The following is a 72,089-nucleotide window of genomic DNA, read 5'->3' on the forward strand; positions in this document are numbered from 1 at the left end:
TCCCGCTCTCTTCCTTTGCCAATTGCTTTTGGGCCATGTTGCGCGAACTTTGAGGCAAGTAATCAGCTTGCACTTGAGTCTGGGCTGTGGGCTGTGGGCCTGGCCAAGCCGTTGACAACTTGACTAACTTTTAATGCAGCTCACTTAAAAGTTCGCGGCAACGTCGGCAGTCCCGCCGTCGTTTACTTTATTAAAGCATCTCCTTGATGCAATGTCAACTTCAAGCACAAAAATATTTCCAGTGCAAAAAGTGTAGCCTTAAAGGTGTTGGCTAACTATTTGCCTAATGGAGGTAGGAAATATTTATGGTATTTTATTTTCGCTCTCAGAGCAATTTTAACAGCATTAATGTGGAGCATATGCAAACATCAGGCAAAGGCAGAGTGAGAGCTAAAGGAGGGAAAGAGCAGGAAGCAGAGAGCGGAGTGGCGAGTGGCGAGTCGAGTCGAGTCTCGATTGCCGGGCACTTCGACACATGTAATAATTCAATTGTGTGAACATCTATTAAGGAAGATTGATGACCAGCGAGGCGAGGAAGCGAGAGAGGAGACAGAGAGAGTGTCTCGACTCGACTGCGTCTGGACTGTCGTTGACGACACAGAAAAAACGAGATGCACACACACATACAGTCATAAAATAAATAAATAACAGCAGAGAGAAGCAGAGGGAGAGTCGGAGTCAGAGAGAGTGACGCGGGCAGGACACGGGCCAAGCATCTATCATACGCGCCATGAGTCTGGAAGCTGCAACGCTTTTCCTTTTGATGACATCCGATCCAGGTGTGTGTGTGTGTGTGTGTGTGTGTGTGTGTGCATTGGTGTGTATTTCTGCTACTCATGTTCCAAGTTCCGCCACTGAGCTTTTCCTTTTCCTTTTTTTGTAATGCTGTACACCGCACAGAGTCGTCTCACACGTCAAATAAACGCTGCCAAATGGAAAATAATTCAAGATGGGGTCAGCCAGGGGGCAGCCACTGGGCTGCCATTGGTGCTTAAAGCGCCCACAGGGAACCATTGAGGCATGGCGCGGTGTGGAGTCCTGAAAAGCTGCAGCAATATTGACTTACTGCCCGGGCAGTGCTGCACCTTATTAAGTTGACATTCAGCAGCGACCAACAGCTTGATTCTATGGCCACTCTTAAAGCTGCAAAAAAAAGGCAAGTGGAGCGTTTTGGTTGCACTCTCTCCGCTTTATGACAATACGCTTGAGTGCCTGCAACACTGGCTTTAAAAAAGAAGAAAGAAAAGTAAAAAAAAGGAAAGTGTGCGATGGCTGGAAACATAGCTGACATTTATGCAGTTTGCCCGGCAGCCGCTCAAGCAGAGCAGAGCCACACACACAGCCACACACTCTTACAGCTGAGCTGTGTAAAGTGCACATATTTTTGCTGCTATGCTCCGCAGCAACAAAGCCAATACAAGGAACTAACGAGCTTAGAGCCAGACACCCCAGCAGCCAGGACACCATTCAAAGTCGAAGCTACAGCAGCGGGGCAGAGCTTGGAGTACTTGGCGTGAAAGCCTGGCGGGTACATCACATGCATGATTGACTGCGCAGTTGTGCAGCGAAACGACTGATGGTCGGCCAAGCCAATGCCAGACGGAGAGACTCCAAGCAGGTGGCAGCAGCCAGCCCATCGATTGTCATAAACTTCAGTCGCAAGTCGCAGTCGCAGACACATGTCCTGCAGTTTGGCTGCCACTTCATTTGTAAGTTTTGATCTGCAGACTGCAGATAATAACGACTCAAAGTCGAAGCACGCTGGAACCTAAATCAATTAGCGGAAGCCGACTTAATAATGTTGCCAGGTGGAAAGATGAGCAGACGATGGAGCGACGTCAGCAGCTTCTTTTTTAATAAAAATTGCATTAAAAACTGAAGTGCAGACGGAGGGTGCAGGGGCAGGGATAATACAGAGAGAAAAACTCTTGTGTTTCACGGCAGCTTAAGCTGCGAGTTAATTAAAAAGTTTAGTTCAGGGCTGCAGCAAGTTTATCGCTAAAGTTCGATCGCAAATTGGTAATTGAGTAGAGCTGGGAGAGAAAGAATATTAGCTGCGTGGAATGTGGCATAAACAAATAGTCACTGAAAATGCCTTAGCCCTGGTTGCACGCTCCTCATTTAGCTGGAGCTAACTTTTATTAATTAAATGTTTGTTCTAGTTATCAATTAAAAGCGACTGACGCCAGACAAAGGCAAAAGGAAAGGCAGCAAAAAAGAATGCCGAAGAGAGAGAATTTATCTGGGGAACAATAAAGGCAAAGCAATTAACAGGCGATCAAATTGAGTGAGTTGCCTGGTTGTTTGTCACTCGTCTCGGTTTTTATGTTCGCAGCGACCAAAACCAATGCGAAAACACGACGATAGCAAACAAGGAAAACCAATAAAATGAACTTGTCATAAAATTAACGCATTTATAAAGCAAACAATGCGGGATTAACAGCACAGCAGCACGAGGCAGTGCCACAGAGAGCCACTGGCAGTGTCATTCCACAGCGTATGACAACAATGAGGAGCAGCAGGCAGCAGCCTCGTGCCCTCGTGCCGCATGTTGAACTAAAGCCATTTATAGGCCATTCGTATTTACATGCTGCGGACGAGTTGCGTGAGAAATAACTGCCACTTCATTTGCACAGCGAACCCTATCCCTATCCCTACCCCTCACCCTCCCCCTTTTGGTGTCTCCTCTGGCAAACAGATAAGACAAATATCGAGCCGACACAACACACGGATCAGCATCATCGAATGTTTATGACAGACTGAACGTTTGGCTTGACTGGCGGGTCATTAAATTAAAATTTGCACACGACTCGACTTGACATTTGCTCTGGAGGAAAATATATATATTTGATGGGTACATCCAGGCGTATGCTTAATAAGTTAAGTGGCAGTTAAGTTGGTGCTAAGGCAGGCTTCAGGAAGAGTAGTTTAAGGCGGATTTTTTGGCTTGTGGTGATTTTAGTTGAAAGGTGGATTTTTGGCAACGAATTAAAATATTTTGTATGCATTTGTTAAATCATTTTCCTTGCATTTTAATGTATGAAAAAATATCGGGTATGTGTTGGGAATTATTTGCAAGCAAATTTCAAGCTTTAAAAGTTAATTAAATGTCCGAGCAGACCCATAATAATTAGCTTTAAATTTTCCAAATTTTTTGACAGCGCCCAAAGTAAAATTTATATTTAATGCCCTGAAGAGCTTTGAAATTATTCAACTAAAATCTAAATATTTGACATTTATTAAGCTAATAAATACTATTTTAATTGTATATTATTTAGAAGTTTTATCCATATTTTATACTGTTTTTTTTTAACCTATTTTTTGCTGCCAGAAAGAGTTTCTGAACTTCGTTGTGGGCCACCGAAAAAGTTCCCCTTTGCCCATTCAATATGCTCCACTCATTTATTGTTTGTAGTTATGAGCAAGTTATTGGCTGTACTTGTTGTTTGTGTTTTCTTACACACATATGTACTTGTGTAAGTGTGTGTACGTGTGTGTACGTGTGTGTGTGTGTACATGAGTGCATGACAGCTGGTGGCGGGCGCACACTTTGCGCCTTTTGCCCACAAATTACTGCAGTCAAATTGATCGATTGTGCCTGAAAGGGAGCGACAGAAACGGCAGAAGATGCCGAAGGGAGTGAGAGAGAGGTGCTAAAGGGGCAACGTAATGGGAACAGAGACAGACACAGCAGAGAGCGAGCGAGCGAGAGGCAGCGAGACTTTTATGATATAAGGCAAAAGGCACTGAACTGTGGTAAACGATTTGTTGTTGTTTTTGTCTTTCACATTGCATGCCACAAACACGCATACGCACACACTCCTGACACACTGCCAGCAGAGTGAAGGAGGAAGGAGGAAGGAGGCAGGACTCACACACAGATGAATTGAATTAAATTGGATTCGTTGAGTTTGTGTAAACAAAAATTTTAATGTCTTTTTGCTTTTGAAGTCATTCACTCAAACTCGTGTTGAGAGCGGCAGAGGGTGGCCCCAAAACTCCCAGCGAAGCTGTGGGGACACCAGACACAGGCAATGAGAAGACAAAGGCGGCAAAAAGGGGGGAGACAGATGGGTGGGAAGTCAGAGACGACCATGATGTTGATATGTCTGACATAAATTTCATCAACTGTCTAAGTTAATGACAGTAAATTTGTTTGAAAATTGCTTTAAAATGGCAGGGCAACCAAGCAGCGAGCAAAAACGAACAGAGAGTCTGTGTGTGGGAATGGAGACTGCCCTGCCACGTTGGTTAGTTGTTAAGGTAGGCACACAGGCAGACAGAGAGCTACGAGGTCGCTTGGGCGCCATGTCGCTCGCACGCTGCTCTGTGACAGCCATGCGCCAAAGATGCCAGCCCGAGCGCCCAAAAGAAATGACTGAATCCAACGAAATGTGTCATGATAACTCAAATAAAGAAATGGCGAGGAAGCCAGGCTGAAGCCCGGCCATGCTGTCGCTGGATCTACTCGCTGTCTCTGTCTCTGTTCGAGTCATTCAGCCAGCCGCGAAATGCAAAGTGCGCGCAAGGAAGTCACAGACACACACACACACACACATGGCCCCCACGTAGCTAAGAGAAAGCCAAAGAAATACGCAAAACAAACAGGAAGAAGCAAGGCTGGCATGAACTTATTACGCAAGGGGCGAATTTATGAAGTGAAACGAGTTAAATGCCAGGCCAAAAAAGCCAAAGCCAGGGCGTGGCACAACAACATTTTTAATCTGATGATGTCAACACAAATTGTGGCCCAAAAAGCACACAGAAAGAAAAAGGGAAAACACAGCGAGACAGCGAGAAAAATGCCACACCAGGGCGGCCCTTCAAGGACTACACAAAAATGCTGCACCAACAACTGCAAAAGGTTAGACGGGCATCTCGCGAGCTGCAACACAGCCAGAGAGAGGGAGAGGCAGAGACAGAGAGAGTCAGAGCAGCCACTGGCAGCGGCCTTGTGGTGTCACTTACAGCACATAAATTTGCGCGCTCGCGAGGTTTTTTATTATTTTTCATACTCTGCATTATACAACTGCAATTTGCAGCACGAAGGATACTTTCTTGGCTTGTTGAGAGTTGTCTCTGTGGCTTACAGCGGGACATTGTGTGATGCACTTGAGGAATATTTACCATAAAAAGGAAAAGATATTTCCAATTAAATATATCAATATATAGCCAGCTCGACTCTCGTTTTGAGTGCCTTTAATTAAGCGCAGATATGCAAACACAATTAAAACGAGCTTCGTGGGTTGCCTGTTCTAATGACTGCCACAAACACAAATGAAACCAGCCACACTGCCACTGGCATCTTCGCGCCCTCGAGCTGCGCTGGGGTGCAGGTCATGTGTGTGGCTTGTTTGTGTTGCCATATCTCGTTTAAATTATCGGCAAGTATATCAAATTTACGACACAGACACACACATGCAACATGCTCGCTGCATAACAATGTGGCAAAGGTGAGGGAGGGTGGGGCGCGGTCTTGCCCCAGGCGATCGGTTACCAAATGCAACACAACGATAACAATGACAGTGGCAAGAACAATGTTGTGGCGCAATTAAATTGCAGCGCAGAATATTCGCGTTTATTAAATTTTTAAATCAATGAAGAAATGTCGAGAAATGCCTCGGACACGGTCACGGTTATGGAAGGACAAAGGCAAAAGGAAAGCCATGAAGCAGCAGCAGCAGCAGCAGCAGAAAATGCCAAAGGAGAAGCTTCTGCTAGGGCTGCTGGGACGCAATTTAATGAAAGTATCACAATGATTGGTTTCCACTGGCGACTAAGCAGCGGCAAAAATGTCCAGCATAATGAATGGCATTGGCAAAGACACTGGGCGCCGTTGCCTCGGACCAGGACGAGGACCAGGACCAGCGTCCACGACCGTCTTCGTCCGAGTTGCATTAGTCGCCAACATGGAAATGCCATATATAAGCTCGGGCAGGAGCAGGAGCCCCGGCTGACAGGCAGCTTAAATCCTGCCGAAAGCGCAAGAAGAGAGGAAGAGCAGGAGCAGAAGGAGCGGCATCAGCAAGATGCATTGTTTGGCGTAGAATTTAATTTTAGTTTAACTTTGTAATTTATCGATGCCGTATGTCGTCGGCGAGCTCAAGCTGCCACTGCCACTGCCACTGCCAGTGCTCCTCTCTCTCTCTCAACAGCAACAAAAATAGACAAGGCTCCGCCGAAAAAGGGTCCTTTTTGCTGCTCCTATCAACGACTACCTTCATTAGTGTTTTGTTTGGCTTTGGCTAACCATGGGGGACAGCCGGGGAATCCCTTTTTTTTGTTGTTTTGGATGTGGGCTTGCGCTTTTTGAAGTTCCCAGCTGCACTGGTCCTCTCGCTGCGTCTTGCATTTGTCTTCATCGACAGCCAAGTTGTTAGCTCTTTCATTTTTCTTTTGGTCGCAAAAAGTTTTGCCAGTGCCAGTGCCACTCTGTTGCCATTCCCCCGCTGGCTGCCACTGGCTGATGGGTGGCTCTGGGCTGGGGTATCGCTGGCCAACTCGTTTGTCTTTTCAGCTCACTTTACGTATACGTAATGACAATTAGAATTGACAGACAGCGCTGCTGCTGCTGTTGCTGCTGCTGGACCCCCGAAAAAGTTGCTCCCAAGCAGCTGTTATTGTTGATTGCATCTAATCCCAAAGATTTTATACTTGCTGCACTTTTCGTTCCACTTTTAGTTTCAGTTTCAGCAGCCCACTCCATTAGCTCTTAATGAACAAGTTAGCAGCGCGAAAAGCAAAGCACAATTGGCTCATACACTGAGCAGGAATATACTTTCTTTCGTTTACTCAAAGCTGAAGGACTCTTCGGTAGTGTAGTTGGCAGAATAATAGTTTCACTTCGCTTGTTAGCAGCCGCATTACGTGCTTCTGGCTATTAATTTGTGGGGGGAAACAAACCAAAAAAAAGGGGAACTCCCACTCCCATCTGTGAGCTACTTTCGAGTGCTCTTCAGCCCGGCATTCATACGTATTTAGTAGCTGGCAGTGAGGCCAATTAATATGCTCACATTACAAATATGCGCTCAATTATGCATAATTACTCAAGCACGTGTGTGGCCACGCCCTGTCCATTATCCACGGAGAGTCTCTGGGAGTCTGTGGAGAGTGAAGTTTGGTAGCGCTTGATAGCTCTTGGTTAGCCGCCAGTCTGGCTGTCTCACTGTCACTGTCATGTACACGAAAATCCAATTTCGCGTGGGTTTCATTAGCAGCTTTCGCTCTTCGCTCTCTCCCTTGGCTCTCGCTCTTTGGCTTTGACTTCTCTGACTTCTGCTGCTGCTGTGTAGATGTCTCCTATGTGGCGGCTGGCTGAGTCAAGCAATTTTGCCGCACACACAAAAAAAGGGCCACCGAAACCGCAAAAAATAATTAAGCACTCGGCGAACATTTTTGGTCGCTCTGCGGCAGACCCAAAGGGCAGTTGCTCAACCTCGAAGAGCAGCTCCCAGTGCGACTAGCAGCACGTAGAATCCTCAGAAATCAATGGCTGTAGCAGCAGCGTTTATTGAAATATGTTTGTGGGCCTTTTTTTTGTTGGTTACAAAGTCTTACGCAGCAGGGGAACAACAGCCATGTGCCGCTTAACATTGTGCCAGTGGCGGCGCGGCATTTCCATTCCCATTTGCGACATGGTCTTTGCCATTGAGTTGTCTGCCCATCAGTCAGATAGTCATTCAGTCTAACAGTGCTGTGCCTCACTGTGCTTGTTGGTTGCAAAATCAAATGAAGTGAAATCGATGCGCCGCTGACTCTATTCATATGAGGCACAGGCAGAGGCAGAGCCACAAGCAGCCAGTCAACGAGTCAGTCATCCGACTAGCTATACAGCAAACCAGATACAGATACCAATGCCAAGTACATCAGAAACCCAGCAACGAACCAACCAGCTCCACCGGCGAGTATCCTGCTGCGGGCTAGCGCCATGCGGGCCGGGCCAGCTGTCAATTGTGTCTATGGAAATGCGCGACGTACATTTGAGTGGATTTTGCTAACTGATTTTGTTATACACTCTGACTACGGATGATGCTGCTGCTGATGCTGCCTCTGCTGATTGCGTTTGCCGCCTCTCGGCTGTCCAAAGTGTCCTCAGAGTGGAGCCCATCCAAAGCAATGCCAATTCCCCACCCAATTCCACCCTCTTTTAGGCTGACAATCGAATTGTGTTGACGTGGCTGGATTATTACTTCATAAGCAGCAGCGAAACAATAAAATAATCATACAAAAACCCAAACACCAAACCAGAACTCGTACCCAAAACCCAAGACCAAAGCGAATGTCAATTATCAGCGATTTCTTGTCAGAGTTCGTGGCTCTGCCCCAGCAATCCGACAAATCCATTAACCATTTCATTTGATTTTCGTATGCGAAATCTCAATTGGGGAATTTTGCCAATGGCATTGGCTGCGGCATTGGCATTCACTTCGCTCTGCTATTAGCAGCGGCTAAGCTAATTTGCTGCCAAAGACATGTCGGAATCGTGCAGACAATCCACTTGACAGAGACACACATACGTACACACACACACACACACGTACACACAATTGTCACAGCAGCAGCTGAAGGGTGTGGGCGTGGCCTGCTCGAGGATCAAATCAATCGGTTTGCTGGCGTCGGGGGGTTTGGCTTTGCGAATTTCGCCACAAAAATTTCATTAAATTCTCGGCAAATATCATTTTGATTTTCGGTTTTAATTAAATGCGAAACTAATTAGGTGCAAATATTTCATTTAATTTAATTTATCCAGACTCTAAATCAGTCATTAAACTTTTACTTGATACTTTGTGGTACCCTCCTTTGATATCCCTTTAGCCCATTAAGCACTTGCCTAAATTCACTTATAAATCTACTCAACCTCGTCGCATGTGTCATGCATTTATATCTCATTTCTTAAGCTCTCTGCTCCAGTGGGATGCGTTTGATGTGCGCCACAATGACGTAACGTAACGTAAGCGGAAGGGAAGGGCGCGCGTTGCAGGGTGCCAAGGCAGTTATTTCCGTTGGGGCTTACGGGTCGTACTTGTAAAGCACTAAATGTGTAGAAAATATTCGGAAATAGGTTCGTTCATAGAGAAGAGGTACATATACGCACCGCTGCAGCAGCCTGACTCCTGCGAAGACCGAAATTCGAAGCCTCCAAGGCTGATTGGAAGAGCAGAGAAGAGAAGCGGCTTCGACAGGCTGGAAGTTGCTGAATGAGCGACAGGGGCTTCGATAGGATGAGCGTGCCGTGGCCGGAACTTAAATGGATTTTACGGAATCCTCATTTAAATACGCAACGGGAGGCAAAGTACACTGCACAAAATGGGGGAACAACGGAGCGAAAATGCTCCAAATTTAGTTTAAAATTAAATTAATAATTATTTTAAAATATTTAAAGTGTCTAAAAACTATTACAAATGTTTGCTAGCTCTTTGGGTATAATATTTTTAGCTGCTTTAATCTTTTTTCCAGTCAAAATAGCCTCAATTTTTGGCAGTGTATTCATATGTATGGCATTTTGTGGTGTATGGCAGCGGGCGAGACTCCGGTTCAGTAATCACATGTGCCTGGCCGCAAAAACAACCCACATGCACACACAAGCACACACACACGCACACACACACACATCAGTGGGTGTGTGGGGGGTTTTGGCTGTGCGGAGGTCAGTGCTGGACTGGCTGGACTGCCGCTGGACCGGCATAAAAAGCTTGTTCTATGCAGTCGTTTAGCTTAACCGCAACATTATGTCGAATGCTGGAATCTTCAATCTGCTGATGCTCCTAAGCGTAGCTCCCCAACAACGAGTGGAGTGCAGGCAGGCTGGTGCTGTGGGGTAGCCCGGAGTTTATGTTTCGGGTCAAGCGTGAAGGCAAAGAGAGAGAGAGAGCGCCAGTAAATTCGCACTGAAATATGCAAGGTCCCTGCCTGCCTGGCTGCGTGTGTGTTTAATTTTGAAAGAAAAAGCAAACCAGAACCAGAACCGAACCCACCGCCGAATGCGTGCGTCTTTAACACCAATTTCCATTCAAATATTTATGCAAGTTTTGCACTTTTTTGAGTAGCAACTTAATTCAATTGCCGCTGCACTCAACACAAAAAAAAGGCAAGAAGTTTTGGGCGCAACGCCAGGAGACGCAGACACACACAGAGAGAGAGAGAGGGAGAGAGAGAGAGTGGGACACCCATTTGGAGTCACAGGCCCAGAGTCCATTAAGTTGCTTTAATTATTTAGCAGCCTTAAAAGCAGAGAAAGAGCCAGTAGGAAAATTCCTTTGCCGGTTTTTAATGCCCGAGACGAGGCTTTTGCATTTAATTATGAGCAATTTTGTCTCCACTCTGCGACTGTCGCTCACGCAAAAACTTTTGACCCCAGCCATAAAAGGCAACGAGATGCCTGACTATAAATAATACGAGCCCTAATACCGGGCGGAGTCTAGCAGGCATATAAATTGTGGAGAAAAAAAAAGAAATTCCGATGCCCGGCCGATTGCCTTTTGCCACCTGACAGTTGAAAAGTTTTTGGCCCAAGGAGCCGAGCGAGCGGAGCACATGCACAAAATCATATCCACGCACAACAAACACAAATCTTCCATATACACACACCCCCCCGCGCACATCCTTGCCATACTTATTGATGCTAGGATCCATGCTCTAGCTGTGTGCGTCAACGGCACAATTTCGTAATTTTTATGGCAAAAGTTCTCTAATCAAATTTAATGAATTGTGAAAAAGGCAACAAATATACGACAACTTTTTTGGGGAAAGTTTGTCCTTCTTGGTCTGATGCTAGCTGATATTTCTTATAAGTAGAACGTCACTCCACAATGTTGGTGGGGTCTTGTGTATGTGTGCTTGCCACATCGATTTGCTTTTGGCATTGTAAATTGGCGGATGTTACTTTTGTGGGGCCTGGGCATTATTAAATGCGCCAAAAATCGGTGGGGCCAGGCCGAGTCCAGAGTCCTCTGCGGCATTGAAGTCTAACAAATGTTCACAGGCAGCCCAACAAATTGTTGTACACATTTTAGGCTGAGAGTCCGCACTCAATGGCTCAATGGAGCCTGTTCCCTTTGTGTTTTTGAAGCACTTTTTCCCCCCTCCCTTCAATGTGTAACGGAAAACTGTGTTTAAGTCAATTTTTTCAAAAATTTTCTGTGTCTGCGGTGCAGATTTTTGGGCCTGCGTCAGGCTGCAGTTTGGTTGGTGAATTTTTGATTCTGTTAATTGAAATTTTCGCTTAAATGTCACCCTGTATGCGCCTTATGTCTGCGCTTGTAATAAGCCGCCATAAATTGTTGTATTTTATTAATGTTGGAGGGGTTGGGGCAGGCCTGGACCAGCCCATATGGAAGTATTAATCAAAACAGAGGCTGCAAAATTTTTGGCTATTTTTCATTATGCGTATGGCACACACACAGTGAGCGAAAGCAATTTACGCACACACACATATATTCCTGTGTGTCTGTGTGTGTGTGTGTGTTTGGGCATCATTATGATTACTCATACGCTGCGTTTGCAACAATCAGGCGGCACGTTATTAGCTGTGTCAGCCACGCCGCCCCCCCCGACAAAATAATGACAATGAGAATATGCCAAAAGTATTTGCCCCCAGCCCAAACCAGTCGCTCTCTACACGTGGATGTAGCAAGTATGTATGTAGATGTAGTATGTATGTATATTGCATGTATATTTAGTTTCCCCCAAAGCTCGACGTTGCCAGCTCTGATGATGTCTTAACTCCTCATTGCCGTCGGTTGTTAGCGTCTCAACTGAAACGTTGAGATTTATGTCTTGGCCTGATCTTTTGTGCCAGCAGCTAAGAAAATATTTTATGAAACGAACACAAAGGCAAACACACACACACACACACATGCATGTGTATATTTTGGGCACGTTAAGTGCTTGCTGCTGCGTCATCTGTTTAGTATTTGCAGCATAATTAGCTTTCAGAGTGCGTGAGTCGTCGAGTGTGGAGTGTCGAGTGTCACGTCGAGTGTTGAACAACGTCTCAAGTCCTCGTTGATTGTTTGCTGTTTTTCGGGCGGGTTTTGTGTGCGTCCTTAAAGCCTGTTAATTATGAGCTTTAAGCCTTTTGCATTTGCCATTTCGAATGTCAATAGTCACAAGTCACATTGAAAGCGAGGAACCACATCAAAGGGGCAACCTTTTGGGGTTCGTATTTATTTTTTATATTTCTGAAATATTTTCGCCAGTGAATTTCTAAGCCAATTAAAGATCGGCTGGCTGCTCACAAAAATCATTTCAAATGCCTGCGCCTCAAATTTTGTATTTTTTCCACAGTAGAGTTCATTGCACTGGTCAGTGGGGGGCGGCTGGTATCGGCGGCGTATGCGCAATATTATGCTGGCTGTGCAGCATTTTCTTTGCCACTTTCTGGCTGGCCCAAAACGCAGTCAGCTGAACTTTGACAGTGTGCGCTGGCTGTAATTTATGACTTGTTTTACAACACACACACACACACACATGAGTCACCCACACTGCCATCGATAGATGGCGCCACTCGCGAAAGACTTGAAATATTTATGGAGTTTTTCTTTTGGTTACAATTTCTCTCTTTTTTCCCCCTTTTTTTTCCATTTTTTTTTTCTGCTTTGGCCGGGTCTGTGATGTGGTTTTATCTTAGGGACAGGCCACGCCCCCCGTCGCAGTTCGCCCCACAATCTGCGCTGCGGTGGACCTGGGTCCTGGTCTCGCTTAGTCAACAGTTGACTTTGCCTTTGTTTATGACATGTCCCCTCATTCATTTTAATTAATTCTGGCTAGCATTTTTGCGCCCATGGCAATGACGTCGCAATGCAAACAATAAAAAACCAACGCACAAAGGACGACAAGGACTTCAGCTTGGACTTGGCTCGGACTCGGTCTGGGCTCTCGGCTCTCGGAATCCAACGCGTTGGCGCTTTGAAGCACTGAGGAAGCACTCAGCTTGCTTCTTATGTAAAAATCACGGAGGCGTTTATGCTGGCCAACTATTTTTATTTTCATTTTTATGCTCATTCCTGGCCCCAGGCATGGGGTCGCATTATTGACGTGGTTTATGGAGCCATTTATGACGATTCAACATTTTTATTTCAACCGCAGTGAGAGAGGGTGTGGTGGGGGCACTGGCATCAACTTCAATTTACTGCTGGCAAAAGCCGCCGCCGCCGCCGCCTGCTCGCTCCGGTGTGTGCGAGTGTAAATAAAAACAAAAGGCAGGAGCAAACTCGGCGCTGAACAATGCCAAAAACACAGTCCAAAGCGTAGTCGGGGAATGGCCATAGATAAAGCTTAGATGCGCAAAAGCGTATCGAGTTTCTATTATCTTCCTGGTGCTGGAGCAGCAGCAGCAGCAGCAACCGTCGCGACGTCTAGGAGTCGAAAAGTTTTTACGCAAAAAGAACTTAAAAAATAAAAATAAAAAAAATAAGGCAGCGGCCACAAAAAGCGCCAGGAGGAGCAGCAGCCAGAAGGCACTGCGAGAGAGAGCTGAAAGCAGAAGGAAGCAGCAGCAGCATCGGAATACTCACACAAGCGCATAATGAAGCGCGTCATTATCCTTAAGATACATAAACAATGCCAGGCAAGGAGCAGCAGCAGCAGCAACTGACTGGAATGGAATGGTATGAAATGAGAAGGTAGAGCGGAGCCATATCCATAGTCCTGGCTGAACTATAAGCCAAACAAACAAGCAGCAACAATAGGCCACGCGAAGGGGTAGCCAAGTGAGTGGAAAATACGGCAGGAGCCGTATTGTTTCCTCATGCTTTTGCAGCGCTTAATTACCAGGCACAAGAGCAACGACTAGCAGATAGTTCTTTGAACTGAAGAAAAGCTTAATAGCTGTGGCATATGAGTGACTGAGTTGGGGAAAAGGCTGAGTGAAGGAGTGAGGCAGTGCGGGAGTGCCGCAGCTTAAACACAAAAAAACTCCATTGAATATTCATGCAAGTGGCAAAAGCAATTTACAGGTATCCCTCCCTCCCCCCGCATTGATTATGGAATTTTGCAATTAGCTTATATAAATATTATTTCACCAATTCAGACACAAACACTGCAGCCTTTTTATTGTTGCTGGATTCAGTGAAAATAATAAAATTAATCGAAAAAAGTGCATAGAATAATATGCAGCAGGGGGGATAGAAATATTTTTTAGCACATCTCGAACTCGTTTTAGTCAGAAGTTTATTTTCTCAGAGTAATGGACCCGGGCGGGCGGACCTCCCATTTGTGTTGCTTGTATCGGAAGAGCATTTATTGGTTTTTGCATTTTAATTAAAATTTGATAGCCAACGGCGGTCGGCTACACACAAATATTCGTAGAAAAGGAATGTAATACGAGGATTTACAGATCATATCTGCAGCATGAACTTTGACCAGCTGTGAGGGTCGGTCCTGCCCTGCCTGTTGCCTATATTTTGCAGGATTTTCAAGCCACATATGTGCGCAGCGCTCGTCTTGCCAATAAAAGTTTATTAAGCCAACAAATGCAGCGTCAGAGCAGATGTACTCGCTGATGGTTTGATGGAGAGGCAGAGGGAGAGGGACTGTACCTGTGGCCCAATCAAATTACGCTGCTGGATCGCTGAGCCACGAAAATTTCATTTGCGTTAAGCTTGCTAAATTGTTTTGCTTATTATGTAGCTGCTGCAGCAAGGCGCACATGGCGTATGAGTAATGTTTATATGAAAATTATGCAAAATGCACATTAAAAAACAACAAAAAAAAGGGGCATGGCAAAGCTTGCGCTGTAAAAATGTGAGCCAAAAGCTTCTTAAGGATTAAAAGCGTCAGCAATTTTGTGGTACACGAAAAAAACGAAAAGGGGAAACAAAGCAAAGGCCAACAGCCACAAAAATATTTAATAAATTTTACAAGTAAATAAGCAACAGCCAGGGAGCAACAGCCAGGGAGCCAGGGAGCCAGCAAAAGTTGTAAAAACTGCAAAAAGCGCAGGATTTTTGTTGTCCTTCCTGGATAGTCCGCTGGGATTCTGCTGCTAAGGACCAGCGCAGGCGGGAGGTGGGTGGGCTGGGCGCGCAAAAGCCAACGCCACATGTTAATGATAGTTTGCCAAAGCCGCAGCTGCAACAAATCTGTTGCCACAGCGTGGAAGTAAGCAAAAGCAAGCTAAAGGGTTGCCTGCCACACAGTTTGGTGTGTGTGTTGGGGCAGGTGGCACTGGGGACCAGCCTTAGTTGACTGACATGTAAATAAAAGTAAAGTGCGTGGTGGCACACGGCACACGGCACACGGCACATTTGGCTTTAATGCTGCATAATCGCCAAACAATTTCATTTCTCACACTACGCAGGGCCATCGACGCTGTCATTGTCGTTGGCTGTGGCTGTGGTGCTGCCTGATTTTCCTGCGAGTGTCAACAGTTTTGCAAGCTGCACGCAGCAACATAAACACACAAGGAAGAACCTTCCTCAGGTCTCTTGGCTGGGCTGGTTGTTTCGGGTCACTTAAGTTTTATGTGGCGAAACGCGTTACCAAATTGCGTTCAAATTGCGCACGCAGCTAACAGTTTTTCATTACGGCACATGAAAGCGTTTGCCAGCCAACACGTGCCACACACTCGCGCAGCAGACAAGCAACATCAGCCAGAAGGCAACAGGCACCAGGCGTAGCTTTTGTCCAGTGTTTAGTGCTTCACTCTGCCAACCCACACACACGTCTGTCATGCTGCCTGTGTCCTTGCTGTTGCCATGGCACTTAGAATGGCAGACACCAAATCTATGGCCCGGGACTTTCGCTTACTTACTGGCGCCACTGCTGCTGGACAAGTTCATTTTTCAACTGCCTAAGCGGCCGCACAGCCAATGCGAATTCTGATTTAAATATACACAACAAAAAAACCCTGACAGAATGGAGATTGATTGGCGCCCAAAGTTTCAGTTGGCAAAACTTTTGTGCTCATCATGCGTGCCAGTTTCCGGCGACATTTTAATTGAAAAATACTTAGCAAAACTCTGCCCCACTCGCGCACTTTGGCACTTGTTGTCGCTGCTCAAGAGAGAGTGTCAAATGGCAAACACTTGGCGCGCGCGTCTCAGTTCTGCTCGCTCTCGTCAACGCCGTTGAAGTGCACTCAAGACAAGACCATTGCTGGCTGCTGCCTGCTGCCTGCAAGGTGTGAAATGCACACGTACATGTGCCATGGCAACGCCAACGCCGGCAAACACCCGGCACTAGTCAATAAACCCCAGCTCGATTTTAATTGCTGGCTTAAGTTGCCCGCTCTTCCTGTGCTTCAGCCGGTGGTGTCCTTTTGCTGTGCCACTAACCTAAAACTCGCAGAAGACTGAGAGTGGGGAGTGGGCCAAGCCAGGCCTCTGCTCTTCGGCTCTCTCTCTCTCTCTCTTCAGTTTTCACTCTCTCTCTCTCTCTCTTAGCTCTTGCCCAGCCGACGATAGTGTTTTTAATTTGGTCAGGATTAGGTTGGGGCTCCGCTCGGGGGTTTCGTGTTTAATTTCAAGAACAGCAAACAAGCACAAAAAAAAAGGAGAAAGGAAGTGCAGAAGCGAGAGTGTCAGCACCACGCATCATGTCACGTTCCGTGTGGCACGTCGCACTCTTTCTTATTACGCACTCGTAAAAGGAAACGGCTGACTGGCTGGCTGTCCAACTTGTTCTGGATTATATGCCATTAACTCTGCCATTGCATATCGCTGCGTGATGTCTTTAGCGCGTGCAGTTCTCTCGGACTGTCTCGGTCTCGGCCTGGGCCTCCCCGTTTGTCACTGTAATAGACTTGGCAACAAATTGTCTGTGTCATGTTTAACCCTTTCAGCATTGAAGCCAACATTTAGACACGCACGTGTCGAAAAAAAAACAAAACACACACCAAAAAAGACGGCGCATAAATTTTTAAGTGATTAAAAAAGTGCCACAGATAGACAGAGCAAAGAAGAGAACGAGCAAAAACATTTAAATGCCAGCAACGTGCAAAAAATAAATTGTTGTCAATGTTGCAAGTGCCACACACAGGGGCACACACACACACACCAACACACAACTCTAGCTGTTATCAGTCCTCGAAACGTTGTGGCAATGGCACCGCACACAGCATCCACAATTCGAAATTTCATTTCCCATTCGTTCCATTTGCGTTCCACACATTTCGTCGCTGGCTTGGCGCTCGTTCCGTTTGGGTGCCGAGGCTGTGCCGCCGCCGCCTGCCTTCGGCTCTGTGTGCGCGCTCGTTAATGTTCGACATCGACTGCAAATCAGTTTGAAAATGTCTTGCGTGCGGTTCGGTTAGTGTCAACGCGTAACGAACGAACAAAAAAAACTCCAGCTGTCGCTTCGGCTGGGACACAACAGAGGAGGCCAGCAGCCATGCCCCAAAAGTAAACAGAAATAATTAGAAAACATCTTGTGCAAGGGACTACCCCAACTAAAGTGCATGCAAAGTAAAGTAAACAAAAGTGAATGAAGATATGCAAGAATAAATACTTAGCTAACCCGCCGTTGCTCCCCGATGGTTTAGTGTCAATTTGCATTGATGAACTGCACAGCCGGCACACGCCGTGCATACCGAAAAGAAAGCGTAAAAGAAACCCCCCATCGATAATCAAAGTTGCCTGCAGACAGTGTTCGAGTCCCTTTGAAGTGAACCTCGTGAACCTTTGTGTGCGGTGTGCGGTTGTGTCTGTGTGCGAAAAAGTGTGAAAAAGCGCAAAATAAATATTAAAAGCAAAACGTGCGTGGATTAGAAAGCATAAACCCCCCAACCAGACGGTTGGCTGCCGCTGAAAAGGAGCCAACTCTTGCCGCAAAAATAAGGTTCGTACATATCGCATTTGGATGGATGCTGCACGGCGCTGGGTCAATGCACTGACTCGACACAGAGCTACTCCCGCACTAACATGGCCTTTCATTTGGAGTTCGCTGGCTGCTAGGGGTTCCTCTGTGTTGGTTTTTGTGTTTCTTGTTTTGTTTTTGGCTTCTTTGGCTCTTCTTTTTTTTGCTATTTTTATTAGCGTTCGCGCACGTTGCCGCATAATTTACGCTAACTTTTATTCTGCCAGTGAACTGGAAACTCCCCTGCCCTCTCCACACTCCATGCAAACAGCAACTGAAATTTGAATTCTCAGCTAAGTGGGTCGCGCGGCAAAACTTGCACCTGTCGGCGGTATGTGTGGGGGCATTGGGCAGCGGAGCGAACATATGCCAAAGGCAAACAATCGGTTGACAACAGAAGCAGTCCCCCCCCCTGGCAGCGCTCCGCGAGAGTTTCGTGTTGATTTATGACAATCGAAGATGGCCACACACACACACACACACACACCTCCTCCTCCTACCGCCACCGCTCTCATGTATTTGCCCAAGTAGCTGTGCCACAATTTCCGTCCAACTGGAAACTAAATAATTATGTGGCTCAGGTGGGGAGGCTGCCCTCTTGGGTCCCAGTTGCTGTTGCTCCTTCTGCTTGCTGCTGGTGTCTGTTGAGTTTAACGAACATTTATGCGAGTGCGGTTGTTTATGCTGAGCTCGAGTTATGTGGCACTTAAGAGGCGTGGCAGCCACAGGCACACACACATGCAAAAAGGGGCACATTTCCAGCCACATGTGTGTGAGAGAGAGAGTGCCAGGCTCAACGTTTGCATATGTTCATCAAGAATGAATTAAAAGTTATTTTAAATTCGTGACACTCGCCTAATTTTGCCTGTCTCTGAGTGTGTGTGTTTTGTGTCTGCACTCTGGCAGTTTGTTTCTGCCTGCTTTACTGTGCTTAAGTGTCTGTGTCGCTGCTAGGTGTCACCTGCCAGACAGAGTACGAGTGCGACTCCTCGACTGCCAGCGCTGCCAGGACTATGATGCTGCCACTCACAAAGATCTAATATGCTACACAAACACACACACACACACACTCAGTGTGTGTGCCCCACTGTGGCGCCACTCTGTCGCAAGTGAATTAAATTTGAAATGTTTCTTAATTTACTTTTTCGGTTTCCCGTTGACAGTTCAAATTGCTATAACAAATTTGCTAGCGTTACGCCTGCCATTCATTTCATTTTATTCATTCACGTTCACTACCCCTCCCCGACCACTAGGGACACACACACACACACACACTGGCACACACACATTCATAAGTGAAATATTATGTACAACTGTCGTTCGTCGTGTTTGTTTTTCTTTCTTTTGGCGCTCTTTTCACACACTTTTTTCGCGCGTTGTTTGACTTATTTTTCTGCTTGTTTTTATTTTTCGTGGCGAAAATAAATGAAGCCATTCGAGCGCAATCACAATTTCGCATTAAAGCGTGCCACACACACGCGCACACACACGCAGGCATTGCCGATGCGATTGTCAGATTGAGAGCATGGCCACGGCACACCCCTTCCCATCTACCGCCTGGACCACGCATAAGAGCGAGGGGGCAGCAGCGGGGCTTAAGCTGATTTCCTCGAGGAGTGCGGCTTACGTCTCTAACTGTTGCGACTGCCAGGTGCAGATATCGAACAGAACATTTAATGGGAATTCGAGTGAACGAGCAGCGAGTGGGGCAGCTCCTTGGGTTAAATCGCTTAAATGGCAGTGAAAAATTTGGTAACATACATTTTGCTTAAGCGAAAAAGGAGTTCGTGGCCATGGAATAAGCACTGATCACAGTTAGTTGCACTCTCTATCGGATGGGATGTGCTCAGACGGCATTTGAGCGGAAACGAAAAGAAATAAATAAATTTTGTTCACTAATATTTCAGTTTTTGAATAAAAATATGGGAAAATTAAATAGAATTTGCTTTGATTGAAATATAAATGCATTAAAAAGACTTTCCAAAGCGGAATAATTTTAATTGAAATCTAAAAACATTAAAAATATATTTAATAAAATGAAATTGCTTGAACATATATTAAATTTAATAATGCAAATATTTAATTTGTGTACGGAAACTATTTGTATATTTAAATTAAATATATTCATATTAATGTCACAATTTAAGCCAAGCTTTTGGTAAAAATTTGGTCAGATTTTTAAGCTAAAACTTTGATTACAAATGTTTTAAAATTCGCTTTACACTAGAACCTGTTTAAATATTAATTTTTTTATATCAACTAATGAATACTGTAAAAAGTAACTAAAAAAATAATAAAAAAAATGAATTATATTTTAAATATATGCGTAAATATTATAGTTTTAGTTTTCTTTTGCTGGTACAAAATAAAAACTGAAGACTCTTAAAAATACATTTTTTTTAATAATATTTAATGAGGCTGTAACCTCTATAGCTCAGGTTTCAACACAAAGTAAGGTACATTCCGACTCAGATTAGCAAACGTTCAAAGTTCCAACTACTAAGAAAACCACTCCAATGTATCCCCTTGCACCTGACACTCGTAGCAAATTCGAGAGCTGCTCGCAGAGCGCTCTTCAACATGATTTAAGCTCCGTTTCTCAAGCATCTATCCCCTTTAGGATGGATTTAAAAACAGTTGCAAGCAGCTAAGGAAGGCAGGCAGCAGACCCGAGAAGTTGCTTAAATGAAAAGCAACAAACGGCAGCAGCCCATCAGCGTACTGTCTGTCTGTCTCTCAGGCTCCCACAGTTCCCTCGTTCGTTTGTCTTAGCCGTGCAACGCAGCTCTAAAAACCATTTACAGTTTTCGAGTTAACTCGAAAGGCAAACGGAATTGCAGCGTGCAAAATAAATAAAAACTTTGGCAAACTCTTTTTAAGCAAACGGCACTCAGACATCAAGCTGCAACCATCAGGCATCAGGCATCAGGCTATCAGCTATTCCCGGAGCCAGCTGTGCGGTTTTGTTTTTGCTAAACAGCTCGCAAATTGAACTTAAATGTAGTGCAATGCAATTACAACTTATTTTTGGGCAGTGCCAGCGTCTGCGACTGCGTCTGCATCTGCGTTTGTGTCTTTGTTTCGATGATGGCCGCAAAAAAGTGCTTCAACGCTAACGAAATTAGTGTCAAAACGCTGGTTCTGCAAGTGCTGCTGCCTGCTGCTGCCGGCATGCCTCGTCAATTCCATTTCCTGGAAGCAAATGGAGTAGGTGGCTTTGCAGACAGACCGACAGACCGACAGACAGTCGGGCGACAAGGCAGCGCAGCCAAAAGCATTGAGGCATCTGTGCAAAAGTGGGCGTAATCGTTGGCAACATCAGCAGGACCCAGGGAGATAGCAACTGGCAACCGGGCAGCCACCGTGCCACAACAACATTTTGTGCCCCGGTCTGTGTTTAGTTTTCCTGCAGCTGCAACTGCCTTTGTTGTTGCTGTTGTTGCCAATGCTTTTTAACTTGATTATGGGCCCAAAACAAAAAAAAGGGAAGAGAGAGCGAGAGGTAGACAGAAAGTGGGCTAAAAAAAGCGGCGCCGTTGTGCTGAATGAAATTGATGAAGTAGTTTCAAAAGCTGCAATGGCAGGAGGAGCAACAGCAGCAGGGAAAAACCCTTCCTGACCGAAGGTAAATAAGCCTTGTTTTTGCCTTCTGCTCTTTGCAACTTGTTTGCAGCTAAGTTTTTGTTGTTTTTCTTGCCCCGAAGCGCCACGCTTTCACGCTGCAAATTGAATGGGTTTTTGGGGCTAAGGCTTGAAGGAGTGCAATGCCCCGGCAGATGAACCTGGGATACTCAGCAAGGACAATGGATTGCATGAACCGTAAACCGAGGCTTAAAAACTTGCGGCCTGCCAGTCGCTTTGCCCGCCCTTTGATTAACTTCAATCAGCGCTGGGGAATCGGTTTCAAAATTAAAATTTATTGCCAATTTGCGGGAAATTCGATTAAGCTTAGGCTCTGGGAGAGAAGCAGAAGCAAAACTAAACCAAAGCAAAGCAAAGCAAAGCAAAGCAGGAAAAACACTCAGCTGGACATGGACATAGAATGGATGGAGGAGCAAAGGAAATCCTGGGCATTTAAATCCAATATGTAAATGAAAACAAGACGAGAGGGAGCAGCAGGACCAGCAGCAGGCAGGCATAGGCATTCGCTGCTGTCTCCCTGCTCCTTTTCGAACAGTTGAAAAGCTGTTGAAGTTTATTGGAAAAATATTCAAATCACGTGGGTGGTCTCAGGCTCATCGCCCTGGCAACGTCCTACGTTTTGTGTGTTAAAAATGGCCAAGAAATTACTTATAGATTGAATGAAATCGTCAGCTCTGGCTCAGACTCAGTTTCCCTCTCTCTCTCTCTCTCTCGCTTTGTCAATGCTTTTTGCAACATTTTTGATCAATTTAAATGCCCGGCTAAGACAATAAAAAGTCTTATTTGGGGCAGGGCTTAGCTGGGGGATTTGGCAGAGGCCAAGCCGGAGCCAAGTCTCGGATATTTTTGGCATGCAATTAAACTTGTTGGCGGCATCAGCATCGGCAAATGGCCAAATGATGTACACAGAGTCGAGGAGCAGGCTTCAACAATAACACAGGAAAAAAACTTATCTAATAAGTGTCAGTGGAAACAACGTGCTGCGGCTGACCCCTAACCTGCGACACTTGTGCAGAGTTCCAAGAAACTTTTACTCTCATTTTTGTTTGGGGACTTTTGTCACTTTTCCTGCCAATGGAGTGTGTCCTGTCCGTGTAGCTGCCCATAAATTGCTTTACGCCTGTTTGTCGCTTATTTATAGCATAGGGATTTATGTGCCGGCATATTTATTTATGAACAACAATTTTGCCGGCTGCTTTAAGGCCTCACATTGATGCCTGGCGAGCTTCAGCCCCAGAGGCTATGTGTCGTAAATTAGCAACAAATGTAAATAGTTCAATAACAAAGGCCAATGCCAATAACAATCCATGGAGCAGAGTGGAGGCTGCCAGGGGCAGGTCCTGGCTCTTGTCTGAGAAATAACAAGGTTGACATGTTTTATTTATGGGGACCCGAAAAACGTAGACGAAGACGACAAACGACAACGAAAGTAGCTGTTAAAATTGTTTTAATTTGCTGCCCAGTAAAGCAGAAGGGAAAAGGGAAAGGAAACACGACAGCAGGACAGGAGAGCAACAACAACAACAAGAACCAATCATCAAATAAATGCTCAAACCCGAAGGTCGATTGGGTGGTGATTGGTTGGGTGAACGGGCCAAACTAAGCCAAGTGCCAAAAACACTGAAATTGTGCTGTCCATTTGGGCATGGAACTAGCTATAAATATTGGAGCTTGGACAAATCATTGGACATTGGTTTGGGCTGGAAAATATGTGCCTGAAAAGGGGAATTAGAAATTAGTTTGTGAAATGACAGATTTAAGAGGCAGATGCAGAAAAAATAAGCAGAAAATGATCAAAATGTGTGGGAAAATATTTTATTTTTGGTATTTCCATTCTAATATTCTTTACGGTTTCTGCTGCTGTCTTGGGAACTATTTTCATAGCCCTGACTCCTGTGTCTAGCTGGCAAATCTTCTCCTACCTTTGGCCCTTTTTGGATTAATTTCTGCTGCTGGGGAAGTACTTTCTGCGTCTGTTTTTGTTGCTAATAAAAAGTACTCTGATGCTACTCTCTTCAACCATATACAGATAACACATGTATCCACTTTTTGTTCTCATCTTTTGGCATGACAAAAAGTCAAATTCTGTTTTTTATTTAAACAAATTTTATAGCTAGAAGAATGCCCAAACCTGCGCTGCTTCTACTTAACTTTTACAATAAATAACTCCGCTAAAACTGCACAAAAATAAACACTGTAATTCAAGAGCTAGGCAATTAAATTAATGAAAATTAACCATTTGTCCTTGGAGTTCATGAGCTGCTTACACGAGGCGGCAGATACATAAACATGGGTGCAAATGCGTGTTGTGTCCTCGCAATCGGTGGCTGCTGTCACACACATCATGGCCCCTGGTGGTGGCTGTTCTAGCTGTTGTTGCTGTGGCAGTTGATGCTACATTGCCCTACCACTGCCCCTGCTGCTGTTCCTGCTGCCCTTCTGCTCTTGCTGCTGTCCTGTCTTGTCCTCTCTCTGGCTGCTGGCTGGTTAAGTGACCAAATCGAGTACCAAATGGCCCAAATGTCTGCCTCGACCCGTTGTAATAATTCAATTGTGCCACACAGCAGCAACGGCGGAGAGGCAGTGGCAGAGCGGAAGGGCGGCAGGGCGGCAGATCCCCTCCAAAGATTGATGGCGTGCATCGAGACTTGCTTTTGGCGACATTTGTGTGACGTGTGTGCCAGCGTCTTGTTGAATTATGTATAGATAAGTGTGTGTGTGTGTGTGTGTGTGCCAGTGGAGTGTGCTCTGAGGCGCAAATGTTCGAGCTAAAAACTTTGCCAACTTCGGCGAAAAAAACAACAAAAAAGGGAGAGACTTTTGGGGCATAGATAGACGCAAAGCCAAGGCCTCTGCCAGTGGATTTAAGTTGGCTTTGAGACTTGAAGTAAAAGTAAAGTAGAAGTAAAGGCAAGGCATGGCCATCGTCATCTAGTCATAGGCCATGAGACACGCGCTCCTCCACCCACACACACTCTCTCCACACACAGATAAGCATTTATACGCATTAAAGCGACTGAAAGTCGAACTTTTTGACCAACTTTTCCACTGCTAGGCAGCCGGCAAGAGAAAAGTTATCAAAAATTCCACTTGCGCAGTGAATCAAGTGCCATTTACTGATGGAGCCGCCTTTGCCGCCTAATCCGCTTCACATTTTATCAGCGCTGTGACAGTGGCTCACAGTGGCACTCTCTCTCCCTCTCTCTATTCATAAGTTTGTCCAAAAGCCTGAGCCTGAGCCTGAGCCTCTGGCCTGAAGCGCTTTTAGGCGCACACACAGGGCGAGAGCTGCTCCGGTGGAAGAGCTGTCCTAGGGCAGGGTCGGAGCACATCCTCCAGCTAGGGTCGTGTTAAATCGACGCCTAATGCCACATCTAAGCCCTTAACTACAACATTGACAGTTGCCGTGCTTGGCAGGACGAACGGGCACTCTCTCACACTCTCCACTCTCCGCGAGGATAATGAATTAATCGAAGGCTAGACACGCATTTACGTACCAAAACTATTTGAGGCACGAACTGCGCATCTCTTAGCTCTCTGTCCAAAGTTCTAATGTCTTTGCTGGCATTGTTTTCTATTTAAAATTAATTAGGAACGCATTAGAGTTGAAATCGGGGATTAGCCGGAGAACTCTGTGCCATTGGGCATAGGTTTGAGTGAAGGATTCCGCTCCCCCGTGAGCGTATCTGTTGCAAAATGATTATTCAACATTTTAGTGCAGTTTTTGCAAGCTTTCGGCAAACATTTGTGCAGGCAGCAGGCAGCACTCAACAGGCGCAGAGAGGCCCCAAAAATAACAAGCGATTTTTGTGGATAAAATCAAAAATGAAGTCATTGCTTTTGAGCTGCGAGTAACATGGGAATGGCAGTGGCAAAGGCAAAGACTGGGGCTGGGGGCTAAGCTAAACATTTCCTCGATTTATTGGTGAAATACGTTCGGTGCCAGGAGAGTTCCCCAGCAATGCCCATGGTCGGTCCGTGCACTAACGTTCTGCTTTGCTGCTTTCCTTTCTTTCTGTGTGTGAGGCAGCAGGGCATTTTATGCAAATGTGGCAAGTTTATGGCTCTGTGCGGTTGCACTCTGCATCTGTCTAGGCAAGCGAAGCATATGACTTTTAAGTGAAGTCTGCTGCTGTGGGCCATCATTACGCATTACTGTTGCAAAGGCTTTCGATCACGCACATTCACATACTTATTTTTGCATGTCTTGGCCCCCAAAAATATTGCATAAACATGCGCTTGACCAGAGACCCAAAGCTGGACAACAACGAGAAAGGTGACAGTGACGAGAGCCGACAGATGGGCAGCGCAGGATCCACAGGAGCAGCTAGCTAGAGCGAAGAATTTTCATGTAAATTCAGTTGAGTTAACAATTGCAATTTTTGCTTGGCTTTCTCTACTCTCTCTGCTCTCTCTGTACCTTCCTCTAGTCTCTTTTGGCTGCTGCCATGTTTTGTGCATTGTTGGCTTACTGCCTGCCTGCCTCCTGCATATTGACAGATAAATCAATCAAAGTTTCTGGCTCACACACACACCAGTGGCAGTTAGCATGTTGCAGTCAAAGATTTTCAATTAAAACTCAATGTTTTCTGACTTGCCAAACAATAAAAACAACAGCAAAAAATGACTAAATTATCCCTTAGGCAATACTCTAACGAGAATTCAACATTCATTGCAACCAGAGAGAAGTCTCTGTGTGTGTGTGTGTGTGTGTGTGTGGCATGTGGCATGCCTTGGCTCTTAGATAATCGAAAAACTTTTAGCTAGAGTCGTTGGTTTGGAATGCTTTGTGGGGATTTTCTACCCTTTTATTGTTTGCCCTATCCGATGCCCATTAAAAGCGAACATTTTCATCCCTTTAACGTGCAACTTTTCAGCCATAATTAATCATTTCTCCGGCACTCCGCTCTCCCTTTTGTGCTGCGTGTGTAAAGTTTTAACTAAAAAATCGACTCCGACATTGGCATCAATTATAATTAGCTCGAGGAAGCAGCAGGCTGCAGCCCAAGCCTTAATTATGGCCGCAAAAACTATTGGCTGATTGCCAATAATCAAGTATACGCCGCGTGGCTTCATTCACAAACTTTTAAAAGCTGCGTGATTTGCGTTTTACGCTGCTTTCAGTGGCCACACTTTGTCTTCTATTGACGTTGGCTGCTGGATATTGCGCATTTTAAACAATTTACGCAGGAGGGTATCAATATTTGCCGAATGTGTTTTGAATATCAAATGAGAGCAGCTCGAACTGGAGCTGGCTGTCGTAGCCAGTAGTCCGTGTCCCTGTGCGGGTTGTCCTTTCACTTGTTTTAGGGGTTACAGCAGGGGCTGCGCCTTTGCTTTTGTAAATTCATTAAAAATTTGCTGCTGCGCGGCGCGACACAAACACGGACACAAATCCGCAAGGCAAATACACATTTTGCGGCAACTCTTCCTTCGTCTGTGATAAAAGTCCTTTCCTTTTCTAATCGAACTATTTGAGCGTCTATAAATAAACACGCAAGGCAAAAGCTGTTGAAGAGTTTTCTCTTTCGGCTGTTTCCGTTTGATTTTCCCCTTTTTTTTCGGCCCAACCCCAAACATAAATCGAATCTTATTTATTTTCGGGTTTGGCTGAAGCAATTTCTGAAGCACACAGCTAAAACGTGTTGAGAATGCTCTTGCCACAAATCGGTGCGAGGGCCCACGACTGTAACCATCATTTGTTGGCCATCCGTTTAACCTTTTTTCACTGCCGCAGCATGGCAGCTTTGTCATCCAGCTGGAGACACCTTGTGGCATATCTTTTGGTTGCCTTTTCCTCAGGCATATGCAATTATTTTGAACTCCAATTGGATTTGTGCTTTCAATTAGATTAACCCTAACGGGTTCGACGCCGGATAAGAGCATTTGAAAGTCGCCAAAGCGAGTGTGTGCGTGTGGGGGCAGGCTCTTGTTGCTTTATTTATTTGCAAACAGCAGTGACAGAGCCAAAGTTTAGCATGAATTTTGGGTCAACTTTATGAGCAGCCAAGCAGCAGCAGCAGCAACGTGTGTGTGGCAGTGCGTGCTGCGTTGTGTCTTCCTTTTCGGTTGCGCCGCCCGATTCCTTAGCGTCGTTTGTCGCTGTGTTTGTTTGTTTGTTTGTTAAATTCCTGCAAAATCCTTTCATACAGCAAATGGCGAGCAAACACACTCGCACACACCACACACACACACACACACACAAGCACACACTCTTAGAGACAAAAGGGTGAGCCGAGCGCAGCGAATGAATAAATAAATAAGCCTGAGTCCCAAGTGCTGCTGCTCCCCGCCGGCTCCTGCCCCTGCCCCCCTTCATGCTCTGACTGACTGGCTCTGGAATTTTTGGACACAAGCAGTGGCAGCAGTGGCACTGGCACTGCCACTGGCACAAATGGCAAATGAAATGCCGTGCAAGAATTTATAGAAATGTATTTATGTTGCTCTCTGCGCTCGGGCCCCGTTTTGGGGCAACGAAAGTAAACAAATCTTGGAACGTGCCCCACATGGCCGGAATCCACTCACGCAGAGAGACACACACACGCACACACACACGCACACACACACGCACACACACACGCACACACACATACATATGTGTGTATAGCGAGCGGCAGAAATTAAATTTTGCCTCAAATTTGATTCAGAAATTCGTGCATGTAAAATTCATTTAGCATGGCAATTGCCAAACAATCGCAGCCGCTTGGGCTTTTTGTATTTAATTGCCTGTTTATGCGTCAATCAATTGGGGGAAGGACCGAGGCCAGAGGTTTGCCAGGGAGAGGGACAACTACCTTCCAGCATTGACATTCCCTTCACGTAGTGTCACGTTCTTCAAAATATGAAACGTCTACGGATTTTTAATGAAGCCCAAACTTCTGTTGTGCCCCCCCCCGAAAAACTAGAACAAGAATCAAACACAAAACAAGAAGAAAAGAAAGCACAGGAATGGGCAAGGGACAATCTTGCTGGCGAACTTCCCAGAGCTGCCCAGAGGTCAACCGAAAAACTTGCCACAGTCCTTCGTTCACTGATTAATACGTGCACCAAACGTGTGGCAGTGTGCGAGGGGGGGCAGCGCAGCATCGTTACCTGCTGTTGGCTCGTAGCACCCCCGTTCCCCACTGCTGCCTGCCCTTGGACATCTTCTCTCGAAAGTCCAGCTACATCGTTACGGTCATGTACGCAATAATTAAAAGTATCGAAACTTGTGTATGTGACTACAGTCGTACAAGTGTGTGTGTGTGCTGTGTGTTGTGCTCTGTGTGTGTGTGTCACTTGTCGCCTGGCCACTCGCGGCGGGCCACTCACTGCGGCTGATTGCAAACACAAACCAGTACTAGGGTCAGCGGCTGTCTGGCTGTCCCTTACTCCCCGTTCCAGTTCCACTTCCAGTCAAAGATATGCCACACGTTACGTTTACGACCCGCTGTCCCCGCCCGCTGTATGTGTGCGTTACGTGCGCTTCAACAATTGTTTGGGATTTCTCTATGCTTTTTTCGCATACGCTGCCAAAGGGTAGCCAACACACAGGCAGCGCCAGCAGCTAACACACAGGGAAAGGGCATCAATAGTCTGGGATTTTCGCTGGGTTGCCGCTTGCCTGGCTAGTCAATTTAGGGGCACGAGAGCTGGCACTGGCACTGCCACACTGTGGCATAGATTGCCACACAGAGAGCGAGAGCAGCGCACGGAACAAAGCAAATGACAAATAAACAAACAAACAAACGAATGAAACGAAATGTTGCCGTGTGCTGCTGCTGCTGCTCCACACACGGAACGTGTATATAAATAAAAAACTTTGCAACAGTCGCCTGAAGACTGCCACACACACAGATTGGTGCGGCAGGCAGCAGGCAGCAGGCGCTTGACCCCGCCGCAGATAGGAGTAGCAGTAGGAGTTGGACCAAACAGCAGCTGCCGCTGGCCACGTCTAATACACAAATACACTTAAGTTATTGTTACTGTTATTTAGTTAGTTTATGCCACTTTCTGTATTATTATTTGTGTGCCTCTGTGTCCGTGTGTGTTTGCTCTGTGTCTGCGCCCGTATTTGTTCTTCATTGTATTGCATTTTCTTCTGATTTTTCTTTGCCACCACAAACCGCTGGCAACCTCCATCTCCATCTTCAGCCAATCCCCCCAAACAAATGAATCAAACAACTCCACTTTGATTTGATTGATTTGCTGCTGCGTCAGCTGGCGGTAACCTCCCACCCCCCGCATTTGCTTGTCGAGTGTAAAATGGAAAGAAAGAAATAAAACGTAGAACGAATCGAGTGGCAGCTAAAGCAAACAGGGAACATGCACAGCATGTGGAATTGTTTCCATTTGAAATCAGACAAACAGACGGACAGGCAGGCAGAAAGAACAGACAGGCGGACAGACAGACGGACAGATGGCGGGAAGTACACAAAAAACATAGACATATGCGCTATGAGGTCGAATATATAAATGCTCTCGTGGGTCACTTCAAGTGTGCAAATACCAGAAATAAAAGGTCCTTCATTGGATGGGGCTGTAATTGTTCAAATCCAAATTCAAGTAAAGTTAGCTAAATAAATGAAATAAAATCTTTAGAATATTATTTGGACACAATAAAGTTTGAAATAAATTTAAAATGAATTCCAAATAAATTTACCTAATAAATAAAATATACTTCAAGCACATTTTTGCATATAAAACGTAAAGTAAAACCGAAAACAAAAAGAATAAATGCATTAAAAAATATTTTCAAATATAATTTAAATCAAACCCGCTTTAAAATAAATTAAATCTAAATAATAATTGTGTTTACTTCATATAAAAAGTAGATTTCAATTAAATATTTGCACACTAATCGTAAAGTAAAATAAATAAAAATATCAATAATTGCTTGACAAATTATTTTTAAATATAATTTCAAAATAAAACACTTTAAAATAAATGCAAACAACATATAAAATACATTTTTTTTTTTTTAATTTAAAATATATTTATATCACATATTTTCATTTCAAAATCTGTTGGGCAAACAAATTCAATTAATTGGATTCTCGGGTCTTATTTTTCTATATGAAATTTATTTTAATTTTTTGCTTAATCGAGTAATTAAATATTAAATATATTTACTCAAAGCGTACAAACCATTTCCATCAAATATTTGCATTATTAATTGTAAAGTTAAAGCAAAAACCAAGTCTGTTGGTAAAAAATGTGAAATTTAAGTGCTACAAATCGACTCTCTGGGTTTATTTTTCTCATGTCCCTGCTTCATCGCGTAACTTTACTTTTTCCAGAGAGCATTATTCGAACACGCTGAGATATTTTCAATTGATTTCAAAGGCTTTATGCAGCCACACACAAAATCAAACACACATGGCCACATGGAGGTGTTTCGTAGGCTTAGGTGGCAGACCCCAGACTCCAGTGCCTAGTCCTGTCATGTGGGCGCTTTCCTGCTCTTTCTTTTTTATTTATTTTTTTATATTTTTATTTTGGTGCCGCCTTTTCCGGCGAAAAACATGAAAATTTACTTTGCATGGACTTTGTGTGTGTTCGTTCGTCATGCTTGATTTTTTATTTGTACATCAAAAAAGCTCGAGCACAAAACCAAATATGTCACTCGGGTGTGCGTGGGTCCGTGAAGGGCTTACGTGGAGCGTAGACCCAAAAGGGGGGGAGGGGCATATCCAATGTTCCCTGTGACGAATGTTGGCAGAATTCTGCGGGCTCTTTTTTGTGATAATTAGAATAGCCGGCAATTGGTTTTGGCAGCAAACATAGAACCCCTTTTAGTGGGCGCCCATGAAGGCAGAGTCCTGCCTGCCACTATGTGCCTTTGGGGGATAGTAGGGTGTGCGTGTGTGTGTGCGTGTGTGGGAGGTTTGAGCACTTTCAACGTAATGTTCTCACCACAGCAGCCACAGCCACCAAATGTACTTTGGGGCAGCAGCAGGCAGCTGCTTGGAGCATTAATCTGAGGCACGAATTGAAGTGCTGCTGAAATAGCTTCGCACATTTTGCAGGGTAATTAAAAGTCAAATAGTGCCACATGAAAACACAAACGAATATGCAGATGCAATGGCAACAATGGGAGACTCTCTGCTGGCACTTAAGGAATCCAATGGAATGACAGCAGAAGGAGAGAAACAGAAAGGGAGTGGCCCAAAGGACAGACAGGCAGGTGGAAACTCTGGCAGGAAGCCAGTTGAGGCTTATTAAAATTGTATTGCTCCAAGTCGGAGTTGTCCCAGTTGTCTGGACAGAACTACGTAGAGAAGTAGTTGACTGGAGCACACACAAACACACATAACGGCACCCGCCTGGACGGTGATTGTCCATTGATGGGGACAAACAAAAGGCAGGTGCAAAATGCGCACAAAGGACCACTTACACGGCGTCTTTTGTGTGCAGAAAGATCATCAGAAAGCTGCCCCCACGGGCTGGTCTGACTTGACCAAGAGCGAGGGAAAGGAAACTTAAGAAAAACCAAAAAAAAACAAAAACTTAGCTGCAACAATGCGGGAAAATCTGCGGAAATATTTTAATAAAAATGTCAGCTTATGCGCGTCGGTCGACAGGTCGCGTGACAAGCTGCCACAGACAGGTGGCAGTGACAGGGGCAGTCAGAGTGGCAGAGAGAACAGAGGGAGCAGCCAGCCTGGCAGCTTCGCAGTCTCAAGTGTGTGGCAGCAGCCAGCGGAGCTGATGTATTTATGATGAGTCGCATGCCACGCTGCCATCGAAGTATGTGAAGCACGTTCTGGGATTTTGTGATTTTTGCGCTGAAAATCCATTTGCCAGTCCCACAGTTTAGTTTATCTGCGTGCAGAAAAGGAAATATTTAAAGCCAGGGCAAATCTGGAATCAGCGCATGTAGGCCTCATAATTCTGTCAGCGTCATAAACGCGCTTCAGGCCCGCCAACGTGTGTGGCAGGCAGGCTGCATGCCTCTGGAATAATAAAAGACCCAGGGGGTGGGGGGGCTGACTTTATGTTTTAATTTGATTTGATTTGTGTGTCGTATGCGCAAATATTGTTAAGGCAAAACCAAATTTGATTTATCACGTGCCTCCCCCTTGGCGCCAATCTTAATTGGTTTTGTGTGCGTCGTCTGTGTGCGCGGATTTCGGGGGGTTTTTGGCATTGCCAAAGGGCGCGCACAGCAATTAGCTGCACTCCGTATGCCACTCCGTGCGGCGTGGGAACTTGTTAAGTGCCTTGCCACAAGTAGCAAAAACGCTGCCAAGTTGCAAGCACACAAAAAAAGGGAAGATAGGGAGCGAGACAGGGAGAGACAATTGGCTGGCTAAGCTGCCAAGTGGCGGCAGTCCCGGGAGAGGCAGTGTGGCTGCAAAATGCATGGGAAAAATCCATTAAACATTTTTGGGAAAACTGTAAATATAACTTCCAGAGATAGGGATTTTAAAGAAAAGACATCCGTCATTTCTGATATAATTTTATTGAATGATCTTTTGTATGTTTCTTAAATTCTACTTGGCTGAGGGCCAGCGTAGCTGCGCCGCCAGCAACGCCGGCAGCGGAGCGGCCGCATTTATATGTTTGTTATATATGCCCAGCGCTGTTGATAGCGGGGGGCGCGAGGGGAAGATCCACATGCTTGTGTGGATCATATTCAAGTGCCGTCGGCTATGCTATACATGCCGACGCTGCACTAATGTAGTACCAGGCATATATGTGTGATCGTATTTCGTCGCACTGAATATGCCTGGGAATGTTTATTGCATAAACACTGCAACAAAGTGTTACAGTGTGTTCCCTTTTAAGTACTCTTGGTACAGTGGGTATTGGCTATATATATGCATACTACATCTCCCTCCATTTTGAAAAATAACGTAATATTTATGAAGTTATTTTATAATTTTAATATGATAGTTATTTAGAAAAATATATTTAGAAAAAAAAATTTTTTTTTTTTTTTTTTTTTTTTTTTTTTTTAGTAAAGAAAATTAAAAAGATTTGATATATTCCTATAGATATACTTATGTATGGCCATACTAATTCTATCTATGAGTAAAAAAGTTTTAGTCTATCCTTATGTACTTTTTGTTTTTTGTCTTTTATATTTGAAATTGTTATATTATCATTTTCTCCTATACTATCTACCTTATATGGTCCAGTATATTTAAAATCTAACTTATGACCTGTTTCATTTTTCAATAAAACCTTATCTCCTACTGCTATTTCTAAATCTTTTATTTTCGAGTCATATATAATTTTATTTCTTCTCTTATTCTCCTCGAGCATAGTTCTTGCTCTTTTATAAGCTATTTCTAACCTATATTTACTCTCTTTAGAGTAATCTTCTATGTTATATATAGGTGCTATATTATCTATACTATAAAATTTTGTTGGTATATTTGGTGTTCTACCGAATACCAATTCATATGGACAATAATTATGTGCCATTGATGGTGTAGTGTTGAAGCAGAAGACAAAATATTGGAGCCATACGTCCCAATCAGTCTTATCAACCGATATGTATGAACGTATGTACTCATTAAAAGTTCTATGACTTCTTTCTACTGTTCCTACTGTCTGGTGGTGGTGCGCTGTTGACGTTATGTTTTCTATTTTTAGATATTTACATAAGTCGTTAATGATTGAATTTTTATATTCTGTACCCATGTCCGTGATGAACGTCTTCATTGGACCGTACTTCAGAATAAATTTTTCAAAGATAGCTTTTGCTACCGTATTTGCGCTTTTATTTGATATTGGGATGGCAACTAGATATTTTGTTAAGTCACAGATTAAAGTGACTGCATATTCGTTGCCATTTTCTGATCTTGGTAATGGACCTATTGTATCCACTATCACTCTGTCAAAAGCATGTACAGGTGTATCAGTTATTGTTAATGGAGTTTTAGTATGCGTAGTTATTTTCGCTTTTTGGCATTTTGGACATTTTCGTATGTACTTGGTTATATCGCGAGTTAAACCTTTCCAGAAATAATATCTTTTGACCTTGGCCAAGGTTTTGTTATGCCTGTATGTCCTCCTTGTATGGGATCGTCATGGTATGTAAACAGTATAGCTTCTTTTTCTTTCTCATTATTTATTTGGGTCACCGGCTTGAGTAGCGCTACTCTTAATGATTTTAGTATCTTATTGCCCATTATTTTAAAAGATTCTATTGAAATAGTTTCAAAGATCTTATCGCTCGGTGCCATCTTGAGTTGGCTAATTTTTAGTATACCGGCTTGTAATTCAAGCCTTTGGAAGAACTGACCTAAATCGAGAATTCCATTGGTGTACATATTGCCAACATCAATTCTTGCTATAACTTTTTTTCCATGTTTTAGCAAACATTTTGAATCTGTTATTCGCAAGGTCACTACCTTTCGTACTTCGTCATTTACAATGACTTCATATACGTTGGGCTGAGAAGCTTTATTTAGAGTTTGCCTAGGCAAATCTAATTTTTCTGTTCCTGCGCAGGAATTTTTCTGTTTACTTTGGTTTCTGGTAGTGACTTTTAGTATTGCCAGTCATCTCAGTACTACATTGTATATACTTTGCGACGGCGTCGTTCATGGTCGTAAAGTTACCTGCTTCTAAAATGGTTTTTAGTTTACCATGCTCACAATTTTTAACCATTGTGCTAATGGCTTCTTTTGTACTGAATTTATCGGCATGTTCGGCTGGTAGTCCTTCATCGATGTACGAAGCTTCAAGTAGCTTTCGCAAATTATCGATTTCTGTGGTAAATTGGGTTGCAGTATTTCCTTTTTGGCATACTTTTGCCAATTTTGCTTTGACTACGTCAGACGTTTCACCGACTATAGTGTCTTGTAATTTCTTTATAATTTCATTTATTGTTGTAAGTTCTTGAACTTTGTACAGTGTTGATCCTATAATCTTTGATTTTATTACTTCGATTGCTAAAGATTCATAAGGGCCTTTTGTTAGGTTAACTAATTTAATCGCTGTTATGAATCGCTGCAAATGAAGTTTTTGTCCGTTAAATTCAGGTATGGCGTGCGAAATATCTTTGATATATGCCCGTTGGGCAATTGTGTCGTCTGCCATTCTGATGTGTTTTTTTGTTCTATCACACTATTCAGTGAATCGGAATCAGACAATTCTTGATCTTGATATTGTGGTACTGTTAATACAGCTTGGATCGTTAGATCGTGTAGATCTTTTTCTTCCACTTCTGTTTCTTGATCAATTGATTCAACTTCTCGGTCAAGTTCTTGAGTTTGACTTGTTCCGGGTTGTTCTATGTCTATTGTCAATGGAGTATTCAAAACTGTTGGAATTGAAATATCCAAATTGAATTTCCTTTGAATCGATATCAAATTTGATCGAAGTCTGATCAAAAATTTTGATACCTGCGACCAATTTTGTTCTTTTATGCGTTCTCTATTTTCATGTATTAGTGTACGTGCCTCGTTGAAACACTCAACTAATATGGTCGCATGCCTATTCACTGTAGCTCTTTGTATTGTCCTATTTTGTGTAAGTGATTTGTATGATTTGTCAAATCTACTTTTATTTTCTTCTAATGATTTGTAAATTTCCTGCCATTCCATTCTTGGTTTTAAGTTTTAAATATTGCAAAGTCAATTACTCTGCCCAGTATCGAATGTTCATTTATTACTGATTTTACTACAATACCTGGAATGGTAGTTAACACAATTGCTTTTTGTGTTTTGAACAGTCTATTAAGGGCGAAAATTCTAAATGAAATGTACTCATGTACATATATTCGAGCTCTAATATGCTCCTTGGGGTCGAAGAGACCAATTGTAAAATTCTGTTTTTAAAATTTGGGTCCCTGTTATAAACATTCCTAATTGCGTTTAGAGTTGTCATTTTATTTTTCCTTTTCAAATTCTATATTTTGTCCAAATCATTAGCCTTACTCAAATATTTCTTTTTAAGGCATTTATTGTGCAGCTTATAAATTTTGAAAAAGACGTTAGCACACAAAATAACAACAATTATTATCAACAGGGTATTAGTAAAGCCTAAATCAATTTCTTTTGATTCTACTTTATTAATTACATTTGCAGTGGAATCCACTGTCTTGGTGTCTACTAAACCCATGTTGGTGACAATCCCTGTTTCTCTATGAAAAAGTATGCCATTTATATATGGCTTATTTTTGGTGTCATTTCCTAACTTACTTATAGTATTGTCTTTCATTCATATTAGTTTTTGAGATGCTTTAAATATTTTTTTTTTTTTTTTTTTTTTTTTTTTTTTTTTTTTTTTTTTTTTTTTTTATATTCAATATCAAATCAAATTTCAAATCTAATTTCAAAAAAAAAATGTAAAATTTTTGAAAAAAAAAACTAATTTTTGAAAATATGAAGATAGAGTGTTAGGGCATAGGGCTGATTTTTTTTTTTTTTTTTTTTTTTTTTTTTTTATCAGTCCTATGTTTTTAGTGAAAGCCTAACAGATATTAGTAGTTTACAAGCAGCGTGTTACGCATCGACTTGTGGGTAGAAGTTTAAATTATTGGCAATTCAGGCATTGGCAAAATGCAGCCTTTATTGCGTTACTTTGCATCGCAAAGTTTGTTGTTGAGTTCCTCCAGTTGGGTTTTCAATTTTTCCTGGTCCTCGTTGATTTTTTCTGTCCGTAGTAGGTCTTTGACCAACCTACGTTCCCGGAGCAGTTTAATTCGCTTCCCTCCCCGCTTCTTCTTTGGCTTGGGCTGTTGCGGCTGTTGGCGTGCCCGGTACTCAGCTATTGTGAGTGGGCGTGGTCCATCGGTTGGACAAGCCTCCAGAGCCTCCTGTAGGCTTGGCTTGTCCCTTTGCTCGAGGGGAGCAGCGTTTATTAAATCTGATTCCAGATTGGCATCCACCGGTGGCGTAAGGGGCGTTAGGCCTCTCACGCGAATTTATTTTTTTTCGGCTGCTGATGTCCTGGGCCTCTGGGCTCAGGCGGTTCCGGTGCCGGTCATCGCACAGGTATTCGTCGTACGCTCTATGTAGCGCTGTCGGTGCCTTTTCAGGTCTTTATCTTCTTTTATGTCAGCACGCTTCTTGTTTAATTTTTTTTTTTTTTTTTTTTTTTATGAAAATCCAGTAATTTATTAGAGGCAATTTAAACGTGAAATTTGGATACGCAGGATTATTTTTGGGTCTCACTGTTCACGGTCATTTGGAAGTGTATTTTAAATGCACATTTTCTTTTGTTTTTATTGGACGATTTGATTTTCAGCTGATAAAAATTACATTTGGAAGTGTATTTGGAAGTGTATTTTAAATGCACATTTTCTTTTGTTTTTGCGTGAAAACCGTTTTTGCAGAATTATTTATTTTTTTTTTTTTTTTCTCCTTGTCACGGTCGCCATGTAAATATAACTTCCAGAGATAGGGATTTTAAAGAAAAGACATCCGTCATTTCTGATATAATTTTATTGAATGATCTTTTGTATGTTTCTTAAATTCTACTTGGCTGAGGGCCAGCGTAGCTGCGCCGCCAGCAACGCCGGCAGCGGAGCGGCCGCATTTATATGTTTGTTATATATGCCCAGCGCTGTTGATAGCGGGGGGCGCGAGGGGAAGATCCACATGCTTGTGTGGATCATATTCAAGTGCCGTCGGCTATGCTATACATGCCGACGCTGCACTAATGTAGTACCAGGCATATATGTGTGATCGTATTTCGTCGCACTGAATATGCCTGGGAATGTTTATTGCATAAACACTGCAACAAAGTGTTACAGTGTGTTCCCTTTTAAGTACTCTTGGTACAGTGGGTATTGGCTATATATATGCATACTACAAAACGATGCCACAACTCATGCAACTTTAATGGCAAAGCACAAATGTATTTGTGTTGGTTTTTTGGGCTTAATAGATTTACTGGAAGTATTATGACTCGCATTTGATGTTGAGCCCATAATTTGTTGGCTTTTTGTGAATTTCGTAATGCCAGGATTGAACTGCCATTTTAATTATGCAGCAGGACAGCCAGGACTGCCCCCCGACAGTAGCCAGTCAAGGGCCTGCAAAATGATTATAAAATGGCAGCGAAACTTGTGCGCCGCGCTGCATTAGGAAATGGCTGCCTCAATGGCAGCTTGTGGCACAAATGCAGCCGCCAACTGCATAAAATTTAACGAGAAGTCAGCCCTGGGCCGCGAGCTGTGAGTTTCTCGTGCGCCCCCGCCAGCATTCAGAAACAATTTGCTGCAGATTATGAAAATTGCTTAAGAAATTAAATTGCTGCAATGGGCCACGGCCCCCAGACGTAGTTGGAGCGCAAAAGGAGAGAGCCGCAATGAGACGGGAAGCTGCTGGGGCCAAAGGTTGCGGCTCGCGGTCGCAGTTGTAGTCGTGGTAACCGCGGGGAAATTTGCATTTCCATTTGCGGTTTACTCTGCTGGCTCCTCGCTGCTGCTCTCTGCTGACTCCTGGCTGTGCCTTTGATTTGCCCCGGCACGTAGCATGAAGGCAGAGGCAAAGAAAAAAAAAAGGATTTCTGCGACCTGGTTACTAATTCAATTTGCAGTAACAACGAGCAAGGACTAACAGCAGCCGGAGCAGCAGGCAGCCGGACTTCTAATTATATTGCTTTGGTCAGCTGCTTGGACCCTGAACTTTATTAAAAATATTTTCGGCCCATTGCCGGAGCTTCCCTCATCCACATTCTTGGCCACTTTTGCGAGTGATGCTGTAGATATTTTTTACGAGCCTGAGACATTCTTTTTTGTTGGATACGCCAAGCACGCGCTGCGCCTATAAAGTTGCCCGATTGCCGGCCTGCCCTCGCGCTGCTCTAGACATTTTCTTCTTTTACTGTTCAATTAGCATAATGGGGCAGCGCACAATAGGGCTGAGGGGTGTAGGGGTTGATCCTTTTGGCAAATAAATAAATGCATAAATATAAATACAGTTGCGGTTTGGGGCAGCACAGAGAGACAGAGCGGGGTCGTAGCTCGCTGATGTGGAGTGAGGTTTGCCCTTTTTTTTTGTGTTCATCTTCGGTGGGATAAGGGCAGGCACTTCCGTTCATTTGGTCAACGAAAGGCAGGCACATCATTTCCGGTTTGTTTACGCAAATCGAGACCACATTTCGCATAATTTCCTATGGCCCAAAAAAGGGAATAGGGGCAGCTCCAACGAGTCACAGGAGGGAGTGAGTTCCACTCCCTTCCTCACATATTTCTGGCGCAATGTTTTTCTTGTGGGGGGGGGTGCAATTTTATGAAAATGCTTACCAAATTGAATGAAAACATATTGACTATGCGATGACGATGACGATGCTGACGAGGACGTAGAAAAACAACTCCCCGAACATCCAACGACAAGCAGAAGTACGGGAGGTTGTTAGGGTCCTTGCTAGTGCCAGGCTTTTGGCAAAATCGTTTGATGTGGACTAGGAATATTTGCCTATAAATGTACACTGGTTGTGGCTGTGTGTGTGCCAGTGTGTGTTATCGCCAGCTATTTGTATTTGCTTCCCGCTGTGGCTGTCTCCCTTTTGTGTGTGCTGATTGCGGCGTCTTTTTCTGTGGTTTTTTTTATACCCGGTACTCGAAGAGTAAAGAGGGTATATTGTATTTGTGCACAAAGTGAATGTATGTAACGCACAGAAGGAAACGTCTCCGACCCCATAAAGTATATATATTCTTGATCAGCATCAATAGCCGAGTCGATTGAGCCATGTCTGTCTGTCCGTCCGTCTGTCCGTCCGTCTTATTGAGCGCCTGGATCTCAGAGACCATAAAAGCTAGAGCCACCAAATTTTGCATCCATACTTCTGTGTGCTCACACTGTTACAAGTGTATTTCAAAAATGAGCCACGCCCCCTTCCGCCTCCGCAAAAGGGCGAAAACCTCCCAAATCTACAATTTTGAAGATAGCAGAAAACCAAAAACGCCATTCCGTAGGGAATGACCATATCTATAAGATCACCAAATTGGGATACGATTGGATCATTATTATAGCCACAATGAAGAAATTAATTTTCAGTGGCCAAACCCACCCCGTCCCGCAGCTTATAGCAAAACACTGGCCGTCTGCCGCTGGCTCTGCCTCTGCCGCTGGCTCTGCCTCTGCCGCTGGCTCTGCCTCTGCCGCTGGCTCTGCCTCTGCCGCTGGCTCTGCCTCTGCCGCTGGCTTTGGCTCTGCCGTGAGTCTGCAGTGTGTGGGTCTAGGGAAGGGGGGCGAGCTAAAGGAACGTGCTGGTGTGAGAAGTGTTGTAGATGTAGATGACAGATGAAGAAAAAATTTAAAATTTGACAAATAACCGCTAATGTACAGATGTAGTACTGAGTGCCGGGTATAAAAGTTGTGACGCGTAAGAAGCGTCTCACACGTCCCTTCTCGTTTGTTATATTTTTTTTCTATATATTTTTTTGCCATGTCTCATTTGCAATTGTTCGCTTTGATATTTGCCTGACATTTTTGGGCCCTGTCTTTGCTTGTTCCTTGCTGCGAAGACATGCTCCTTGGCTGCTCGGAATTTGCACACTGACCACAAAATGGCTAATAAACAACATAAGCGCATAAATTGTAAGAAGCTCTCTGTGGGCTGGGCGGGGCTGCTGCTGGCCTACGCCATGCCCAATTGGCTGCAATTTAACAAAGTGCAACGAAGCGGGTGCTGAGAGCACAAAAAACAACACGCATAAAAAATAAAATAGAGTTCGGACACAAAAAAATGACGAGAGAAATGGCCACAGCCAGCCAGCAGGAGCAGGCAGGAGGAGCTCCTGCAGGAATGTTGTTTTCGTTTCATATATGGCAAGCAGCGAGGAAGCAGAGGAGCAACCTCTTGCCAAACAGATTGCTATAATAGTTTTGTGCTGGAATTTTTTGCTGGGAGAGTGCAAAAATCCAAGGAAAAATCCAAAGAAAATCGACCAGGAATTTGCCTTCAAACTTTGTTGCCATAAAGCGATAATGGCAGCAGCAAGTCGCTTCCTTGGCTTGTCTTACATTTTCCAACCCAAACTTCTGCCACGCCCCAGCCGCATAAATAACGCTGTGACTCGTTCCGCCTTCGTGTCTCCTTTTGGGCCCTTGCATAATTAAATCAGATCACATTTTAAAATTCCATTTATATTTACCTCCTGTCTCGCTGTCTGTCTCGTCCTGCTCGTAAATCATGATTAAAAGCCTTTGGGGCGACAGTCCAACAACTAGTCTATGCCTAACACGTAGCCAGGAGACCAGCAGCAGCAAAAAGAAGGACACAAAAAACTTCGCTGCGGCCAGGCAGACGACAAAAGATGGGCAACTGGGCGAGATTCAATTCTGCAGATACAAGTGGCAAAACAAGCAGCAACGCTCCATGTGCGGTGAGTCATTGTAGCAGCAGCAGCAGCAGCAGCAAGAAGTGGCAAAGGCAAAGGCAAAAGGCAGTGGCCGGCAACAAAGGCGGAAGCAGCAGCCGAAAAAAACGGAGAGAGCTCTGGATATGGCGGCAAAGACTCGACTCGTATGTGATGCTGCCTGTACATAAGGCGAGATAAATCAAATGTGGCGAGAAATTGCAACAACAATGGGAAGAGAGAGTGGAGAGAGCAGAGCAGAGAGGAGGTAGAGACTCGGAGCGTGGCTCGACAGTCGCCTTCGTTGGCGGCGGCAAACGCTGCACAAAAAAAAATAGCACAGCGCAAAATGCGAAAAATTTATCCAATTTGGTAAAAATTTAGGTCACAGCCGGGGTCCTGCCACACCAAAAAGAGCAAGCAGCAGCAGCAGTGGCAGTGGCATCAGCAGTGCCTCTTGCCCCATGTCCGTGTGCGAGTGGATGCCACAGGAAGAGCTGCTCAAAGTGCAGCAAGTGCTGCGCTGGCTGCGGCCATTGTCTCGGTGTCGTTCTCGTTCTCCAAGAGTAGCCGAGAGTAGCAGCCATTCGATAGCGTGAAGAGAGCAGCGGCCACACCAAGGACTCAACTTGAAGCTACAAAAAAGAAGCAAAAGGAAAGGCAGGGAAAAGTAGAGGGACCAGCCACAGCCGGGGCACACATAAGTGAGCTATGATAAATATGGCACAAGAGAGAAAAATATAAACATAAAACGGGGAAAGGGAATCAACCCAAAGTAAGACTAAAGGCTGTGGGAGTCAGTGGGTCAGAGAGTTTTGGGAACAAAACTCTTGGCACACTCCCCCTGCAACTACATCTTAATGGCACATGAAATGAGTAAATTATCACACACTGCGTGGCAGCAGCTAATTTGCAGTGAAAAGAAAACCCCAACAAGCCACAACATTGCGTATACGTGATATTTGCGCTCCATGTGCAATATACTCCAGTTTTTCCTCGCTCCCTGGGTGTGTAGATGTGGCCAGGCGATGTGGCTGTGGCAGTTGAAAGATAAGCAGAAATGCTGCAGCATAAAAGAAAATCGAATGCATATTTCACAGAGCACAAATGACACGGCAACAAGCGATGGCAGGGAGTAGCAGAATGTGGCGAGGCGACAGTAGCCAGAAGTCAGTGCAAACAGTCGGAGGTGGAGGTGGAAACAGAGGCAGAGGTGGAGCCAGAGGTAGAGCTAGAGGTAGAGGCAGAGGTGGAGACAGAGAGACAGTCAGAGGTGGAGTCAGAGGCAGAGCCAGCGACAGACCCAGTTCCAGGTGGCTGGCAGAGACAGTTGCAGCATCTCCCTGGCCAATAGCTTTTTCCTGCTTTTTCTTTTCTGAATTATTTCGCACGATATGAACTCTTGCAACAAGTCTCAATAATTCTTAAGCTGCCAACGATGCCTGCAGTTGGGGTAATGAAACGAAGCAAAGAATGCCCAGAGATCTCGCAGATATACCAGAGAGAAGTACCCTCCAAGTGGCTCTCTGTATTGCTCTGCCTTAAATCAATGAATCGAATGCGCAGCGGATGTCAGTAAGTTGCCACTTTTTTGAGAAATTAAAAGGTGCCCAGTTGGCGTTTTCATTTCCGCTGCTCGCTGCTCGCTGCTTCCGCTTCCTTCCTTCCTTCCGCTACCTCCACGCTGCCTGTGGTTGGCTCTGGCCTCCCTGGGGTGTCCTGCTGCTGTGTCCTTGCGCAGGTAATTCCCCAAAACACAATCCCATTAAAAAATGCGTAGGATACCCAAAAATTACATTTTGCCAGCAGGACGGGACAGGCCATATAGCCGCAAAGCACTCGATAATGATGCCCCAGACTGCGCCACACGATAATAAGCTGCCTAATAACCCAAGGCGCGCGACCAAGACCCTGCCTGCCATTCTGCCATTCTGTTTGTTATGGCCCGTCCCTGGGCGGGCGTGAGGCAGCTCCTTTACAGTTCGTCAATTTTAATGGAGGTCCCGTCCTGGACACGGGACACACTCGGAAATCGCTGCTAAAAGTAATTCACTTTTATATTAAAAAGATTCTCGCTCGCTCCGCTCATTTGCATGGCGTAGACCCCGCGAAAAAAAGAAGCGAAAAACGTAATAAAATAAACAAGAAAAAGGAAACACTCTCTGCGAGTCCGGGGACTCGGACAAAATGGTGTGAAAGTGATTTATATTTTAATTCAAAAATGAATTATTTAGCACACTTTTTAATTCCTTTTTAGCTCTGCGAGTCGCTGTCCCTCTGCTGCCCCTCCCCTTGCCACTCGTTTTATGCCTCGAATCTAAAATTCTGATTACTTTTTATTTGTGCTTTGGCGCTTTGGCAGTTTATTGCATTTTCGACCCCAAAAGAAATGCAAATATTTCGGGGCACATTTAACGCGCCGAGGCCTAAAAGCTGTTGACAGTTCCAGTTCCAGTCCCAGTCCCAGTCCTTGCTTCCTGCTTTCTGCTTGCCACTTCAGACAATTTGCTGCTCAAGCGTGCAACGACATGGGGCACAAAACTTGTGCATAAAATGCATAATTAAGCAGCACAGGCTGAGGAGTGGGCGGGCAGCAAATCTCATGGCTTTCGGCGTATATTTCGGTGGATTATTATTATTATTGCTGCTTGTTTTATCGACAGAGAAATTTCTCCTGCAACCTGATTATTGCGCTGCAGCACTAACAACGAAAAAAATACACAAATAAAGACTAGAATTTGCAGGGTCCTGCAGCTGGGAAAAGCAACACAAAAATTTGAATATAAAATGCGTTATGCGGTGGATCCTGCTGCTGCCGCTGCTTGGTCCTGCGGCAACAATGAAATTGCGTATGTAAATTTTATGTCGTTACCAACGGCGGCGGCCACATTGCTGAAATAATTAAAGTGGAATCCTGCTGCTGCACCCACAAGAAACACAACAAAAAATAGGAGAAGGGACAGTTTTTTGTTGTTGCGCTGTGGAGTGCAAGTTGTACATAGTTTTGGTTCTGCTTCTGGTGATGTCCTTAGTGCTGGGAAGTCCTTGTGTTCCCCGTTTGTCTATTGCCAGCTTGGCAGCTTGCATTTTTTGCACTTGTCCTCCGTCCATATGCAAAACAGTGTCAGAGAGAGCCGCACAGCTGCTTGTGGCTTCGGGAGACACAGAAACTGCTACTGCCACTCCTCATCCTCATCCTCTTTGCTGCTTGCTGCTTGCATTGCAAATGTGTCGCTGTTCTGTCTGCAACTCTGACTGCAACTTGTCAGCAAAAAATGTGGAGGGCACTGGCAAAACGGTTTTGGCTTTGGTTTTGCTTTTGCTTTGGCATAAATATGAGTGCCATCAAATTAATATGCACGGGGCATATGGCTGCAACGATTTTGTGGTACAACATGTTAAGTGCATTCAGCGGCAGCTGCTGCCACTGCTGCTGCTGCTACTGCTGCTGCTGCTACTGCTGCTTGGGGACACAACTGCATAATGCAGGCAGCCATAACACATCCAAAAGATGACTCCTTGGCGGCATCTTGGCAGGTTTTTCACGCTTCCAGAGTGACAAGCACACGAATGTGGCGGGGTCTGAGTTATGATGCTTAGCCGCATTGCCACACGGCTACACCGCAAAGATAAAACTCACAAACTCCTGCAGCGTCTGCAGCGTCAAGTGTGGCAGAGACAGAGAGAGAGAGAGGGAGAGAGAGAGAGGGAGAGCGGTAGCTGGAGCGACAGCGTTTAATTTGACTCGCACTGGCACTGCCTCTGGCCATGGGTGTAAAGCTTTTAGCGGAATTGTCTGTGGCACACACACAGCTCTTTGGCACATGTTGCACTGTCAGCTCAAGTGCAACTCCAGCTATAAAAAAAAATAGATGTAGCTCCCACACTTCGCCATCGCCAGCGCCGTCACCTGTGCCCTTTGTTAATATTTCAAATGGGTCTCTGAGCGCCACACACTGGCACTGGCGCTGTCTTTCCTGCTGGCATTTACCTGCTTAATTTAAAAGCTTTTCATAGCCGCCCCAACAAGGGCCACAAAATAGTCAAAGATCTGCCACAGTTGAGATCTATTTAAATCAAGATTAGCGACAGTTTTCGCCCCTGGCTAATGACATGTGAAATGTGTTGAGCAAAAAGCGTGCGAAGATATTATAAATTTGTGTGTCGGGCACTTGGGCAGCGCTTCAAACGCTTCACTGAGCAAGGGGCAGTCACTTTTGGGCCGCCCTAGCGATAAGTTCTAGATGGTCAGCATAGGGGGCGTGCCACACAGCGTGGCATATTAGACACGCATCAATGGACACACAGAGAGGGAGAGAGAACAGACAGAAGTTGGCCCCCAAGGCAGGCAGGCGGGCAAACAGCTGTCGCATTTGATTAGACTTTGTTTGCTCTTCTTTTGCAAAGGGGTCCTTGAAAGGATATTGATAAAGGCATTTGTCTGCCTGTCTCTCTCTCTCTCTCTGTCTCTGTGTGTGCGTAAAGGTGCGTTGCCAAAGTTGTGTCAAAGGTTTCTCTTTGACTCGTAATTAATTTGCTTTGTTTCATGCGCTTCGCTGGGCATTAGACATCGCTGGCAATAGGCAATACAAGCTCCCAATACCCCTCCTGCCAGTCAGACAGATATTCGGACAAGTGGCCACCGCTGTGCCGCGCTGTGGGGCGCACCCAAAAATCTGCTGCCCGAAATCATAAATTATTTTATTAAGCCACTTCGGTCGGTCGGTCGGTGTGTGCCCCACGGCAGGCCCACACTGCTCCCAGAAGTTATGTGAATTATTTTTGCAAAAGTTAATTTCATGCAATAAATTCCAAATCGCGTTGCCAGTCAGCAGGGGGAATTTTGGATTTGTTTTTCTTTTCGGAGTTGTTCCTTGGGGGCATGCGGGAGGGAGTCTGGGGAAAAAGTAAGCAACATAATTACATTTTCAGCAGGTGATTAAATGAGGCCGTAATTGTTTCAGTCTTCAGTTCGCCGCTGAAGCCTTGCCGCTCCACTAATAGCCGTAATTAGTGGCTGATCCCTTGCCGGGGGACCAACAGCTCCCAGCTTGCCCCCCAAGGACTGGCTTTAATTTATGACCGCGTGTCTTGGAGTCGTTTTGCAGACAGTCCCGGCCTACAGGCAGGGCTGCAGGCTACAGGCAACATTTAAATTATTTCCCATCGTGTCCGGCAATAAAACTTTTCGCTCAAAACAATAATTGAACGAATTTGTTTCTGCCACAACGTTGGGGGGGTCCACTTAGTGCGCGACCCATAAGAGTTGCTCCTCTAACGTGTGTGTGTGGGTGTGCGTTAAAAAGATAACTAGCAGAAATTTAGAGGAAATATTAGCTTTAATTGTTTGTTATGAAAATGTTTAGATTAGGGAGTTTTGAGCAGCCAGTTTGAAGCACAAAACAATTGGAAGTAAAACTGACTTTTGCCTCTTTAAATCTAGATTCTAAGCAACATTTTAATAAACTCTAAAAAATAAAAAAAAAATCCCAAAACTAATTCTTATCAAAGTTTTAAAAACGCTTTATTTTTTAATTTTTTTTTATTAAACACCGTAAAATTTCAACAAAAATTCTACAAAATTCAAAATACAATTTATTAAAAATTCCACAAAACTCTACAAAAATCCCAAACAAAATTCTACAATTCTAAAAATACTCTTCATAAATTCTAAACAAAATTTAAAAATGGCTGCAAAAATTGTAAACATACTTCATTAAAATTATAAAAAAATTCGAAACAAAAATCTAAAAAAATTTAAATAAATGAAAAAAATGCTTAAGAATTGTGAAAAATTTCAAGGACTCTTAAAACTTCTACGTAAACTCTAAAAAAATTCTACAAAATTCTAAAAAATTTCCAAAAATATAAACTGAGTCCGGAAAGCTTCAAATTGCTTGCCATTTGTTTTCCGCTTTTTTTTGCCAAGTGTACACTTTCCCTCACCTCACCCCATCCCCCTGCTTTTTGCATGGCGTATCAATAGGGATCTCTTGATAAATGTCCAATTTAATTTTGCTCTTTTTGTTCTCCGTTACTTATCTCTGGCGTCTTCCTCGTCTTTGGCATCTGCCTGCTACTCCACATGGGCTTCCTCTACGTTTCATTTGTTGCCTCCACTCTCTCTGGCCTTTATTTTTTCTTCGCACTTTATCTCATTCTTTTGCCTTTTTCCTCCACGCTCCCCTCCCTCCCTCTGATTTTATTTCGTTTCATTGCGCGGGCACTTTGTCGGCTGCTGCTTTTTATGCGTGGAGCACGAGTTCTGTCCCTGTCCCTGTCCCTGTCCCTGTCCCTGTAATCGTGATACGAGCGAATGAATGGCAATGCCAAATGGCAAATGGCAATGGCATCTTCGTTTTCCACTTAAGCGGATAAGTATTCCTTCAGCCCTTGCCGGCGATTCGGAATTATGGAAAGTTCAACGAGACAATTGCTCGTATTATTTCACGCTTCCTTTTGCTGCCTTTTGCTCCCTTTGGTCTCCCTTTGGTCTTTCTTTTTTTCGTCCACTTTTGGTCAAGTTTTGCTTCCTGGAAATCGCTCAATTTTCTGGCCATTGTCTTTTAGTGTATCTTCAGTTCGTATAGCGAAGCTTTTTCTTTGGTTTCGCCACATCAATTGTATGATTTTTTTGGCTGATTTTTCGGCTGTTTTCTTGGGCTTTTTTGGGCCATTTTTCGGCTGTTTTTTCGCTTGTTTTTCGCTTTACAGCGGTTAATTTATTGCTCCCTTTTGCTTGATTTTTTCTCCTTTTACAGCTTGCAATTTTAAATGTAATTTAATTCATCTTTTCCTTCTCTCTCTCTCTCTCTCTCTTTTGCTTACAGCAGCCAACGCCGCCAGCAGACGGGCAGGCGGGCGTCTGGCGCCGCAGCACACTGTCTAGCGGGTAAGAGAATATGCTGAGGCTTTGATTTAATTGAACTTGCGTCATTTTGATGGCACGAACAGGCAGCCAGAGTGCGAGCCGTGCAGCTGCTGCGTATTTAAAATGGAAGAGACTGGCGGGAGGATGAGTGGGCTGTTTGGGCGTTTCTCTCTGCTGTTTCTCAGCTAATGGAAGCCACCGATACTGATACGAACAGCCGCTCCTTTGCCTCCTCCTGTTTGGTGGCATCATTTTGTGTGCCACACACATGTGGGCCAGCAGCCAGCAGCCAGCTGGAGGCCGTGGCAAATATTGTCTCTCATTTGGTATGCCGTATGCCCCAGCCCCAGCCCCAGCCAAAATCAATAAATCAAAGCATGCCCATACATGGCAGGGGAGGGCGGCTGACTCGAACTGGGTGTCCTGCTAACAGTGTCCTGAATGCGACGTCACGAATGTCGCACTCTGGCGCGTGCCTTGCCCCCACCCAACATATTTGCGTGCGGCAATGCAAACAATGCCGTGTCCGCTGCTGCTCCGCTGACATCCTGCTGCTCTGATCCCTGAACTGTGCTTTCAAGGTTGTGTTGCCTGCTTATAGCTAAGGCCCCCTGCCCACCGCATCGATAGCCGCCACCCCGCGAGCACAGCGGCTGTGCCCTGGCAACAGGTTGACCCGCAAAGGTTCAGGCCAGGGTCCCCCAGTGCCCGTACTACTCCCAGTTCTAGTTGCAGAGTCTCGCTGCAGCATGCATGAAATGCAAACTTTAACCCCCAAGTTCCCACTCCCCCCCTGCGGAATGTATATAGAATATTTGCCTGCATGTCAGCTGGGACTGGGACGGGGACGGGGACTGGGTCTGGGGGCCGACCACAAAGGCAAATACGCTTGGCTAAAACTTGAAGCGGCTCAAAAGTTTCACGTTTTAAAGGCTTAAACCACCCAAACCCCCGCAGTCGCAACCATTCACGAGAGGCCCCCAGAGTGCGGGAGCTGTGCTGATTTTTTATGCGCCGCTCTGTGGGTTTAAAAAGCAATTCCGCAACTGTTTTTTGCCCAGAACCATGTGTAGCCAGGAGAGGGGAGCGGTGTGTAGCGTGAAGCACATCCCAGCGGGCTGGCAGGAGAGCTACAGGAGCCACAGCCCATGTATCCGCAGCAACAATGCTGTCGTTATCGTCGTTTTCACTTCAATTAAAAGTTGCCAACTTTTCTTGCCATGTTTACCTAACTTGCCACAGGACTTGTGGAGGACTACGCTGAGAGCTGGCATGTGGCAGCGCAGAGGTGGAGTCCTGATTGAGGTGGGGGCACCATTATGCAGATTCCAATGGCTGATTACCAAATTACAAACTGTAATCGCAGGCAATTGCTTTTGCCACAGAGCCGAGCCCTATGGCTGTGAGCATTTTGTGGCACACGCAAATAGGCCGTCAGAATTGTCACAGCAATGGTGGAATGTCATGCCACATGCAACAGACACACACAGCAAAAGAAGGTCAAAGAAAGCAGCCAGGCAGCCAGGCAGCCAGGCAGCCTGCAGCGCCGAGTCCTTAGAGTCCTGCAAGCACGTAGAAAACATAAATGGCATGCGGGGAGGGGAACGTAGTGACGACTTCCGTGCTGTTCACGCCCCAATGCATTGTCTATGGTTGCTGCTTGCCCCCGTGCCTGAATGCGAGTGCCCTGGCAGGAATTTCCGCGTAACGTTAATTGCGACAAGCCAGCAGGCAGAGACACACACACACACACACACACACACACACACACACACACAGGTGTAAATGCAACAACTTAGTTGAGGGACTTGCAGCGCACTCAAAGGAAATACTTAAACCAAAGACTCTGCCCCCATGTGTGGCACTTTTTTCCACTGCGGCGACTGCCAGTCGTTCCATAAAAATATTTTCTACAAAATAATTAGATGGCAGCGACATAAGATCTGCGGCTTTTTTTTGTCAGCCTTCGCCCTGCACACCGCATATGGTGCAAGGAATCTGCTGGAGCATTTTATAGACGCGCCATTTGCCATCTACGCTGCTGCCACTTCATGCCCTTTGCCACTTGCCACTTGCCATTGAGGCTGGCTGCTTTGGTATCATTAAAATTGATTTTGCAGACTGCAGGTGCTGCGAGAGAGATTGAGAATGAGCGTTAGCAGTTGGCTTTTCTATTTGCCAAACGCCAAGGAATTTGCTAAATTGCTTTTCAGGGAGTCAGAGGTGGAGGCAGAGACTCAGACTCGTAGAAGCTGCAGCAGAGCTCTGGAAGCTCTAACCTGAAAGCCACTTGGCTGTGCGTTTGGTTTTGCAATTAGTTTTGTACCTTTGGCCAGCCAACAAAAAGTTGCAACTTGCTGCTAAGTCATACAAAAAGGGGAGTCCAGCAGGCAGGGGGCAGGATGCTAGGCACACGCAAACCTAAGCAATTCTTTTTATTGTGGTCTATTGTGTGTGTGCTCACAAAAGCGATTAAAACAACCATAAAGCTCTGAGCCCATTAATGGCAGCAATAATATTATCAGCTTATGTTCAATGCCTCAAACCGAAACTCAAACTCAAGCGAAACTTTGTCTCTTTGGGATTTTCATTAACATTTATTGGTTTTTTACTTAATAACTTTTCTGCAGGGTCTGCCACAACATAATATCACGGGGCAGAGCAGTGGCAGTGGCAGTGGCAGTGGCTGCCTCCTCCTGCTGCCTTCGCGGTCGTATCAGCGTCATCATAAAATAACGTTAATGATGGCCAACAAGCTCGTAAAATCAAAATTTTTGCTATTTGAACGATGCAGACACGAAGGGAGCAGCAGCTGATGGCTGATGCTGGCAGCTTAGCAACATTGTGTTGAAACGAGAAGCTGAAGCAGCGGCTGCCCTGGGAGTGGGAGTTTGATGCGCATCAGACGCTGTTTGATGCCAGACGGAGACGGAAACGGAGACCGCGAGTAAGCCCTTTACAACCCGCACAGCAGCAGAGGCGCCAGCAAGCCGCACAATCAAACACACACACATGCCCCATGGCCAGGCCACAGCTAAGCCACAGGCAACTCCGCTGTTGTGCCAAGTGGCGTATGCGTAATACCGCGAAAATTTAATTACTTTAAAGGCACCCGAAATCTGCACCAATAAAGACATCAAAAAGCTGAACACTGTTGCTTCGGCAACGAGAAAAGAGAGAGTAGAGAAAGTGGGAGCAGCAGCAGGACATTTTTCACACAGAAATCTCCCTCCTGATTTATATGCAATTTCGGGACAGAGCAGAGAGAGATTTCCTCTCATGTGGGAAATCGATTTTCGGGGTTTTCAGCCTAAATAAATTTCACATTTTCTGTCGTGCGGGGATCCTTTTTCTGTGATAGGTGGCTGTCTGGCATTTCTAGCTCTAGCCTGGGCAAAAAATGTTCATTTAATGCGCTGCCACGGCAACACAGCAGAGGTGGAGAGAGTGCTGTGTTAGTGGAACGTGCAGCATTTTAAATATTCATTAGGTGGGGCAGCAAGCAGGCAGGCAGACTGCACAGAGAACACTGCTTGCTGCCACGGGTCAGGGTCGTTCGCCGAGTGAGAAATGATATTTGAAATTAATTTAAATCGTCGAAAATGTGAGCCAGCAATGAATTGGCAATTGAAAAGTTGAAGCAGCTGCGGGAACACGAGATTTAAGGCACGGCTGGGCCACACTGTGTCTGGTGTCTGGTGCCTGGTGCCTGGTTTATGGCCGAGAGTTTATGTATTGGCGTTCACATTTTATCGCATCGTAAACGTCTGGTGTGCTGTGCTGTGGCCTAAGTAAATCAGCATAAAAATCCAACTAAATGAAGACAATCAAAAGTGTGGCCACGCCTCAAATTGCACTCCTCTTACATATGTTTATAGAGACAGCCTGAGCCCTGCCCTGTCCTGACTCCAAATTATGCTGTGGCTAGGACTTTGCCTTTTGGCCTCATTCCTCGCAAAATATTTGCAGCAGCAGCAGCAGCAACAAAATGTGCCACAACAATATGCTAAACTATATAAAAATGTTGCCCAGTGTCCAGGCCACTGATGGCACAAAAGGTCGGCGGGGCATGGCAACATCGTTATTGTCGTCATTGTCCAGGGCCTGGTCAAGTGGCTGGCTGGCTGGCTGGCTGGATTTTTACGGTCCTAATAAAAGACAAACAAAAGGACCTTGGGGTTGGTTGTTCGCCATGGAATGGAATGGAATGAAGCACTTTCGCATCGCAATTTTCATTATTTTATTTGCCTATAAACGAAGCCATATTTTGCCTGTGTGTGCGTGGGTTATAGATACATTTGTATCTGCCACACACACACACACACACACGCCGTCTATTTGCCTACACGACACAATTTTAAGCCGAAAATAAGTAATTAAAAAAGTCATAAAGTGGCTGGACTCTGCTGCTGCTCACGATGAGTATCTCTTGGGGGGAGGCACATAAAAATCAATGCCGACAGTCTGGGGGCGCCAATGCAGAGAGGGGAGAGAGATGAGAGTCCTGTCTCCATCTCTGTCGCTGCCTCTGTCCAGTGGGTCATTCGCGCTGAGGTCAATTCACTTGACTTTAAACGATAAACATGCTCCGGCAACAACATGGCAAACAACTTGTAAGCAATTAAGGCAACGTATTGACTCCTCCTTCTCCCTCTCTTCTCTGCCTGTTTTGCGTGCGGCATGTGGCAGTATGTGTGCATGTCCGGGGCAGGCTGTCGCCAAGCGTCTGCCGGACAACGGCGTCGATGCTCGATGTACTCGACATGACAGCTATTTCCCTCTTTCCCCGCTGGACTGGCCTGAACATCAACTGAAATGAAATTGTATTCCTTGATCGATATTTGCTCGTAATTCAATATCAAAATCAGAGCTCGCATAATTCGATTTAATGGATGGATAATTACAGCAAGTGGAGCTGGAGCTGCTGCTAGGTTGCCCTGGGTTTTCCCTGATTCTTCCTTGATTTTCCTGCAGAGTATCTCCGTTTCGGCTCTCCATTTCCCTTGTTAAATATTAACTACTGGCAGGCAGGCTATTGTTGCCCTAGGGGATGGATATACTCCAGCAGCATGTTGATCCGCAGTGGATTTTTATTTCAACATTTTTGTGGCAGCTCCGGCTGCTCCCTCGGGGGGCGCCACTGGCCAATTAAGTAGAATTTGTTTTGTCTCTCCGCTTTGTGTATCACATTTATTGCCATGGCGAAATATTCGGGCGTATTTTGATTTATTTTAAATAAATATACCATCTATCATTACACTCGAAAAAAAAGCATTGATTTAGGGAATTTGAAGAGGAAATTTGAATTTGAATTTCAAATATTTGTATGTTTTTAGGGGTTGTTTAAATAAGTTATTTAAATGCAGTAAAAAGCGTTTGTCTCTGGAGTTTTAGATTGTGGAAAGTCTGGAGTAGAAATGTTTCGATTTCAAAGTGTTCTTGTTCTTGTTATTCCACTCTGGAAACTTGTATCGAAATTTCCTGAAAATTATTCCAAAATTTTCTTAATTTTCTCGACATTCTATAATTTTGCTGAATATATAAAAAATACATTTAAATGCACTGAAAAGTGCCTTGCTTTCGAGTTAATTATTTTCCAAAGTCTGGTGTTATAATGTTCCGATAGCCAGCGGTTTTATTCCACTCTTGAAACATTTATTCATATTTTTGTGTGCCTTAAAACTACACAAAAATATTCTCGATGTGTATATGTATATGTAAACATGCACGAGTAATACATATATTTCGATTTATATAGTAAATTTCGGTCAATGCGCTGCACAAAAGTAAAGCGATTTTATTTTGCATAAAAATATAAAAAGTGTTTATGCGCTTGGAAATTGAGGTCGCCGTCGGCGGTGGCTACGGGTTTTTGGAGCACATTGGTAGAGTGCTGCACATATCCATGTGCATGTGTGTGTGTGTGTGTGTGTGTGTCTGTGGCAAGTTTTGGCTCACGGCTGAAGTGCCTCTCTGCCCGCCGCCCCTGCCTTGCTCGCTGCTAAATGTTTGGCGACATGCAGCAGAAGTACACAGAATACACAGAAAAAATATGAAAATTCTCCGCCTGTTTGCCGCACATTTTGTGTGTGCCTTGTACTTGCCACTGCTGCCTGCAATTGTTGCTATTGTTGCCGCGAAGTTGAGCTGTGTTAATGAAATGCGTTTTGGGGGTTTCCTTACTTTTTTTTAGCTGGCACAAAGCGCAAGAACCACGGTGGAGGCCGAACGCGAAAAGTTGTTCGACTCCCCCAACCACTGGGCCCCCAACTGTGCCGCGCTGTACCAACTGTAATTAAATGCAGCGCATAACTGCTGCGAGCTGCTGCTGCTGCACTATGGGGCATTTGACCACTTTTTGTGGCATTAATTAATAACTTCCAAACGAAACATTATTTTTTGATTTAGTTTTTTGATATGAGTTTATAATAGTGAAAGGAAGGTATGTTGAAAAAATGGGCGTGGCACCGCCTTTTCTTCAGGGTAAAATCGAATTTTTATTTTATTTTTAAATTGAATTAAACAAATAATGATGGGAATATGTAAAGCAATGCCATATTAAACTAAAAAAGTTGTGCCCGGATTTTTAAAAATTTTAAAGTAGAAGATAATCGGATTTTTACATTGACTTCCTTGTATACGGCAAGCAGCTTCTTTTCTTTAATTTGTTGAATGTTGGACACAATAGCACTGCACGTCAGTGCAGATATACTGGAAATGTCTCAACGTTATTATAATTGCACGATTGAGCACGAATTGATCCAATCTGCACAGTTTTTTACGATTTGTTTCAATTTTTCCGTGGAATTGTTCAATTTAATCGACAAACCGTGAAAAAGTTCTTCAAAGGGTCTACAAATATCCCTTATCGGTCTCAAAGCTAGTGACAGGTATTACCACTTAAATGCAATGCAAATCGACATCTTCTTCCACAACTTTCTTCTTCACTGAGTTTAACATTGCAAACAACTCCGAATTTCCAAACTTTAGGTTATGTAACGAAAACTTAAATATCTCCGAAGACGCAGAAAAGCGCAAGAAAAAGTAACATAAATTGGATTAAGAATTGAAAACTCTACAATATCTATGCAGTTTATTGCTTCCGGCGGGAACCGAACACTTTGTAAGTCTATTCAAAGACAAATTTTCGTCATAAATATGGACTTGTTAAAAAACTAGCCATTAAACATATTATGAGGTTAATTTTTTAATTTCAAACTCACAAACAACTTTTTAATACCTGTCTGAATCAAGAATGTTGTAAAAAATTTACTTAAATTGGTAAATTTAGCAATTTTTGCACTTTAAACTTCATAAAAAAAATCAGTTTTCCGATAACTTTTGTTCGTAGCAAACAGCTGACTTTAACAGCTGTTATCTTAACAGTGGTGCGCACTGTTAATTTTCTGGGTATGTAACATTACGGACTGATGTTATCCCTATGAATATCCGTTAAAAAAATTTTACTTTTTTGACTTTTGACAAATGAGTTTCGGCCAGGAAAAGTGGTCAAATGCCCCATAGTGTGCTGCTGCCACAGCATTTATGTACAAGTGCACTAACACATGAGCATTCGCATTCCCATTCCCATGTGGGTGAAAGTATTTTTTAAAGTATTTTTTTTTTTGCGTTTTTGGTAGCATTTTGACCTAAAATTTCCGCAGTCCCAGTTGCTGTTGCTGTTGCTGCCAGCACCGCACTAATGTCAAGGAGCGCTGTCAGCGGCAGCCGCATATGCGACGGCAATTATGTGCCCCTTTCAGTGGATTTGTGTGTGTGTGTGTGTGTGTGTATCTGCCGCATGAAGACAGCAAGCAAGTAACAATAATTGCGGGTAATCAAGTAATGCTCATTCCGAGGCAAGAATAAAGTGTAGCGCAATGATAAAGACATCAGAGTTGGCACAACACAATGCGCCGTCAAATGTGGCATGTTAATTCCACGCGAAAGAACATTCACCTTGCCACAGACACACACACACATACCCAAACTGATTGAAGTGCGACGGCTCAGCGATAAGGACATTTAACTGTGCAAACGTGTTGGCAGCTCCGCTCTCTGATATCCGGATGGAGCAAAGTCTGCCGCCTACAAATGCGATGCGTAAAAGGTGCGACACTTGAGCAACATTTCCATATCCACAAACACACACAAAGATGCGACACAGATGTGCGTGTGTGTGTGGAGTGTCTGCTTCAAGTGTCTGCGTTAGCCCTGGCAAATTGCGGTTTTATTGCAGTCAACTGTAAGAAGAGCAAACACAGTGAAGGAAACACACAGAAAAAACAACAAGACACACGCCTCCAGCCCCCCGTTCCCGCCCCACCCCATTCCGTTTGGGAAATTCTCAGACAAACAAGAGCCAAGTCAAATGTAAAATGAAACAAATTGCTGCCTTTGCTCATTGCAAACATTTACAGTGGCTCCATCGCATAATCGGACAGCGGTTTCCTCTTTACGAATGTGCTCAAAAAGTATATAGAAATGCGTTATACCAACCGTTTTTTCACTTTTTATACAACTTAATAGTATTACCTATCCAAATCATAAACAAAAAGTCATACTTTTTAGTGAGAACAGTTAGTTTTAATCGAAAAACCAAAAAAAGTCATTTTTTGAGACTCAACGCATAATCGGACAGGGCAAAATGCCAAAGGAAAATCCGTTTTTTTTTCCAAAATCTTTTCATAGTCCCGGTTTTTCTTATCGAATGTATGCCATGGATGCCTGGATATATACCAGACAAAACAAACACATTTTGTATGCCCCCCCAGGAGAGCAATCCTTTTTCGAAATTTCGCTTGCTATAGACATAGAACACGGAAGGAAAACTGCTCGGAAAACCGCCAAATGGATTGGAAAAGGCTAAACTATGGTTCACTAAATAAATATAAGGATCCATAATAAGTTTACGCTGGTCAAAATTGTTCGGGAAGGCCACGGCTAACTTTTATACGAGCCAAAAGAGCATTCGATATTAAAAAAAATTAGTAAAAATAACTTTAAAAATTCATAAAAATTAGAACCTACTTAAAAATCGATCGGGAAAAGTGGTTTTCCCAAAGAGAAGTCTTATACATTGAAAAAGTACCATTTGAATGAGAATTTCCCCAAAAAAAGTACATTTTGGGCTCTAACATTGAAATAATTAAAATGCTTGTACTGAGAAAATTAATTTATCGAATAAGGCATTTTGATGCTATATCCTCTAAAATTAAATTTTTTTATAGTGTTTTTTTAAAAGATATTATTGAATGAATGCCACCAAAAAGTTTGATTTTAGGGTCGGGGAAATCTCTCATACAAATGGTATTTTTCAATGTATAAGACTTCCTCTTTGGGAAAACCACTTTTCCCGATCGATTTTTAAGTAGGTTCTGGGAAAACCACTTTTTTTATGAATTTTTAAAGTTATTTTTACTAATTTTTTAATATCGAATGCTCTTTTGGCTCGTATAAAAGTTAGCCGTGGCCTTCCCGAACAATTTTGACCAGCGTAAACTTATTATGGATCCTTATATTTATTTAGTGAACCATAGTTTAGCCTTTTCCAATCCATTTGGCGGTTTTCCGAGCAGTTTTCCTTCCGTGTTCTATGTCTATAGCAAGCGAAATTTCGAAAAAGGATTGCTCTCCTGGGGGGGCATACAAAATGTGTTTGTTTTGTCTGGTATATATCCAGGCATCCATGGCATACATTCGATAAGAAAAACCGGGACTATGAAAAGATTTTTGGAAAAAAAACGGGATTTTCCTTTGGCATTTTTGCCCTGTCCGATTATGCGTTGAGTCTCAAAACATGACTTTTTTTGGTTTTTCGATTAAAACTAACTGTTCTCACTAAAAAGTATGACTTTTTGTTTATGATTTGGATAGGTAATACTATTAAGTTGTATAAAAAGTGAAAAAACGGTTGGTATAACGCATTTCTATATACTTTTTGAGCACATTCGTAAAGAGGAAACCGCTGTCCGATTATGCGATGGAGCCACTGTATTTGCACATAAGCCAGTTCGTTCAACAATTTTTAATTCAATGTTTCCTCCCCCTCCTCCCATGCTCCCCCATGAATGACAAGTGGAGAGTGTGCAGAGGGCAGACAGAGAGGATTCTGTTCTGACTTTATTCGAATTCTGAAATTGATGAAAGCTGTAATTTGGCTGGCAATCAAGTGCTGCTGCTGCTATTGCTGCTGTTGGCTCTCAAAGCGTAACCACAGGACCGGATTTTTGGCATATTTTTGTTGGATATAGAAAATATTCGAGAATTAAAAGATGAGTGGAATGAGAAGATCAATCTCATATGCTTTCAATGAGTATTTAGGATTCCTTGACTTGATTGGATGAGCATTTTTGCAATATTGTGTTTCATATTGGACCCACACAAAGCATTCAACATTTCTCACAAGCAGCACCAGTGCATAATTTGAGTACCTGGCGAGCAACGAGGACGTGCACAAACATGTTCGAAACGAAGAGGTGTTGTTGTTATTGCTTCACTCAAAGTCAAAGAGGCGAATAGAAGTGGGAAGCAAAATATGCAAAGCTGTTGTTGCAAATTACATTGATTTGTGCTCGGTGGTTGATCTGTCTGCTGATGTGCAGGTAGACGAAAAGAAACGGGTCAGCTTTTAGTTTTGACTACGTGCTAGACAAAGACAACAAATTAAGCGAGAGCGCAAGCTACACATACAGTGGCTCCATCGCATAATCGGACAGCGGTTTCCTCTTTACGAATGTGCTCAAAAAGTATATAGAAATGCGTTAGACCAACCGTTTTTTCACTTTTTATACAACTTAATAGTATTACCTATCCAAATCATAAACAAAAAAGTCATACTTTTTAGTGAGAACAGTTAGTTTTAATCGAAAAACCAAAAAAAGTCATGTTTTGAGACTCAACGCATAATCGGACAGTGCAAAAATGCCAAAGGAAAATCCCGTTTTTTTTCCAAAAATCTTTTCATAGTCCCGGTTTTTCTTATCGAATGTATGCCATGGATGCCTGGATATATACCAGACAAAACAAAAACATTTTGTATGCCCCCCCCAGGAGAGCATATAGACATAGAACACGGAAGGAAAACTGCTCGGAAAACCGCCAAATGGATTGGAAAAGGCTAAACTATGGTTCACTAAATAAATATAAGGATCCATAATAAGTTTAGGCTGGTCAAAATTGTTCGGGAAGGCCACGGCTAACTTTTATATGAGCCAAAAGAGCATTCGATATTAAAAAAAATTAGTAAAAATAACTTTAAAAATGCATAAAAATTAGAACCTACTTCAAAATCGATCGGGAAAAGTGGTTTTCCCAAAGAGGGGGCTCTTATACATTGAAAAAGTACCATTTCTATGAGAGATTTCCCCGACCTAGTACATTTGTGGGCTCTAACATTGAAATAATTAAGTCGAGAACTTGTACTGAGAAAATTAATTTATCGAATAAGGCATTTTGATGCTTTATCATCGTAAAATCAAATTTTTTTGCTAGCATTCAATCAGTAATATCTTTTTATAATAAACACTATAAAAAAAATTGGAATTTTAGAGGATATAGCATCAAAATGCCTTATTCGATAAATTAATTTTCTCAGTACAAGTTCTCGACTTAATTATTTCAATGTTAGAGCCCACAAATGTACTAGGTCGGGGAAATCTCTCATAGAAATGGTACTTTTTCAATGTATAAGAGCCCCCTCTTTGGGAAAACCACTTTTCCCGATCGATTTTGAAGTAGGTTCTAATTTTTATGCATTTTTAAAGTTATTTTTACTAATTTTTTTTAATATCGAATGCTCTTTTGGCTCATATAAAAGTTAGCCGTGGCCTTCCCGAACAATTTTGACCAGCCTAAACTTATTATGGATCCTTATATTTATTTAGTGAACCATAGTTTAGCCTTTTCCAATCCATTTGGCGGTTTTCCGAGCAGTTTTCCTTCCGTGTTCTATGTCTATAGCAAGCGAAATTTCGAAAAAGGATTGCTCTCCTGGGGGGGGCATACAAAATGTTTTTGTTTTGTCTGGTATATATCCAGGCATCCATGGCATACATTCGATAAGAAAAACCGGGACTATGAAAAGATTTTTGGAAAAAAAACGGGATTTTCCTTTGGCATTTTTGCACTGTCCGATTATGCGTTGAGTCTCAAAACATGACTTTTTTTGGTTTTTCGATTAAAACTAACTGTTCTCACTAAAAAGTATGACTTTTTGTTTATGATTTGGATAGGTAATACTATTAAGTTGTATAAAAAGTGAAAAAACGGTTGGTCTAACGCATTTCTATATACTTTTTGAGCACATTCGTAAAGAGGAAACCGCTGTCCGATTATGCGATGGAGCCACTGTATGTGTAGCTTGCGCTCTCGCTTAATTTGTTGTCTTTGTCTAGCACGTAGTCAAAACTAAAAGCTGACCCGTTTCTTTTCGTCTACCTGCACATCAGCAGACAGATCAACCACCGAGCACAAATCAATGTAATTTGCAACAACAGCTTTGCATATTTTGCTTCCCACTTCTATTCGCCTCTTTGACTTTGAGTGAAGCAATAACAACAACACCTCTTCGTTTCGAACATGTTTGTGCACGTCCTCGTTGCTCGCCAGGTACTCAAATTATGCACTGGTGCTGCTTGTGAGAAATGTTGAATGCTTTGTGTGGGTCCAATATGAAACACAATATTGCAAAAATGCTCATCCAATCAAGTCAAGGAATCCTAAATACTCATTGAAAGCATATGAGATTGATCTTCTCATTCCACTCATCTTTTAATTCTCGAATATTTTCTATATCCAACAAAAATATGCCAAAAATCCGGTCCTGTGGTTACGCTTTGAGAGCCAACAGCAGCAATAGCAGCAGCAGCACTTGATTGCCAGCCAAATTACAGCTTTCATCAATTTCAGAATTCGAATAAAGTCAGAACAGAATCCTCTCTGTCTGCCCTCTGCACACTCTCCACTTGTCATTCATGGGGGAGCATGGGAGGAGGGGGAGGAAACATTGAATTAAAAATTGTTGAACGAACTGGCTTATGTGCAAATACAGTGGCTCCATCGCATAATCGGACAGCGGTTTCCTCTTTACGAATGTGCTCAAAAAGTATATAGAAATGCGTTATACCAACCGTTTTTTCACTTTTTATACAACTTAATAGTATTACCTATCCAAATCATAAACAAAAAGTCATACTTTTTAGTGAGAACAGTTAGTTTTAATCGAAAAACCAAAAAAAGTCATGTTTTGAGACTCAACGCATAATCGGACAGGGCAAAAATGCCAAAGGAAAATCCCGTTTTTTTTCCAAAAATCTTTTCATAGTCCCGGTTTTTCTTATCGAATGTATGCCATGGATGCCTGGATATATACCAGACAAAACAAAAACATTTTGTATGCCCCCCCCCCAGGAGAGCAATCCTTTTTCGAAATTTCGCTTGCTATAGACATAGAACACGGAAGGAAAACTGCTCGGAAAACCGCCAAATGGATTGGAAAAGGCTAAACTATGGTTCACTAAATAAATATAAGGATCCATAATAAGTTTAGGCTGGTCAAAATTGTTCGGGAAGGCCACGGCTAACTTTTATATGAGCCAAAAGAGCATTCGATATTAAAAAAAATTAGTAAAAATAACTTTAAAAATGCATAAAAATTAGAACCTACTTCAAAATCGATCGGGAAAAGTGGTTTTCCCAAAGAGGGGGCTCTTATACATTGAAAAAGTACCATTTCTATGAGAGATTTCCCCGACCTAGTACATTTGTGGGCTCTAACATTGAAATAATTAAGTCGAGAACTTGTACTGAGAAAATTAATTTATCGAATAAGGCATTTTGATGCTATATCCTCTAAAATTCCAATTTTTTTTTATAGTGTTTATTATAAAAAGATATTACTGATTGAATGCTAGCAAAAAAATTTGATTTTACGATGATAAAGCATCAAAATGCCTTATTCGATAAATTAATTTTCTCAGTACAAGTTCTCGACTTAATTATTTCAATGTTAGAGCCCACAAATGTACTAGGTCGGGGAAATCTCTCATAGAAATGGTACTTTTTCAATGTATAAGAGCCCCCTCTTTGGGAAAACCACTTTTCCCGATCGATTTTGAAGTAGGTTCTAATTTTTATGCATTTTTAAAGTTATTTTTACTAATTTTTTTTAATATCGAATGCTCTTTTGGCTCATATAAAAGTTAGCCGTGGCCTTCCCGAACAATTTTGACCAGCCTAAACTTATTATGGATCCTTATATTTATTTAGTGAACCATAGTTTAGCCTTTTCCAATCCATTTGGCGGTTTTCCGCGGTCTATAGCAAGCGAAATTTCGAAAAAGGATTGCTCTCCTGGGGGGGGCATACAAAATGTTTTTGTTTTGTCTGGTATATATCCAGGCATCCATGGCATACATTCGATAAGAAAAACCGGGACTATGAAAAGATTTTTGGAAAAAAAACGGGATTTTCCTTTGGCATTTTTGCACTGTCCGATTATGCGTTGAGTCTCAAAACATGACTTTTTTTGGTTTTTCGATTAAAACTAACTGTTCTCACTAAAAAGTATGACTTTTTGTTTATGATTTGGATAGGTAATACTATTAAGTTGTATAAAAAGTGAAAAAACGGTTGGTCTAACGCATTTCTATATACTTTTTGAGCACATTCGTAAAGAGGAAACCGCTGTCCGATTATGCGATGGAGCCACTGTAGATTGCAATCTTGGTGTCTGTCTGTGTTCTCTCTCTTTGTGCTGTGAGCGCTGCAGAAGCGGTGAAATAACTGTGACGCAGTCCGTTGCTTTATCGAAACGAAGTTGTTGTTATTGCTTCACTCAGAGGCAAAGAGGAGAATAGAAGTGGGGAGCAAACTTTGCAAAAGTGTTGGTGCAAATTACATTGATTTGTGATCTGCCTGCAGAGGCGCAGGTAGACGCCAAGAAAAGGGTCAGATTTTGGTTTGACTACCTGCGAGATGCTTACAAGAGCTTGGTGTCAGTCTTGTTCTCCCTCTTTATGCGTGAATGCTCAGCTCTGTAGAAGACGTGAAATAACTGTGCCTCCGTTGCCAGAGTGAGCGAAGGCACTCCTTACCGATTAGCACCGCGAGTATATTCGACTGAGGGGTTATTTCAGTGCTATAATAGGTAAATATAATGCTCATTGGTACAATATACATATGTACTTTTCATACTTTGGCATTGTTTTCCTTACTTAACATGCATTTTCAAGTAAGATTATTCCACCTTCATCTGTGATGCGGTTTTACATATAATATACCCTCAAAAACATCACCGCTTTGCAGGGTATACAAAAAATATGCGATACACGCGTACGCCCATTATGTCTTGTTCTTGCCATTATTTCCATCAATATCCCAGCCAACTTTTTGGGTACCACCTTCACCCCTCCCTACATTTATTTTAATTTATTTGCCTTTATTACATACACACTCACACCCCCATACTGATACTCGTATATCAACAACGTAACATCAGCGCTTTGGCAAAAGGCTAAGAGAGTTGCCTTTTTAAAAAAGCAAACTTTTGCTTTGCTTTGCTTTGTGCAAAGAGCTAAAAAATGAGAAAAAAACACAGAAGCAGCAGCAGAATCAGAATCAGCGGCAGCAGCAGCACAGCAGCCAACAACAGTTTAGCTCGTGTGGCCCAGAGAGAGTGGGAGAGAGAGAGAGAGAGAGAGGGAGTGTGTGTGTGGAGCGGCAGTGTGTGCTGAGCAGCAGGCTGTCAAAAAGTTACTTATTTTCTTTTAAAAACTTGTATGAGTCTTTTGGCGCTGTTTTCACCCTTATCCCTCGATCCCTTGACTTTCGAACTCGCTCCCGCCCTCCCCCTTACTGTCCTCCTGTCGACGTCCTGATTGCTCTGTCGCTGCCACCGCCTCTGCCCTGTGCGATGTTTACACAGCTTTTGCTTTTGATAAGGTTAATCAAAAGTTTTTTAATCCATTCTGCATACAGGCAAACATAGACCCCCGACACACGAGGAGCGAGAGCATGCCACAGGGGAGGGGCGGAGCGGGTGCCAAAGGGGAGGCCAAAGAGATCATCAGTATCAGATTCGTGTGTCCTCATTATACATTAGTGGCAGGGGAGGAGCGCAGAAGAGAGCAAGGATGTGCCAGAGTGGAGCAAAGCAAAGCGCGATATGGAGGCCACTTTGAGAGCAGAGCAGAGCCGGAGCAGAGCCCGCGGCCCATTCGAACTTTTCAACGCTGCAAAGTGAATTTCATGAATGCCAAATTATATGTGGGAGGAGTATTTGTTGTCTTCAAGTTTGGGATGCCCCACTCCGCACTAACCCACTCTGCCACACTGCCACTGGACCACTCCGTTCCACTCTTGCTGTTTAAAAATCGCATAATTTATGTGGCAAAGTTCAGGGAAATCACTTTGGCTGGCAAGAAAACTTTGCAATTAAGCGTTGAGAGACATTTGGCAAGCGGCAAAGTGAATTGAACCGCTGTCGGAGCCCAGTGAGGTCGAACCACCACCTACCTGTGCCACCAACCCCCCCCGGCACTGTGCCACCTGGCTGCAGGCAATGGCAGCGGCAACGCCAGCAGCCAACTGCAACTTTTGCGATAACTTTAAATCATCTAATTATGAGTAGCAGCCATTGGACAAGCCAAAACCCCAACCCCCAAACCCAACAACAACAACAAGACTTATGGCAGAGCTGGATGGGTCCTTTGGGTGGTGGGGCAACTGCCAGTGGCAGCATTTAATTTCCGCTGTCTCAGCTCTTAGCCCTGGCAGCCCTCCTCCCTCCCCAGCCCAGACATAACTGACACTTTACTTCATTTCTGCTGACTGGAATTAATGGCTTTTGTTGGCATAGTTTTAACGCTTGAACTTCGGCGGAGGTTTCCAGTGCTCAGTGCTCAGGGTTCGGTTCGGTGTTTGGTGTGCTATAAAATTTATGTTCGAATTTATTGCAAAGTTTATTAGACAATTTTCTTGTTGTTTTTTTTGTTGTCCGCACCGAAAAAGGAAGAATTTTTTGTGTAAATTTATGAGCTTCATAAATGACCAAAGCATAAAGAGCCAGCCAGCCAGCAGTGGTCCGAGCAGGAAGGAAGCCTTAGTCCTGCGTATGAGCCACGTGCCAATTGCCATCATGATATCTGTAACAGAAAGAGACAGCGCAGGAGGAGGAGAGGGAGGAGGGAGATGGAGGCTCTCTCTCTTCATATTACGAAATGATGTCCGACTGAATGCAAAAATGCCATAAATATGAATGAGGCTGCCCGTGCAGAAGCCTTACCGCATATCCTCTGCCACGCTGCCCCTCTAGCTCTGAGCATTTGCCCTGCCCCATTGCTGTTGATGTACTTTATTTGTTACAACATATTTAACTGTAGTTTTGCCGCTCCGACAGCACCTGCCGCCCCTCCTGCATCTGTGGGGCAGCCTTTTAGTTTCGAGTTTGCTGCTGCTGCTGCTGCTGCTGCTGCTGCTTCTGATTTATGGACGGCGGGCAGGCAAAACATTTCAAAAGCCAACCCCAGCACAGCGTGTCAATGTGTGTGTGTGTGCCACTTCGGACTCGGGGAAAAAGTTCTTCATAACTTTTGCTCGTCGCCCCCTGCCCTGGCCCTGTCCACTTGTGGGTCTCTCATCAAAAATGTATTAACGAGCTTCTGCATGGCAAAAGATTTGTATCTCCTGGCGTTGATTTCATTTTGAGCTTAGGATCTGCCCGGCACCGTGAGGCAAGTTTTGGTTTAGATTTCTATCGCTGGCATTTTCAACACGTGCTGCATGCAGAATGCCATGCCGCTCTGTGCCGCTGTGGCAGCTGCCACGGGCACGCAAAACTTTTAATGGCGCGCATTATTGCAGGCCATCAATTACGACAGAAAAAAGAGGCAAGGTATTAACAGATAAAACGCAGTTCACTGTTCACATTTCGCGGCGAAGAGGTGAAGTCAAGTGGTGCCAACAAATGACAGGAGCTTGCGCTTTGATGAACCACCAAAAGGTGGGCTGCAGTCTTTCATTTGACTGCTTGATGCAGCTGCAAAAGTTTAAAAGAAATGCGCAAAAGTTTCAACTGCAAGAATATATTTTATTTTGTTGTGGCAGCGCCGTGAGAGTTGTCAGTGAATTTATGTGTGGCAACTAAACCGCGAGCAAGTTATGGCAGCTGTGTCATAAAATGCCAGCAGCACCCACCTGCATGTGTGTGTGTGTGTGTGTGTAAGTTGTTTATGCAGCAAAGCTCATTTCATGCTTCCGCTTCCGCTTGCTATTATGTAAGAAGAGAAAAAAAACAAAATCATAAATTTCTAATAAAATAAATATTCCCTTATCCAGCTAGAGTCTCTGGCCCCCCCCCTGGCAGCACACATAACTTCAGCTTAAGCGCACAGACAATGCCCCATGCTCCACGAGCTTGCCTTGGGGCAAATTCAAACAATGTTTTCGTTAACTTTGTAACTTTGGCACACAAAAATTAGCCCAAAAAATGCAATTAAAAAAGCGGGCTAATGAACGCGTTTAATCAAATTAAATGCAGCAGCAGCAGAAGCAAACGAAAACACAAAGGGAAAGAGTGGACGAGCGAAAGAGTGAACAGAGTAAGACATAAGAGAGAGTGCAGACTGGAGTCTCCTCTCAAGAGCATTTCCATGCCACGAACAAACATTAACCCGACAAAAAAAATTATGACTGCAGGGGCGGTGGCTTCAATCTCAGCCTGAAGGCTGAAGGCTGTCTTGTGGCTGCCACGCATCGTGTGTCGCCTACAATGTGGCAACATAAAACTATTACCACGACGACATGAACACAACTCCTAATTACCCAGGGATTTGCATTTGTCTTGCGACGTGCACAGCAGAAGAGACGACACATAGAGCCAGATATGTGGCATGTGCGATGTGGCATGTTCGAAAGAGGGGTGCCGCAGGGGCGTAGGAGGGGGCGTTTGTGTCATAAACGAATCTTATCTGGCTCGCCCCTTTTTGGAGCTTCTCTTGGGCGCCTGTCTCCGGCATGCATTCGCCTTTTTCGCTATTTTCTCAGCTTCTTTTCTTTGCTTTTTCTTCCTATCTGCTGTTGATTTTTCTTGAATTTTATGGCTTGGCCGCCATTTGCTTTTGCACTTCATTGCCACACGCACACACCCCGTTGCCGCGTTGCCTGCTCCCAGGCGGCATCCACTATTTAGCCCCGAAAGTCATTAGCTTGTCTCGTTTATCTTTTAATGAGTGTAAAATACAAATGAGGAGTGGAACCCAAATTATCAGGCTTTTAAGGCCCACCCCTGCGCTCTCTCCGCTCTGTCTCTTATCAGCCTCATATCTGCTGCTAATCTAATAGCAAAGTGCCAGCTAATAGGCAACATTTTCGTCATCATGGCACGAAGGATGCTGTTCAAATCGATGGTGCGCGCTGCGGTAAAGCGCATTGAAGTGTGACAGCTGAGGCATTTTTCCAGCAGTAAATATTTCCATTTTAGTAGTTTTTTTTTTGGCCTTGATTAAGTGCTGCATTTTTCTTATCATTTTTATAGATTTTATCCCACAGCTGACATCATTTGTTTGGCTTTTCGTTTAAAGAAAAATCTTTCTTAAAGTCATTCTGTCTGCCTTCTCCTGCTTGCTTTTGCTTTCTCCTGCTTGCTGCTGCTTTCCACTGCTTGCTTTTGCCTTCTCATGCTTGCTCTTGCCTTCCACTGCTTGCTCTTGCCTTCTCCTGCTTGCTGCTGCTTTCCACTGCTTGCTTTTGCTTTCTCCTTCTTTACTAACTTTTCCCTCGACTGCTGCTGGATCTTAATCTGCTGCTTCTGCTTAACAGTAAGCTTCGCCTTTAACTAAAAACGCTTGTCCACAAATCAAGTATACGCACTGCAGGGGGACGGCGACTGCCCAGCTATGTTTTAGTCACTCTCTCGAGAGAGGCGACTGCTGCTACCGCTCCCTAAGCTCCAGTCCGCCTCCTTCCTGTTTATGCTTAAGCTGCCACTTAATCCAGCCACTTCATCCGCTGCCGAATACCATTGCCATGCACCCCAGCCAGCTCCCCCTGGCTTTTTTCTGTTTATAAACAGCCACGCCCCGTGTGTTTGCGTGCGTTAAGGTAGCAGTTTTTTCATCGATGTGGCAGGCAGGCAGGCAGGCAGGCAGCCAGTGGCTGCTCCCTGTTAGCCCTTAATTAAATATTAAACGCGCCTAATTGCGCATTTCATAACTCAGGCAACGGCAGCGTAATTAATTATTTATGTACAACTAAATTGAGCAGCCTCCTGGAGCTGCCACAGGCCCGAGGTGCTTCACAAATGTAAGCAAAAGAGTCTACAGTCGGGCTTCATGCGTGGCATGTAAATTAATACGTCAGCGACAGGCAGACAGATGAAAATTGGAATCATTTGCGGTTCACTTTTGCGCACCTTTCAAGGGCAAGAGGAAGCCAGAATGTGGCAGCAAGAAACAGGCTAACATGGGTGACGCCCCGAGGGGCATTTAATTATGCAAACTGTGGAAAACTATGGCAAATGTTGTGCAGGGGTTGGGTTTGGAAACTTCATTGGAAAACTGGTTGCCTGATTAGCTATCCAAGCCGCAAAAACAATCCAGAAAGCATCGAAATTAAAACCGAGAGAGAAATCACAGAGCTGCCAGGCAGCGCCCGCCCGTCCATTGTTCGGCCACAATTTGCACAACTTTTGGCAGCAGCCCAGCGAGCGGTTGCTTCGGGGGAAACTTTCACAACACAGAAGCCACATGGAGGCACAGAGAGAGCGAAACTGGTACTCCGTTTCGCCATAGATACTGCCAGAAACTTGCACTGGGGAAACTATTTTCATAAATAGCAGCGGCCAGTGAGTGTCCAAAATGCAAACAGCAGAGATTCAGGATCCACAGTCACAGTCGGGACTCGGACTGGCGCCCAAATGCGAAAGGCCTGACAGGCAGCGTGAATCCTTTAAGTTTTCTTTTGTTCCGAGCAGCGTAGATCCTAATGCCAGTTTTTCACTCGTGTGATTTATCGGTTTCGTGGTTCAAAGTTCGAGTTTCAAATGCATTTTCCATGTTACCAGAACGGGGGGAGGCGGCTGTCAGGCAGTGGCAGTGTGGAGCTTCCAGCAGCGAACTTCGAAGGGCTTTCCATTCCACTTTCTGAAGCTCTTTCCACAGCTCTTGGTCTGGCCCTTCCGCGTTTGTCTTTGGCTTTGAAATTGTCAACTCATTTTGGCTTCGTTTATTTTTTAGTTCTCCCACAAATGTTGGATTTTCCAGCAACATTTTGCCACATTTATTTGAGCCACTCCTGGCTCTGTATTGCTATAAGTAACAGCCTCTAATTAAGCCTGCAAACCCTCACTGATTTAGCCGCCAAAGTCAGTGACTGAGCGACCGCAATCGGTCTTAATATTTGATTGAAGATTGACCGGCAAAACCGCTCCGACCACGTCTTTGGAGGCTGTGCCCGGCAAACAATTACGTCTAAATTCATTAGCGAAGGGACATGCATAATTAAGGGACACATCGTGACATCTCACACACACACACAGCCAGTGGCTGTGGCTGTGGCTGTGGCACTCACTCAGGCATGGCCGCACACGCTGCTCTCGAGTGTAAGTGGCTGCCAGCCAACGGTTGGGGCTAGGATGGGATAGATGAATGGGGCAGGGACTGTAGCCATAAAAAAGAAATCAATGTCCTTTGCCAGGAAGTGCCTTGGCAATTTGCAATCCTTTGTGCCATTACACAAGGCTTCCTTCCGCTCTTCCTTCTATCTCTTTGCGTTTGGGTTTGGGTTTCGATCTTCGAGTTTGTGTCGCCTGCAGCCGGCTGCAATCAAAGCGTAGCTGCGCGGCGTCTCTGTTACTGTTTCAAAACCAGCAGCAGCAGCAGTCAGAGCATTAATCCTTCATTGGCAATCAGCAGCGGCAGAACCTGTGATGAACTCTGGACCAAGTCGGAAGTTGTAAAAACGCCAACGCCGCACAAAGCAGCAGCAGGAAGAACTCCAACTCTCTGCCCCAACCCCTCGCTGAGGCAGTAACCAGTGGCACGGAACCGATTATAGTATGCCGTATTTGGATTTCAGATTCCGATTCAGTTGCCCCGCGGGCTGTGGGGCAACGTTCGCAGCAACTGAAGCAATTGTTTCGCCAACTTTTCCCAGCTCCAGCTCCTTTCTTCCCTTTTGTTCATTATGTACTTTGCTTTGCTTTTCATTGCTTTTCTTTTGCCTTTCTTTCTGCTGCTTTGAACAAAGAGTAGAGTGGAATGTGGTGTGGCATAAACACTGATTGATTGATTAGAGGCTTGAGCCCTCCGACTCTGCCTCTCTCTGCCTCACGCATGTGTGTGTGGGGGCACCCTCTCTCTCTGTGTGTGGGTGTGTGTGTGTGTGTTTGTGGCACTAAACCTAATGAGCAACCCCTCGAGCAAGTGTCGCATCAATCAAGAGCGCATTTAATGCGTTATAGCAACGATTTCTCTTGATTTGCGATTATTGTTTAGGTGTGGCCCCAGCCCCAGTCCCAGCTCCTGACAGCCGGCGATTAGCAAAGTGGATTCAGCACAACGAAATGAATGAATGAATCCTTTAAGCAGGATAAGACTTGCCTTAAAGCACAGCCTGGCAGCAGGCACGCCTCCAGGGGCCAGGGCCAATTTCTTGCCTTCGTTTGTTATCTCTGAAATTGACTACGTGGCCGAGTGGCTCGAAGTGAAATCGATGGCTTACCTGACTCTGCTGCTGCTGCTGCTGTCTCAGCATTGTTGCATGTCATGGCAGCAGTGTCACAGGATACCCTTAACACCCTGAATGCCAATCCCCTTTTTGTGCTAGCCGGAAAATCATATCAGCCACACACCACACAACAGTTTTCCACAGAGTCAGCAGTGACTGTCAGCTCAGTCCTTGCCCCAAACAGTTCCTGTTTCTGTCTCTCTGCATCTCTGGCAAGTGCCTCATTATCGCTTGAAATGTTGTCAATTACCGCATTTTCGTTTTGTTTTCGATTTTGGCTTTGCAATTGATTTTCCCCCAACGCTTTCCATTTGAATATCCGAAAGCAATCCGCCCCTAAAGCAAAGCGTTTCTCCATTATGCTGAGAGCTTATGATGAGTGTTTTTTCCCCTCTTAAACTCTAAACTTGGCGCAAAAAAAATTAATTTCATGAAAGCTTAGATTTGCCTTAATGATCAGCCGGTTTTATGGCACTTTAAAAAAGTTGAACCCTGCCCCAGCAGCAGCTTAAATTTTGCTGCCACTTTTGGCTGTAACTTTTTTAATTACAACATTTTTGCCTGGCACCCAAAACAAATTTTATATGTGTTTAATTATGGTCTTTTATGATCTATTGAAAACTCAATTGATTAAGGACACGCCGCAGGACAAACTCCAGTACAAAAGGATGTGAATGGAAATCAAATATTCACTTCGTGCAGCAGAGAGTCTCCCCCTTTGGTCAGGGAATTTTCAATTAAAATCATAATGAAATATTTTGGGGGCACAATTTGTTGTTATCCAAAAACTCAACGCACAATTTTGCGCAC

The sequence above is a fragment of the Drosophila subobscura genome, chromosome O (assembly GCF_008121235.1).
Source record: "Drosophila subobscura isolate 14011-0131.10 chromosome O, UCBerk_Dsub_1.0, whole genome shotgun sequence".
Lineage (NCBI taxonomy): Eukaryota > Metazoa > Arthropoda > Insecta > Diptera > Drosophilidae > Drosophila > Drosophila subobscura.